This window comes from Melozone crissalis, unplaced genomic scaffold (genome assembly GCF_028551555.1).
Source record: "Melozone crissalis strain CALT ecotype California unplaced genomic scaffold, PUWL_Pcris_2 ptg000058l_1, whole genome shotgun sequence".
NCBI classification, from domain to species: domain Eukaryota; kingdom Metazoa; phylum Chordata; class Aves; order Passeriformes; family Passerellidae; genus Melozone; species Melozone crissalis.
The window spans coordinates 87,036-159,124 of record NW_026535836.1 but is presented as its reverse complement, the minus strand read 5'-3'; the positions used below and the strand labels follow the sequence as shown (position 1 = coordinate 159,124).

Here is a 72,089-nt window from a genome sequence, read left to right as displayed (position 1 = left end):
AGGGCCACTCCGTACGGGGACGGGGACAGGAACAGTGACAGGAACAGGGACAGGGATGGTGACAGGGACAGTGAGAGGGGAGAGATGTGACACTCAGAGGAACACGGTGGTGCCGCAGGTGAGGCTGTTCAGGGCCACCCCGTACGGGGGCACGCTCGGGTTCAGGTACAGCAGCGAGTTCACAGCGACAGTGTCACTGTCACCACACCCCCTGGGACATGGGGACATGGGGACAGCGTCAGTGTCATTGTCACCACACCCCCTGGGACATGGGGACATGGGGACAGTGTCAGTGTCACTGTCACCACACCCCCTGGGACATGGGGACATGGGGACAGCGTCAGTGTCACTGTCACCACACCCCCTGGGACATGGGGACATGGGGACAGCGTCAGTGTCACTGTCACCACACCCCCTGGGACATGGGGACATGGGGACAGTGTCAGTGTCACTGTCACCACACCCCCTGGGACATGGGGACATGGGGACAGCGTCAGTGTCATTGTCACCACACCCCCTGGGACATGGGGACATTGGGGACAGTTTTACTGTCCTTGTCATCACAGCCTCTGTGACACTGGGGACAGTGTCAGTGTCATTGTCACCCTCACCACACCCCCTGGGACATGGGGACAGTGTCAGTGTCACTGTCACCACACCCCCTGGGACATGGGGACATGGGGACAGCGTCAGTGTCATTGTCACCACACCCCCTGGGACATGGGGACATTGGGGACAGTTTTACTGTCCTTGTCATCACAGCCTCTGTGACACTGGGGACAGTGTCAGTGTCATTGTCACCCTCACCACACCCCCTGGGACATGGGGACAGTGTCAGTGTCACCACACCCCCTGGGTCACTGACTGTCACTGTCACAGTGTCACTGTCACTGTATCACTGTGTCACTGTGTCACTGTGTCACTGTGTCACTGTCACTGTGTCACTGTCACTGTCACTGTCACTGTGTCACTGTCCCTGTCACTGTGTCACTGTGTCACTGTGTCACTGTCACTGTGTCACTGTCACTGTGTCCCTGTCACTGTGTCACTGTCACTGTGTCACTGTCACTGTCACTGTGTCACTGTGTCACTGTGTCACTGTGTCACTGTGTCACTGTCACTCTGTCCCTGTCACTGTGTCACTGTCACTGTGTCACTGTGTCACTGTCACTGTGTCACTGTCACTGTGTCACTGTGTCACTGTCCCTGTCACTGTGTCACTGTGTCACTGTGTCACTGTGTCACTGTCACTGTGTCACTGTCACTGTGTCCCTGTCACTGTCCCTGTCACTGTGTCACTGTGTCACTGTCACTGTGTCACTGTCACTGTGTCACTGTCACTGTGTCACTGGCCCTGTCACTGTCACTGTGTCACTGTCACTGTCTCTGTCACTGTGTCACTGTGTCACTGTCACTGTGTCACTGTCCCTGTCACTGTGTCACTGTGTCACTGTCACTGTCCCTGTCACTGTGTCCCTGTCACTGTGTCACTGTGTCACTGTCACTGTGTCACTGTGTCACTGTCACTGTGTCCCTGTCACTGTCCCTGTCACTGTGTCACTGTGTCACTGTCACTGTGTCACTGTGTCACTGTCACTGTGTCACTGTCACTGTGTCCCTGTCACTGTCCCTGTCACTGTGTCACTGTGTCACTGTCACTGTGTCACTGTGTCACTGTCACTGTGTCACTGTCACTGTGTCCCTGTCACTGTCACCGTCACTGACCAATGGGTTTGGGCATGGGCAGTGCCTGGGTGCAGTCGAAGGGCAGCGAGCTCAGGGACCAGATCACTGTCACTGTGTCACTGTCACTGTCCCTGTCACTGTCACCGTCACTGACCGATGGGTTTGGGCACGGGCAGTGCCTGGGTGCAGTCGAAGGGCAGCGAGCTCAGGGACCAGATCACTGTCACGGATTATTCTGTCAGGAAAGGTACATTCAGAACCTGCCTCCAACATCTGGCAAGGTCTTCAAAGTGCCATTCACCAGCATTTCCAAGTAATCCAAGTCACGTGCCAGTCGAGAAGGGAGCACAGATCCTACAGAAGCATTGCCATGGTGTGCTGGGATCCCCTTCTGCCTTGGGGAACTGGGCACTGCAGGGGGGTCCGGTAAGGCTGTGGGAGCCTGTGCTGTGCCTCCTGGTCACTCTCCACGCCCTTTGCAGGTCCGGTGCAACATGCCTGCAGGGGCAGCTGGAGTAGCCCAGGGCCCTGGGGCTCTCTCCCTCCCACACAGGAAACCCTCACTAAATGCTTGGGGAGATCTGCAGTGCCACAGCTGTCGCTCCCAACCTCCGTCCCTCCCTCCTGCTTGCCCACCTGCCCATGGAACAGCTCCCACAGCCCAAGGGGCACATGGCCAGGCCCTCTCAGGACACCCTGGAGCCTTGCTCTCCCCCTCTGCCCTTTCCCCACCATGGGCACCCCGTGCAGCCGCTCCCAGGTTTCCGGACGTGTCTCCCACGGAGGGAGCCCAGCAGGACAGCTCAGTACCCGAGTGCCCTGAGCCTGCTCGGGATAATTCCCCTGGTCTGTGCCCCTCTTGTCCGGGCTGTGCCCGCAGTGCCAAGCAGCGGAGAGGGCAGCTCAAGCCTCAGCAGGGTTCAGGCCCAGAGGCACAGCAATTACCTCCTGTGGCTGTGCCTGGCATCGCCTCCCTTCCTGCAGGAAATGCCACCTTCCATAGAGCCCCTCTGTCCATCCCTTGAGAAAGGAAGAGGCACAGCTGGATCAGATGGGATCATTGCACATCCAGGAGGTGGCCTCTTCAGGAGGCAATACTTGTCCAAGACATGGATAAGGATCCGGAAAATCCTGATCCCCCCAGGCCTTTGGGGCTGGCTATGGCCCTCCCTCTTCCAAGCAGCCACACCTCAGGATGTGACTGGGGACCGGGAAAATGCAGGGGATCCCTGGTGAGTTTGGGCTGCATGGCAGCTGATGCCCAATGCCTTCCTGCAGAGGCTGGGGAGAAGCTGCAGCCAGGCCAGGCGGGGAAACTGCCCTGCAGGGCATGGAAGCAGCAGCAGGGCATCGAAACTGCCATGGCTCCCTTCCCGCTGCTCCGGGCACGGCGTGTCCAGACATGCAGCCAGAGCCTTCGGTTGCTGAGCCCCAGGACAAGGCTGAGGGAATGCACCCACCCTTCCCTTTGAGCAGCTCTCTCACCATGTGCCTCAGGATGTTGTTTGGCCCATGGTGGGGAAAGGGCAGAGGGGGAGCGAGGCTGCCATGGATCCCTTCCTGCTGTTCCGGGCTCTGCTCTGTCATGGGGAACCCTGGCTCACTCTAGGATCTCTCCCAGGTCTCCCTCCAGAGCTTCATCCCACAGCTCAGCCCCAAGGGCCACACAGGTATAAGGAATTTCACAGCCTACCATTGGTGACTCAGTCAGAATGCACAGGAAATCTCTAGCTGTGTTTCAAAATTCCAGATGCTGTGTTGTTTCCTTCCCACTGCAGATTTCCCATTGCCCCAGCCTCAGTCCCTGGCAGCCTCCTGCCTGGATGTTCTCCATGCGCCACTTCTGCAATCCCACCCGTCCAGGTCCTGCTGGTTCTGTGGGCAGCTCTTCGGGCCACTGAGGCCCTGTTCCTCCTTTGTTTGTGAGCATGTCCGAGTGAGAGATGACTCAGGGGCTCAGCACCCAGACCTCCAGCAGCAGTGGTCAGTTCCTGAGCGCGCTCAGGGGCCACAGGCAGCTGCCCATGGCTCTGGCAGGGAGGTGAAGGGGAGGCCGCGCAGGGGAGCAGCCCCCACGCCCCAGCCCTGCCCATGGGGGCCTGCAGCCCGTGGGGATGGAGCAGCAGTTTCTGGGGTGACAGAGCCAGCAGCTGGGCAGTGCAGCACACACTGCACACATCTACTGCAGGGATATCTTAGCAATATTGTGTGTACATACACTCCAAATTGAAAAAATTCAGGCCAAGTGTAGCTTAATTTCAGAGGCATTAGGGAAGAATTATTACCGCTGCTTTCCTGGCTGAGATTTGGAACATTATACTTTTTTTTTAATACTTTATAAAAACAATCTCTGAGTCTGGAAAGGGAGTTTTTCAATCACAAGGGTTCTTGCTTCACTCCAGGAGAAGTGTAATTCAGAGTACCAGGGAGATTTTCTCTTAACATATTGCTGAGTTCTCATGCTGCCACTCATTAGGAGAGATGAAATAATTTCTCACTGTTTATGTTTGATATTTGTTTGGAAACAGTAGGGAAAAATTGTACCCACTGTCAAGATTTGGTTCATGTGGATCAGGTATTACTTCAGCTGCCTAAGTTGAGGGAGGAATTCACAGAGGTTATCCCAGGCAGAATCTGGTGCTGATGCTTGTGCCATTGGAGGCTGGAGTGGGCTCTTTCCTAGCACAACTCACCACACTGAGCTGCTGGGCATATCTCCTTTGTTTTCTGGGTTTTACTACTAAGAACAGCCAGCATCATTTAACAGGACCTAAAACAGATTTGTTGGTTCCTCTGAATCAACTCAAAGTGTGAGTTTGAGTTTCTCCAGGTTTCAGCCTGGAGAAAAGGAGGCTCAGGGGGAGCCTCGTGGCTCTCCACAAGTCCCTGACAGGAGGGTGGAGCCAGGTGGGGCTCTGCTCCCATGGGAACAGGGACAGGACAAGAGGAAAATGTCTCAACTTGCACCAGGAGAGGTTTAGACTGGAAATTAGGGAACATTTCTTCTTGGAAAAGGTTGTAAAGCATTGGAACAGGTTGCCCAGGGCAGTGGTAGAATCACCATCCCTGGAAGAGCTCAAAAGACATGTTGATGTGGGACTTGGGATGTGGTTTAGTGGTGAACATAGTGATGGTGGTGCTTGATGGTTGGAATCGATTATTGTGAAGGTCTTTCCCAACCTTAAGGATTCTCTGATTTTATGATTCTAAACAACCCAGTGATAACATAATCTAATCTCTCTTGGTGTAAATGACTTGGTTCACTCTCTGATGTTTTCTCCACATCCATCTGCCAGCACATGGAAGGAACAAACCAGGTGTGAAGACTGGAGAAGGAAAATGAGCCCACATCACTTCCCTGGGAAGAGAAGAGAAGATCCGACAACTTGCAGAGGGGAGGAGAAACAGAAAAAAAGGCTTGAGAAGCTGAAGTAGTGGCAGAGGTACCAGGGAGAAGAAGTAAGAGGTGAGAGAAATGGTGGCAATGAATTGCAGGGCAGGCAGAGGACACCAGTGACCCAAACAGTTTGGCACCTCCTGGCCATTAGGCAGCTGACCCCAAAAGTTCATCTCAGCTCCAAGGGCATGCACAGCCTCGCCCACCCAGTACAGGTGAAAGAACAGCATGAGGAAATGGGAGGTGAATGTCATAAACAACCTAAATACTGTCATGCATTTCCAGCAGGTTTTGCAGCCTGTACTGAGCATCTCAGTCCTGGCTGCACTGTTCCCAGACACCAACACCATTAGATCAGAGGGAGCTGATTTAATCACTTGTTAAAATTTCAATTTGAAGTCAAGTCATTTGAATGATAAGGACCATTTAAATCTTGCTGCTCAGAAGGCAGAAGATTGGGCTGAAGCCAGAGCTTTGAGGAGCAGCCAGACAGGGACAGGTAGAGCCAGGGAATGATAACATGGCACCCACCTCAGTTTGGGAAGAATCATCTGCCCAGCAGGAGCCCAGCTCCACAGCAACATCCCTGGAAACTCTGCATCATAAATAGCAGGGAGTTCATTCATACAGCAGCAGATTTCCTGGCCTTGTTTACCCTTCCACATTTGCTGCAGCTCTTCATTTCAAAAGCCATGCGAGTACCCTGTGCTGGAAGGCTTGTCCTTCCCCTGCTCCTGGCTCTGCACCAAGATGTTCTCTGTTCTGCTGCTGACCAATGCATCTCCTGGCTCCCTACCACTGAAGGAAAAGAAATCTATTTACAAGGCACAAACAGCTTTGTGTAAATCACAGCCATGGGCTGCCAATTGTGTGCTCTCCCAGCCCAGCAGTGCCTCCTTCCCCCAGCACAGAGTGCTGCACTAGCGCAGCTCCAGGGGCGTGCTGCTATTAGGTCATGTCACCAGGGACTGGAAAGCACCGGACTATGCTCTGTGTCTTAAAAATCCAGATGTGTGATGATTATCTCGTGATAGCCATCATAGATCCTGTGGTAATGCTATTTCTAATAATTTAGCCTTCAGGGGTTCTTAGGCTGGGATGAGCCCATGCTCCGAGCTGGAGCAAACTGTGTGCTCAGGTCTACTGTGTGAAACAATCACTGTGGTCCCAGTGCTGCCTCCTTCCTGAAAAGATGGAGCTGTTACATTCTCCTGAGTCCACATGGTGGAACCAGATAATGTCTAGACATTGGGAGGATGTACAGCAATGCTCAAACCACTAATATCACTAAATATAGTTGCATTAAATTAAAGAAGAATACCCTTACTTTCAATTACACTCACCTTTTTTTACCGCCTGATTACACGATATATGTTGTTATAGTACTTTCCCCATATTTCTTCTTTCTATATGTGGACCATCTCAGAGCTGCAGCAGGAGTGGAAGCACCCGGGCAAACGACTCATCTCCCTCAGACCAGACGTGGATTTTGACCCAGCAAACCAGAGCAACACTGACATAAAGGGGGAGTTTTGTGTTATTCAGGGAACAAAACATCACAGCAAATGACTGCCTGGAGTTTGGTGTGTTCCCTAGAAGATTTGCAAAGTAAGTAGGAAGGAAACGTCCTTTCTGTTTATCACAAAAGGTCAAGTGTACGAACACCTGCAGCTGCAGACATCACAAAGATGCTGTGTTTACAGCAGGCACTGCCCCATTCTGCTTCTGGGAGTCTCTAGCCCCGAAGAGAGCTTGTTCAGGCTGGGGGAGATTTCAAGAGACAGCAGGAGGCTCCCTTTTTCTCTATGCTCCCCTTTTCTTTATGCTTCTTAAAAACGCCTCCCCTCTTCCCACCAACTGTGCAGGCACTGTTGGACGCAGCTTCCTGCAGCAGATTTCTTCTTGCTGTGATAGTGCCAAGCTCGCAGGGCCCTGCAGGAGGGACCTCTGTGAGCAGTGGGATTTACACTCTTTAACAGCAGCCATGTCCCAGTGAAGCGGTCAAGCTGGGCCAGGACTGTCCTTCTCGGACGGCCCGGCCAGCTATCCAGCACCGCTCGCAGCAGGGCAGCACTGGCCCGATCTCCGTGGCTCGGGACAGCGCCTGAGGCAAACGCCCTGTGCTGTGACAGCAGCCACGCCTTGCGGTGGGACGTGGCACGGCTTATGGCTGCAGCCAGCAGAAAAACGAGAGCGCTCTCCAGCTGCGGGGAATCCAGGTTCACTGGGTCCCAGGGGAACCGACAGCCGGACAGGGAAGGGGAGAGACACTTGCAACAGCTTCTAAGGAGGGAGGGAGACAGGGGAGGAGTCCACCCTCTGGCCAATAGAGTTTCAGAGGGGAGCGGGACACAAAAGATTGACTTAGGGAGAACCCCAATGGGGATAACGTGAGGGTGGGGCCCTGGTCCCTGAACCAATCACTCAACGCTCCGGCTGGAAGTCTCTAGAGAGAAGGGAGCGAGCGCCGAGGGACGGACAGGGCACCGGGGAGGGATTTGAGAAAGGATACATTAGTCTCCAAGGCAACTGGGAAGGAGTTGGGATAACTGGCAGCACAAGGGAAGGGGAAGATAACCAGCGCAGAACCATTACATTGTAGGGGGAACAGAAAAGTCCAACTTCTGCAGAAGCAACACAACATCCCAGGACAGTCGTGGCACTGCAAACATGTTTTCCCTCTGCAGTTTGCAGGAACAGTCAAGGAGCATCCAAACTCTTGCAAAGCAAAGCTTGTTTAAAGGATGGGTTTAGTGCCGGTGAGCTTCCAAGGACTCCTCCTTTGAAGCAGCCTATGCAGGGGGACTCTGAAGTGTCCCTGTACCCTCCGAGTTTCAGACAGAGCTGGGAAAACACGTAACCCTCTGCTCACCGTGCCCAAGAGCAGACAAGATGCCGTCCCCCTTTCCCGGAGCTGGGCGATGGAAAGGCGGCTGGAATGGCAGTGATGGGTGGGTTTGTGGCCGTCCCATTTCCAGCAGTCTCTGCCTTGCCCCACTGGCCTGGCGGGTGCTCTGGAGCTTCTCCCCGTGGGAATACCCTCTGCCCCTGTGCAGAATTCAGGAGTAATGCACAGTCTCTCCCCTTCCCAGAAATCAGGCTGTGTGAGTGTGTTTGCATATGTGGACGTGCCAAGTTTTAGCCCAAAGAGAGTTTTAGAGCTGACTTACAACCCACTGAAATAATTTCATTATGGAAGCAGTGGCATAGCTTGATAGTAATGCACACGCACCACTCCAGTGCCGGGGGTTTATAGGGCGTTTACGAGGTGTGTGTGCAGGAGGTGACATCCCCAGCACGCGCAGAGCTGGCAGTACCTGGCTGGAACCCTTCCAGCGAGGGGCTGGTGGCCCCAGGGGGTCTGACAGCACTGTGGAGGTGGCTCCTCACACAGCAGACCTGGGAAAGGGACAAGGACATGAGTTCAAATAGCTCACGGCAATGGTTGGCAGGAGCTCCTGAGAAATTCTTCTCCTTAGTTCTGATGGGCAACAACAACACAAATTGGGTGGGTGCAGCTATTGATCATCTTCAGGTGAGCTCAAAGCAGAACTCTTCCTCCAACCCCTGCTGGAGATCGTCTGCTCTGTAGTGCGGCCCACTGGCCTCAGAGCCTTGTAGCAGTGCGTTTCTGCTGCCACGGGCCATGAAATGAGATGTCCTGGCTGGTGCAGTTGTGTTTGAGGGAGCTGGGACACCTCTGAACAGCCAGGGCACTCAGGAGCATCACTGGGGACCAAGTATTAATTAGAATGTAAAATTTCATCTGCAGTCATCTTGCATTACTGCTGTCAAGAGGACAAATCTTCCATTGCCCTGTGATTTCTGAGTGTGCAGAGTCATGGCTAAAGCTGGGCTGGAGACAAGAAAGAGCAGTTTTGGCACATTGGCCACTAATTCATGTGTGAGTGGTATTCAGCACCCAATTTGCTTTGCAGAACCAGTAAAGGTGAGAGGCTATTGTAAACCTGAAAAAACATGTTTGTGCTACAGCACTTGATTCCAAAATTGTCCTAGAAAAGAACAAATACACCTTTGTAAAAAACATTGTGTGGTTTCTATTGCCTGTCACTCTACTGTGTGAGAAGCTGCCTGGAGAGCAATACTGGTTCAGCTGATGTTCTGAAGGGATTGATTCAGAAGCTATGACAAAAATGCAGTATGAGCAAAAGACCAGCTTCAGTTTATAGAGTCAGGCATCACAAAAGCTGGAAAGGATCTCCAAGGTGAGTGAGTCCAGTCTTTGACCTGATATCTGCACTTAGCTGATCTGCAGGGATCTCTGCGATGCCATTTGTAGTGAGTTCACCTATGGAGTTTATGGGGTGAGCACAGGAAACAGAGCCCAGATTTGACACATGAACAAAATATGTGGGATTTCAAACTCCCCACAGCCCTCGGGTCACCTGTGCAGCTGCTCACCTCTTGCCTGGGACCAGCTGCTGTGAGCACCACAGAGACACAGGATTTTAGCCTCCAAAGGCCTCTGTGGTTTGACTCCCTCATCTGTGTGTCACAGGGCCCAGAAGATCAGCTCTCTGCTGCAGGGAGCTGGCAATTGATCTATTTAGCACTTTCCTGGCAGTGCAAGAGGTAAGAATGGGAGAGGTGGACAGCAAAGTCCAGCTTCATCATTTCTGGTAAGATCAGATGAAAATACTGAGGAGTTATTTTAACGTGAGAATAGGGAATAGTTTTAATATTCAATATGATTAATTGAATGCAGCGTCAGTGGGAGCCAGCACTGGCTGCAGCCCCAGCGGGCCCCCCAGGACAAGGCCCAGCAATTAGGAGGCCGATGAAAGCTCTGGGCAGCAGCAGAACCCTCAGCAGAGTTCTTTGGACAATCAAGGACTGGCCACACCTACCCTGCAGCCTCACTGGCAATGTTTCCTGTGTACAGTAGACTTTCAAAAGAAGCTGTTTGAGGGAAGGGTGAACTAAACACTGCAGGACTTGGAGACTTGGAGCTTTTCCAAGGCATCTCTCCTGCAGCTTGCCACAAACCCAGTCAAAGATATGGAGCAGAGACCCCCAGTAGTGCCCAAGATGGCCTGGGTGGAGGAGGAGGAAGAAGGCCATGGAGCTGCCCCATCACAGGAGACCGAGGAGGTAGTGCCGTTCCATCCATCGCAGGAGGGTGAGTGGCAGAGCCTGACTGTAGGACTGGTGCCTGCAGCCAGCTTGGCCCCATGCCATGCCATGCCATGCCATGCCATGCCATGCCATGCCATGCCATCCCCTGGGGAAGTGCCCAAGGACAGGACGGAAGAGGGGCCGGGCAGACACCCCACAGCGGCCTCGCTCCATCCCCTGGGGCATCCCGGGGCTCTCCCTGCCTGGGGAGCACAGGGCTGGGCCGTGTTCTCCGGCCTCTCCCGCAGCCCCTCAGCTCTGGCTGCGCTCGCTCTTTGCCAGATGCAGCCCTGGAGCGCACACAGGAGCAGGAGTCCAGCCGTGGCCGCTTCTGCAGCACAGCGCAGGTACCTGCAGCCATCCCCACCGGGGCTGGGCCTGCTGTCCCTGCTCAGCCCAGCCCCGTGTGTGCAGCACTCCCTGCAACATCCCCGGCTTCCTGCCCTTCTCCTACAGTCTGTCTGCAAATTCATCAATAGAATGCAGGAGGAAGAGACCATCGCCATGGGCACTGGGCTCAGACCATACTCTCCCAGCTTCCAAACCAAGCCCAGCGCTGCCCTCCTGTGTATGCTTGTAGAGGAAAATTTTTACTATCCAAACCAAGTAAGCAGCCTGAGGCCAGGGTTTGATCCTCCCAGGAATTCCTTGGCCTCCCAAGCCAAGCAATGCTGGCTGCTGTCAGCCTTTGCGGCCACATGGCAGAGCGCTGGGAAGGGAAGCGCTCCTCTGGGGAAGCTGGGAACATTGCTCCCTCTGGCAGCTTTCCAAGTCTCCTGGTGCATTATCCAGGTGCCCGCCATGGTGAGGTTCATCCACCAGTGGCTCATGGCCAATGATTGTGCTGAGCACAGGCTGGACAAGGCCCTGCTGGATCTCACCGAAGCACAGCCAAATGACGCAGTCATGACGCTCCTGCGTGTGGCCCCGTCCTGTGACAGGTATGGGGCCCACCTGCCCACAGGGCTCAGGCCTCCCCAGCCCATCACCCTGTACAGCCTGGCCCAGGTGTCTGAGCAGCAGAGACTTCCAGGGCCCTCTGGCTGCTCCTTTGGCCAGCCCCTGCATGTCAGCCCCCGAGCCTGCTGCCGTGCTCCCTCCCTGCCCCTCAGGGCTCTGTCCCCACAGGGCTGGGCTGTCTGGCTGCTGCTGGCCAGGGCCAGTGGGCAGAGGCAGAACTGGCAGCCAGCTCAGCTCCCCCCAGGGCTGTGTCTGAGACCCCCCTGAGACAGAGTTCTGACCCCACAGAGCTGCCATGGCCATGTGGAAGGCCATCATGGGCTCAGCCAGGACTGCAGAGCCAGTGCAGCTGATACTCCTGGATGTGCTGGGGAGCTGGCCAGAGCACAGCACGTGCACCTCCGATGGGGACGAAACGGCTGTCTTTGGCCTGGCTGTGAGTTTCTGACACTGGCCTTTGCTGGCCCCAAGGCTGCCTCTCCAGCAGCTCTCCTTCCTCCTTCCCCCACTGCATCTCCCTGCCTCAGGCGCTGGCCTGAAACCTGGCCCAGGGGCAGCTTCAGCCCCACCAGGCCCCGTGCTCCCCCTGCCAAGGTCTCTCGGGGCCTCTCCCTGCTAAGCTTGGGCCCTGCCACACACACACCTCGGCACTGAGCGCTGTCTCGGGGGGCTTTGTCCTTTGCAGGCAACTGTGGTGATGTGGAAGATCCTCCAGGTGCCCCGTCTGCCACGGATACTGAAGGTGTATTTCCCCTGCCTCTTTGTGCATCTCCTCTTCCAAGTGTTCTTCAGCACTCTGGATATGCAGAGGAGGTCGATACATTCTGGAAGGGATGCCAGGAAGAGCACGGCCTTGCCACCAGCCCCAACAGGTGCTCCATCCCACTCCTCCTGTCCCTGCCACGTGGCCTGCCAAGGAGCCAGTGCTGCCAGTGTGACCTGGGCTTTGCTGTGCACACAGGTTTGCAGTGCAGACCCTGAAGTCCCTGCTCTGCCTTCTCCGCTGTGAGGATGTGGTGGTGGCAATGGAGCGCAGGTGTGCCTGGGACACGCTGCTCTCTCTTGACACCCACCACTATGCCATGGGTTTGCTGGCCAGGTGAGATCCCCTTCTCCCCACTGCCTCTGACATTTGTGCTCTGTGCCCAGGTGTCCCACAAAGTCCCCGTGGCCATGGGCCAGAGGGCCTTGTCACTGAGGGACGGCCAAGCAGGCTGGAAAAGGCTGGGACAGGAGGGTGCCCATGAGCAACCAACTCCCAAATGGCCCAGGCCCCCTTGCTGGAAGGGTGCTGGGGAAAGATGAGAACTGGGTGAGTCATGCCTGGGAGAGGTTTGCTCCACTGCATCAGGCTCTTGTTTCCCTTTTCCCCTCTTCAGAGAAACTCGCCGCTTAGCCATCCACTTTTGTTTGGCGGTTGCATTCTACCTGCTCGCCATGCTCGGTGAAGAGATGCCATACTGGGATTTCCCTGCCCTGGCATTCCTTGTGGAGGTGAGCCTCAAGGCCAGCGCTGCCTGGCTGAGCTGCCTCCCAGCCCTCTGCCCACTCGTAGGCACAGCTGCCAGGACAGTGCCCGTGCCCTGTGCTGCTGCCTGGGCCCGGCCCTGTGTGGCTCCGGGCTCCTGCCGGCCGGCTCCCCTGTCACTGCCCTGTGCCTTTCAGGTCCTCGAGTGCCTGGACTTGAGGGAATGCAGTGACAGTGTTCTGGAGATCCTGGCACAGAACCTGCGGAGTGAGCACATGGCCAGGCGCTACTTGGCACTCAGAGGCCTCGTAGTGCTGGGCAAGAATCCCTTGATGGTGAGAAGGGGGCAGTGGCTGAAGCCCTGCAGGCAGCGTGGGGCTGGGCAACGCAGTCGCTTGGCCTTGCCTGGCCTTTGGGCGCTGGGGCAGCTGCTCCCAGCTCTCCTGCCTCCCGCTTCAGCCGCCTCAGTGCTTCGGGACAGGCCTTTGGCCTCTGGGCCCTGCGGCAGCAGGGTGGCCTTTCACAAACTTGTGTTCCACACAGGCTGAAAAAATGTGGAGCCTGACTGGAAGTCTTGTGGAGCTCCTGCAGGAAAATGATAGCGACATGATCGGGATGACCATTCTTCTTTTAAGATATTTGCTCCTGGATGATGGTGCCCTAATACCCATCCCCATTTCCCTGCAGCTGGCTGAGGCGCTCCTGCCACTCTTTGACCATGTAAGGCTCTGTGCCCACAGCCACAGCCACTGGCTGCTGCCCGGACCCTTGGTGCCCTGTGGAAATGCAGGCCTGTGCCCTGGGGGACCTGAAGCAGTTGATGCTGAGGTCTTTTGCCCTTCCTTTCATACAGGATGATAGCTAGGTGCAGCTGAGCTCCATGTGTGTCTTTCAAGAGACGCTGGACTCATTAACCAAAGGTGGAAGAAAGGCCCTGAAGTCCCACGTGCGCCAGAGCCTGGTCCCACTCTACTTCCACTGCCATGATGAAAATCAGATTGTTGCTGAGGTGAGGACTTGTGGCCGGCTGCTGTCCCCCTGGGAAGGGGCTGGGCTGTCTCCTGCCCTGGCACCTTGAGGGCTGCAGCCTCCTGCAGGCTGTGGCACTGGCCTGTGGGGCCATCTGTGCCTCTCTGCTGCTCTCCCGGCCTCCTGTGTAGTACTGCATTCTGCAGCCAGATTCCTGAAGAGAAGGAATCTCGAACAAACGCTACAGGTGGATCACACATGGAGGTTCGGCGAGAGCCTGGTAAGAGCAGCCAAGAATCCTCAGCCTGGAGAAGGGCCCTGAGGGCGGTGCTCAGTGTGCGGGGCTGGCAGCTGTGCCCCTGCCCGCTGCTGCAGCCAGAGGCCGCGCGGGCTCTGCTCCAGGCTCCCCTGGCCCCAAGCCGGGTGCCCATGGAGCCCCGGCCCGGCGGGGCTGCGGGGCGGGCCGGCACCGCGGCTCCCCGGGCAGCAGCCGGCCTTCTGCCCCTCCCCTCGGGAGCCCGGCGCCAGCGCCTGCTGGCCGCGCCTCAGGGCTGTGCGGGCAGGGGAGGCCGGGGCTGGGCGCAGGCAGCGCCCGGCCCAGGGGCTGAGCCCGCACCAACCCTTCCCTCCTGCCGCTCTCTGCAGCTGGCAGAGGACAGGAGCCGAGCGGCCGAGCACCTGCGCCGGGCCCTGCGCTACGTGGAGAGCCCACACGAGCCCCAGCGAGAGGCGGCCATCAGGTTCATGGGTGAGTTCCGAGCTCGGGCCCCTCCCCTCCCCGGCCCGCCGCAGCTCGGCCCCAGCCCCGCCTGCTGCCCCGGCAGCGCCAGCCGTGCCCTGGGGCGCCGTGGAGCCCCGCCTGGCCTGGGCGTTGCTGCTGCCGCCCTCTGGCAGCCGTGCCCTGGGGCGGCAGCGTGCGGCAAGGGCCGGGCTGAGCCCTGCCGGGCCAGCAGCCCGTGTGGCCACAGCGCCGGCAGCGCCGCTGGCAGGGAGCTGTGCCGCTGGGGCCGTGACAGGCTCTGTGTTCACAGGCATGGCCGGGCGGCGCCTGAGGGGGCAGCAGCAAGAGCTGCAGCTGATCTGCACTGGTGAGTGAGTGAGGGCAGCGGGCTGACAGCGCAGGCTGCCGGGGGGAGAGCCGCAAGCCCTGCCCCGGCTGCGGAGGGCTCTGCTCCCGTGGGCAGAGCACACGGAGCTTTCAGGGCCCCGTGGGCCATTCGTGGCCAGCAGCTTCGGGCTGATCCCCTTGCTCCCTGCTGATCCCCTTGCTCCCTGCTCCCTCCTGGCCATGGCAAGAGCCGGCTGGGATGGCCCTTGCAGGGGGCTCTCCTCGGGTCCCCGCCGATCCGGGATCTGACCGTGATTCTGTTCCTCTCTCTTGCAGCCCTTGAAGAAAGGGCAGATGACATCAGCCTTTCTGTCAGAAGGCTCACTCTTCAAACTTTACACATTCTCAGGGCAGAAGCTACAATTCGAGATTCCATCTTGGAGGACCTGGAAGATCGGCTCCGCAGGGCGTGGAAGAAAAGGCTTCCTGTCTCAGGGCTTGGCCACCTCTGCTGCTGGAGCTCCATGGAGAGATTATCCCAGAGGCTCTGTCTGCTGGGCCCTGAGCCAGCAGGGATTTTCCTTGTGTTCAAGACTGTTCTTTTCTTCTTTTTGTTTTCCTTTATTATGTAAATATGGAATGTGTTACAATAAACAGACTCCCAGGATCTTTCTTTTCCTGCCCAGGATCAGTAGGGCATAGGGGAGGAGGGGGAAAAAGGTGCTTGTGCTCAGCCAGCTGCCCAGGCGTGCAGCGGGCAAGGGGCAACGGCCAGAAGCCCCTTGGCCTTTGGTGGTTCTGCTGAAGCCTTTGTGCTGCCCACAGAGCGGCTGGGCAGGGGCCGGGGCTGCGGGGATCCCTGCCAGAGCGGTGCCTGGAGATGGCCACAAGCCCTGTGCCAGGCAGGAAGCGCCATCCGTGTCCTCCTGCCCGGGTGCTGCTGGCTGCCTCGCTGAGGGCTCCCAGGTGCCTCTGGATGTTGCTGCTCTGGAGCTGCGGTGGGGCTGCGGCGCTGCTGCTGGGCAGCTTGGCCGGGCTGGGGCAGCCCCTGAGGGGCTGGGGCGCTGGCAAGCCCTCAGCAATGGGCTGGCAGAGGCCACAAGCAGCCCCCCGGCAGCCGCCTTGATCCTGACATGCCTAGTGGGACTTCCGGTGTGGTCTCCTGGAGAATTTTGCAGTTTAATAAGTAATCGAACTTTATGCATGCATAACATGTCAAACATCACATTGCCAGCACAGCAAGGGTATACTGCAGGTCAGAGTGATGGCTATCGCCAATGCTTACTAATCCAATCACTTAACACCTCTTTGCATTCTCCTCCTGAGGAATTGGATCTTTTTGGAAGTGCAAATGCCAGTATGTCTAACACTACAGCTGGCGGATAGTTTAGTTTCCAACCCTTGGATGCTCAGAATTTAAATCAACCTAAAGAAACATGGGCCACCTTGGATTCATCCCTGAATTTGAGTAAATTCTCCCCGCAGCATTACAGTCAATGTAACGGCACAAATATCACGGCACCAATGAAATTACCCACAGGAATATTTTTAATTTGTGGAGACAGGGCGTAGAATGGTATACCAGCTAAACCACAGGGCGGACCCTGTTATTTGGGAAAATTGTCCTTGTTTCACCCTAATGTGTCCTTGCTAATGCAGCTGAGTCAAAATTCAAACAGGAAGAGACGTAGCATACATGACTTGGACTGCAGCCAGATAGGAGATCCAAAGTTTTGGGGTACATTCAGACAAGTAGTAGTTTCAACTATCTTGCCAGGAGGATCTGCCAATAAAGCTATGAATTTAGCAAAGCAATTAGGGTGCTGGGCAAGGGATGAGCTAAACAAGACATCCCAAATTCTAGACATGGTAACCGCAGATGTGCAAAGTGTTAACCATGCTGTTTTGCAAAATAGAGCTGCTGTAGATTTTTTGCTCTTAGCACAAGGGCATGGATGTGAAGAGTTTGAGGGAATGTGTTGCATGAATTTGTCTGATCATTCGGTGTCCATTCACACTAAGATAAAAGAACTGCAACAAGGACTTCACAATCTCAAGGAAGAAGAAGGCTTAGGAATTGATGAATGGCTTAAAAGCTTAGGGTTTGGACCATGGCTGAGGAACCTTGTAACATATACTATAGGGCTAGCGGGTGTAATTTTAATGTTTCTGCTTATTCTGTCTTGTGTCTTTAATTGTATTCAAAACATGGTCAGCCGTATGATAGCAAAAACTTGGCAGACTGGTCTTCTTGCTCAAGAAGAAAGCAGGGGAAATGTGGAGAGTTTTGTTAACAGTTGGTTAGCTGAGAAAGGCCATGTCGACATAATGCCGCTGGTCAAGCTTGAAAGGGAAGTCAGCAGTCAGTGACCAATGACAGGCAAGGACATGATGCCCTTGCCACAACATGAGGATAGGGAAGTGAGATTCTTGCTGAAAATATGCAGAAAGTATCAAAAGAATAACCACAAAAATGCAGAAGTAGGCATAGTTGCTGATATGTAACTAACCAATCCTGAGCTCAGCTTTTGCAATATGTATGAAGCTTATTATGAACTGTATTTAACCCGCCGTATCGATCAATAAATCGGATTTGTGATGAACCAATTGGTGTCCGGGTCTCCTTCCATCGACATACTTGAGACAGCACTTCCATTTTGGAATGCCTAGTGCTTTGAGAAAAAAAACTTGATGAACTATTTAATCTAGTTTCAAAATTAATGTTGCAAGGAGGAAGGGATGTTTCTACCTGAAATGCAGGCACTTAATTTACATGAAAATAAGTTCCTCACCTTTCAGCCTATCTCCAGGCTGGTTTAAAGAGTGCCTGCAGTTGCAAAATTTTCATTTTGCAGTATGAAGTATTTTGTCCTTGAACAACTGAATAGTCATTTTAATCCTTGTGGAAAATAATGTCTTATTGAAAAATAATGTCTTATCCTTGAAAAAGGAATTTATATTCAACTACCGTATTTTAAGGTCAGGTATCATGTTATTTTTCAAAATTAATAGTAACAGTAGGGTAACCAATAATTTGTTCTTCTTGGAATTTGATATTTCAGATGATGCTCAGGAAAGTGGGGGTTTTTTTTGTGCATGTGTGCAAGGATGTATTTATTGTTATATCCTGCATGTATTTAATTTTTTTTTTGTTCAAGGAATAAATTAAATGCCTGATTTCTTTATTTTTATTGAGGGCAAATATTAACGAAGTTCCAGGACTAGACATTTTTAGACAGTAAATATTTTGTATGCACGTAATGAAAAATGCAGGTTTTTTCACTAGAAGAAAGTGCACAGCCTCTCTAGTAGCTTGTTGCAGTGGCACAGTCTATTGAGTGATATTGGATGCTACTGCCTACATATGCCTTGTAGGTGCAATGCTACCAATTCCAAATGATCCAACAGAAAATGCTGTTCCTCCTTAAGGTAACAAAGGTTTTACATGTAAGAAGAGGTGGCATCTTGGATTTAGAGCTCTATTACTGTTCTAATAAAACACTGTTGATGCTATGAATGCAATGATTTTTAAGATCATATCTGAAGAAATCCCTCCAATCACACTCTTACAAGATTGGGATCGAATATGCAATTCTCTCCTGTAAAATGTGTAAGAAATAGGAAAATTTGATAAATATATTGTCACAGGTAACAAAGGTTTTACATGTAAGAAGAGGTGGCATCTTGGATTTAGAACTCTATGGACCTTTGAGCTGGCCTGTTAGAAAAAATACCTTAGTGAGAACCCCTGAGGTGTGAAACAAAAGAACATCATTATTTGAGTCACTGAGGTGTGAAACAATAGCATCACTATTCAGAAAACCAAACCATCTGAGAGACAGAAACCAAATCATGGAATTAAACAATTAATTATCATCATAACATGAAAACGAAGATAGATATAGAGAAGTGGGTTTTACTGAAGTGCTATCTAGTAAGTTTTTTTTATTTGCTTCTCAGTAACTTGAAAAAAATCAGTGAGCAAATAAAGTGACAAAATTTGTGAAACACAATCTACTTAGTCAAGTTGAGAGGACTGTAAACACAGTTCATGGTTCTGAAATACCTGACTGATGTGCTAAAAGATTTAGTTAAATTTTAAAAATCAAAGGCAACTGAGAGAGATGGTGCAGAAGGGGGAGGGACAACAAACCATTAGTTCAACCTCCTGCGGTCCAAATTAAGTCTGTCAGCTGGGCTTTGTGAGTAAAACTCATGTAGATTCTCACTGTTCATTGTGTACTTCATTAAGAAAAATACGAAGTGACGTGCTCGTTAAAATCCAGTAGAAATAAAGGCTCTGATGACTACAGAGGGGCTATAAATAGTTGTGGAGAGCATGCCTAAGAGGAATAGGATTATAAAACTAAGAAAGTATTATGGTTAAAAGTATAAAAATAGGAAAGATAATCAGGACCTTCTAGTATATCTCACAAAGAAAGAAGGAATATGGAGTCATATTAAGAAACATGCAGAACTGACAGGAAGATCTACTCTTCATAAAACATTGGATTGAGCTACGAAATATGTAATGCATAATTTAGTGAAGTTTAAAACAATTTTTTCTTCCTATGAATAGAAAAGAGATAAAGGACTAGAAAAATTAAGAATTAAATTATTCCCGGTAGATATTCAAATCATGTACTTTGGCCTTAGAATAAAATATCCAAATATTACTGAGTAGGAAGAGTTTAAGTTGGAAAACAAGTTATTCCATATCTGATCATTGTAGTGTTTTGCACTATTTTCCAAAGACATATTTGGAAGGAGGACAACACACTAGATGGATACTTGTAGGATTTAGACTGTCAGCTCTCCCAGGATTGTCATGTAACTGTTTGAGGGAAACCATGGCAATAGCAGGGAACTTCTCTGAAAAGCTCAGCAAGAAGCTGCTCTCAGCAAGAAGCTCTTGTCATTCACCTCTGACAAGGGCAAATGAATGCAGCCAAATATTCAGTGGTCATGAAATAAGTTGGATGGCAATCCACCGCACCTTGTGAGTTCCAGAGTCAACTTTCTCATGGAAAATTAATAAGGATGTATCAAACATTAAAAATTTTCTTCCTCTGTAGACAAAGAAACATGAATGATTCTTGAACAAATACATGAGAACATGTATTGGGAGAAAACAATTTTTAATTTGTGAAAAGGCTGTTGCAGTATAAGATTTATGTCTTCAAGCATTACTGTTCTAATAAAACACTGTTGATGCTGTGAATGCAACGATCCTTAAGATCATGTCTGAAGAAATCCCTCCAATCACACTCTTAAAAGACTGGGATCAAAGACATAATTCTCTCCCATAAAATGTGTAAGAAATAGGAAAACTTGATAAATACGTTGTCACAGAGAAGATCCTGCCTCATATGTAAGACCCTGTGCTTTTCCATTTAAATTGCTATTGCTGTTCTGTGGTCTTAGCCGAGTGTCTTCCAGGGGTTTTGTAGCTGAGCATTTTTTTTGAAGGCTGCTTCCTCCTTTTTCTCTTCCAATTACCTTGCTTTTAACGGTCTTTTACACTCTTCTTTTTAACCCTTTCCCTTCCCCTGGCTGCTTTCTCCTGAATGTTCAAGGAGTGATTTTATCACAAGCTCCAGTAGCAGTGGCACCATGGACTCTAAGAAAGCCCAGGCAACTCCAGTTGACTGCTTAGTTGTCACATGTCTCTGCGTGGCATTACCTCATACTCTGGATTTTGGGACGGTCACACAGTAACCATTGCCCTGTCTTTGTCACTATGGGTGTGTTTTGCCGTGCAGAAATTCTTCAAGCATGTATAAGCACAGTTTTTGTTGTAGCACTGTGGTAGGTTGATGCTGGCTGGATGCCAGGCACTCACCAAAGCCAGTGTCTCACTCCCCTCTGCAGCTGGGCAGGGGGGAGAAAATGCAATGAATTCATGGGCTGGGATAAGGCCAGGGAGAGATCACTCACCAAATACAGCCACGGGCAAAACAGACTCCAATTGGGGATATTAATTAAATTTATTACTAACTGCACCCAAGCAAGTAAGAAGTAAAATGAAAAGTAAAATAAACCTTAAAAACACCTTCCCCCCACACTTCTCTCCTTCCCAGCTCTACCTCCCCCCCTCAGTGGCACAAGGAGACAGGGAATGGGGGTTTACAGTCAGTTCATCACACGTTGTTCCTGATGCTGATCAGTCCTTCTCCTGCTCCAGTGTGGGGTCACTTCCACCGGAAACAGTTCTCTGCAAACTGCTGGAATGTAGGTCATCTTTTCACAGTGTGCAATCCTTCAGGCACAGCCTACTCAAGTGTGGGCCCCCCACAGGGTCACTAGTCATATCATGAAACCTGCTCCAGTGTGGGCTCTTCTCTGCGCAGGTCCCTGGCAGGAACCTATTCCAGCATGGGCTTCCCATGGGTTCACAGCCAAGTCTTGGACATCCACCTGTTCTGGTGTTGGTCACTTCCATGGGCTGCAGGTGGATCTCAGCATCCCCGTGGACCTTCGTGGGCTGCAGGAAGACAGCCTGCTTCAGCATGGTTCTCACCATGGGCTGCAGAGGAATCTCAGACTTGGAGCACCTCCTTCCCTTCCTTTTCCACGGACCTTGGTGTTAACAGGGTGTTCCTCTCCCATATTCTCACTCTGCTCTTCTCTGGCTACGATTTCCGCTGTATAATAACCTTTAATTTTTTCTTCTTAAATATTTTATCACAGAGGTGTTGCCAGCATTTCTGATTGGCCCAGCCTTGGCCAGCAGCACATCCATCTCGGAGCTGCCTCGGACATTGGCTCTGCTGGAGATGGAGGAATCCTCCAGCAGCTTCTCACAGAAGCCACCCCTGTAATCCCGCTGCTACCAAAACCTGGCCATGCAAACCCAATACAAGCACATACAAAAGACAGATGGTATTTAAGGAGCTTCTAGGCTAAGTATTTGTGTTCTCAGAATCCATAATAAAAGCCCTGAGGAGTAGCTTCTGCAGAATCAAACCATCCAGCAATTGCTGGAAGAGATCCTCGTTAATGCTGAATTGTCATTCCTTGATTTCTTGTTTATACCTTTACAATTCTATATCTTTCAAGGGAGTGATTTTCTCTTAAAATACCTAAACTTGCCTGAACCATGCAACCTGTGACTGCTTTCTTGTCTTGTGTGACTCAACTCTGCAGCTTTCCTTATGACTTTGTTATGAGTGATGGCCTAACCTTTGGGAGGGGGAAGAAGATGGTAAGTCGCTACCCAGCAGTAGTCAAGCAGACCCCATTATTTGGTGTCCACTCTGCATTTCAAATGTAATGTAATTTCCATTGCTAATCAAGACCTTCCAGATAATTAGAACTAGTAACTCCAGAAGCTCTTTACCAGGCAGAATAGTGAATGCCTTTCAGCTGGGCATACCAGTTGTCATGCATGACTGTGCTAGTGTTCAGTGTTCTCAGAACCACGTAACATCTACCAGTACAAAGGCATGCACTATTCTGAATCCTTGGAGGAAAAGTGAAATAAAATGACATACATCTCGCTTGTTTCAAAATACTTACACACATTCCATCACCTTTCCTTTTGCTTTGGAGTCTTGCCAGACCAATAAATGTTTCTTTAGAGGTGAAGTTAGAGTAAGAGACGTCCTTTTAAATCTTTGCCTTGTGCAAAGGGTTCTTGAGACTAAAATGCTTATCAGGTCACTGCCAGTTAAAACTGCGGTCTCATGCATGAGGTGGTAGAGAAAACAACATACAGACCACACATCACAAAGGCTCCTTGTTATCGTGAAGCTGTTGATAAGAACTTCTGTAATGGAGGGACAGTGCAGCCAATCATCCTGTAGACAGACAAGTGATCCTGTCTACCTCAGGCAAATACTGGGACTGGTAGACCTTTATGAACCAGAGTTCACAAAAGGTCCACTCTCCAGTGGGCAGCAGTGGACAACAGAGCTGACATCTGTCATGTCTAGAAAAATCCTGTAAACAGATCAAGTCCTACCAAAAAGAAAAAAAAGCCTGCAAAATCAGGAGTTTCCTCAGGCTGAGTGACAGGACTCTGTGAATCTCCTGATAGAGGGCTAAAAATGCTGAAGATGTCAGTGCGCATCCTTTAGATATGATATTGGCTAAGACATTGATAGTCCCTCATCCAGTGGGGGACACTGAGGCCTTTGTGTCTTCTGTGCTTCTTCCATTTCTAAAAAAGGGATGAATACCATCAAAACTTCCAACAAGCACCTAAAATGTAAAATCCTGATGAAGATTGAATAGCCCTGTATGATGGAGTGCTTTGCAAGCAAAAAAGAATCAATGATACATGATTTCATCATACCAGAATGTTTTCACAGCCAAAAATCTGTAGACAGGAAGATTGAAATATTGAAAAATATTGAAATATTGAAAAAACAGATAAATTCCCTGTTCTGTACTATTGCCAAAAGAGGAAGGTTATCTGGCTCTGAAGGACACATTAAGGTTTCCAGTATTAAGCAAACAAGAGCACCCTGAAGAAGAATGGAAAGATTATATATAGTCTCTTCAGAGATTGTTTGCAGTGCTCAAAATACTTGTATACCATATAACATGTAATTAGCAATGAATAGGCAAGACCCTTGTTAACAAAATTTCCATTGCTTTACAGTCATTTAGCATGAGACCAGAGTTTTCCTTTTTTGCTAGAGCACTGCACTGAGGGAGTTGCCCATGTTAGTGAAAAGGGAATGTCTTCAGCTATTGACTTTTTCTTCTTCCTTACTCTTTCAAAAAAGAACATAAAAAAGTATAGCTGGTTTTTTAATTCTACCACATAAGTTGGAGCAGGGATGAGAGCTCCCATGAAAGGCCAGAGCAGGCAAACTATTGGAAGTATTACAGAGCCACAGAGCACAAATTGTTACTCAGCTCAGAACTAAAGGCTTGCATAGGCATGCCATGCTTTATGTTGGCAAAATCAATGAAGAGCATTGCAGAGGCCTCATATACAACACTGCAAAGCTAAAGCCTGAGCAGGCACAGGTTGCAGCAGAGGAGGTTTCAATTGGCTATTAGGAAAATTTCTTCACAGCAGGTGTTGTCAAGCATTGGAACAGGCTGCTCAAGGAAATGGTTGAATCACCAGCCCTGGAGGCATTTATAAGTCATGAGGATGTGGCACTCAGAGACTGGTTGAGTGGTGGACTGGGCACTGTTAGATTAACAGCGGGACTCAATGAAATTAGAAGCTCTTTCCAACCTGAATGAATCTACATGACGCCCTCAAGAAATACTCCAAAAAAAGAACTACCACGTTCTTGTTGGTGATGAGTTTCTGACAACAAAAAATGAAAAAAACAACATATGCCAGAGAAAAGAAGCTACAGACTTCCAGCATGCTTCTACAGCATCAACTGTTATTTTTTATACCTAAATAATAATAATAAAGCAGATGCAAGAGTGGTCATGTAAAGGAAATACTTATGTAATATGAAGATAGCAAAAGGTTGGTTCATTAGATTAATGCTAAAAGGATACTACATGAATCATTGTCAAAGCAGCTTGGCCCTATGCTCCTAAGAATTTTTAAAAAGCCATCTATTTTTAAAAAGGTTAAAGCAATTTTTATTCCTCTAAAACTTACATGAAGATGTTTCTGCATTTTATTTTTCCCCTACACAATGCAGTTTCAATAGCAAGGAGAGGCAGGGAATTAGTATCTGTTGCTAAAATGATTATCTAGTTCCTCAAGGAAAGTCAGATGATTGGGATTTTATGTCGTATTTCTACACTTGCAGTAAGGATCAGTCCTTTATAGAAACAGGCATAAGAAATTCTATTGAGTGTAAGAATACAAAAATTGTCACATTAAACTGTACAAAAGGTACACTAGCACTAAATGAGGCAACTGGATCCATACAAGAGCCAACATTTACAAATGACTCATACTACTGAAATGTACAGGTGCTGTGGTACTTTCTCATTAAGACTTTATATTCCAATAAAGAAAGAAAACCAAACCAAGAGCAGTAATTATGTTCTAGTGCCTACTGCCTAAATTTAGAAGCCATATTCCAGAACACAAATCAAAAACAACTGCCTGACTTTCAATATCACAGAGAAAACATGTTGAACGAGGATTAAAAAATTCCCTCAATTTTTAAATTGTGAAGACATAGTACCTAGTAAACATTGCCTGATGTTGATCTGTTGGATTACAACACACAGCCCTACAGTATTTTACAGAACCTTGATCCAAATTTGAGGTAGTTCTAAAGGCAGTTTAGGTTAACTGACAGACCAATAACAAAAACACATTGCCAATGTTACTAACATTAATTTTTAGAAATTATTTGGACTACTTTAATTTCAGAATATTACATTGGCCAGTGCATTAAGCAAAGGCATCATGATTTGGATTTTGACCCATGTTCATTAGGGTTAATATAAAGCCCTTGGAAATGCCATTTATTTTGCTCTCATTTAATCAACTGACTACTGCACATGGCAAGGAACCTACAGATGCTAAAAACACAAGGTCAGTTATAGAAGCAGAGATAAACAGGTATGGGGGAGTCAAGAGAGAGCATAGCCCCTAAATAAGCACATGGTTTAAAGGAATGTGGCTCTCATCAAAAGCTCGTAGTTTTGCTCCATTAGATTGCTACCTTGCTTTAGATAACAAAAATGTTAAAGAGATCACAAAAGGAAAAAACTTCTAAAGAGAAGGAACTGGGATGTAGTAAAGACTAGTTTGTTACAGAAAACAAAAAGTAAGTCTGTAAAGATAAGAGAAAAGAGGACAAAAAAGAAAGCATAAAAACTTCCCAGCTATCAGAAGACTTTTCTACCTGTTAAATTAGAATTCTGGAGTATAAAAAAAGGAACAGAAAATTAGAAGCTTAAATAATGTCATCATTATCATATCTGAAACAAAATACTCTTACCAGCACCAGAAGATTCACACATTATGTTAAGAACAACTGAGTTTTAAACTCATTCTACAAAAATAGCCTAGAATTAGACAATTCAGTCTGTGTTTAGATGGTCTAACTCAAGTTTTGTTATATATCCTAGGGATCTGTGTTGCATTCAAATGTTGTAGAATTAAGGAGCAGCTTTCTTTATTTATCAGCTGCTAAATGCCTTTAAACAACTGCAAAATTGTTTTTATCTTTGTATATTTGAATGTTTGACCAATAAAAACAACACTCAAATACTTCAATGCTTTTATTAGGAAATACCATCATAAACTATCCAAGATATGAATGCTTGGTTTTATTTATTTATTTTTTAACACAAAATTATACACAGAATAGATAAAAACGTACTACTTTCACATAGCATTGATCCACTTTCTTTAAAGTATTTGGACCAGAGCTGCCCATACACTAATTTTACTGTTACTGTCCTGAGGAAACATCAAAATCTGTCCAACTGGCCTAACAAGAAGAATACAGATATTTTCGACTGTTTTGATGTATCTAACATGCACCAAACCTACCAGTGATTAGATATACAGCCAGAATTCATATGATGTCCTATTGAGAGCTTTCTCTGGTATATATATTCAAGAAGTTCAGTGAAGTTTCATCTGGGAGTATGAGCAGCTAAAGACAAAGCTTGGTTTTCAAACTACTGTGTTTCTTTTTCTAGATTATTTACAAGACTACTATACAAGGACTCATCTTTTCAAAAGAGGTTTTGATTTTTTACTCATGTAAGAAGTGTCTCTGTGCAGTTTCATAGGTAACTGAACAAGCAGGAGACAGACATTTACATTTAGTCTTGCCAGTAAAATAAGGCTTGGGGAAGGATGTGAACTGCCTGTGATGCGTGTGCCCTAAACACATAGATATGCTATTGAAAGTACAAAGTCTGAGCAAAGCATTTAAGAAAATGCAAATATATTGTTTAATTCTTAAATGTATTTGTGTCAACAAAACAAAGAATTACTTTCTTCCACTTAAAATCAGTTTCAGTGCTAAACACAGGTAAGTACCCATCCCTTTAGAACGCCCCCTACTAGAGCTTCAGAAATGCAACATTTTTATCTTCACCTTTCAAGTCATTAGGCACTTTCAGCCTTCTTTTTATAAGTGTCTAGGATGCTGGTCAGGTTTGACAATAGACCTTCAGGCATGAATTCTTCATCGTCTCTTTCTATTCTTGCATTCTGTTCTTCAAGGTATTTCTAGAAAAGAGGTGCAGAGAGCTTTATTAGCTCTGTCATGGCCTGTATTTTACTGATTCTGCTAAAGCATTTTAAGCAGTCATTGCACAGGTTAACTGATTTCAGTTAAACACCTTCCTGAAAGACGCCTCTCAGAAGCAGGTTTAACCTGACAGGATGTTACTGCTGACACTTAACAACCAATTCTGATTATTTACACCAAAGGTTTTGTCAGAAAATTTAACTAGAATCCGCAGGCTTAGTAGCAGCTAAATAACTGATCCTTCCTTAGAAAGAGTAAGCTCTAATTTCCAAGTGTTTAACTGCAAAATGTCTCTAGAGAGATTTAATTCTGAATATCAAATTTTAGCTTACCACTATAGATTCCGTATGAGTAGCAACTGTTTCTACAAGACGACTCAAGTTAGCATCAATTTTTCTCTTCTCTTCTGTTGTTTCTTGCAAAACGACTTGATATCTAAAAGGTAAAGATACTCAGAAGGTCATGTCCATAATTGGAGAATTCCTGACATCTAAAACAATCACTTCAAGTCTGATTTATCATCACGTTTAGCCATACTTTTTTTTCCATTAGTATTAATTTGAACCGAGTTACAATATATTAATGCTCAACTTAAAGAAAAACCCTTACGCGGAAAACAGGAGTTCTGATACAGCAGACAAACATTTTAGCAAAATACTGTTGAGGAGAAACATCTTTCAGTTGTTAACTTGTGAAATTAACACACTGAGATGGATACCTGCTGAAACAACTGTATGTTACATTCCAGAAAATATCTTTATCCTTAAAAACCAAAACAAACAAGGCAGACATGGAAGTTAGGAGCCTTACTCTCTTTCGATATCATGCAATTCAGCTGTAGCTTTACTGAGCCCATCACAGACACCACTCTCAAGTAACTGTTTATGCTTCTTAATCAATTCCCGTTCATTTGCATATTTCTTGTCTTCTTCTTCTATCTCCTGTTGTCATAAGGAAGGAGAAGAAAAAAAAATGGCCTCTCTCAAGTATAATTCGGATCTTTTTTCTTTCTGTTACCTGATTATATCCTAATACTTTAATTCAAAATTCACGCAAATAGTTCCAAGTTCAGAACTGAAAAAAGCCCCAAGGATATCCCTCCCAAACCTAAAGTTTCTGTATCATCCCCATCCCAGAATAAGCCTAACCATCTCTTTATTCCTTTAACCACATTTAAAGGCCTGTGTTGCAGCTACTTTCCCTTCCGAGTTAAAGCTCACAAAGTGTTGTTTAGATAGTCTAAATAGCTTAGAAATGGCACATTATGAACAACTGTTTCTAGGTTAAAAAATACAACCACATCTGAGTAAGAAAATAGCTTTTCTTTTTTGTCTGAAAGAGAGTATAATTCCAAATAATCATCTCTTCTAGGAGAATGACACTGTTGATGCTATACAGTCCACAAAACCAAACAAAATTCTGACGTCAACTCAACATGCAATTTTTGGTAGATTACTGAAACATCATCCTTCAAAAATAATTTTAATACTTAAGACTTACAAACAGCATTTTAAATATTAGAAGAGGAATTAAATGACTAAGCGTCTGGTGGCAAGTGTGTATTTTATGAGCTTAACTTTAGAGAAAAGTATATGCAAGAGCACAGATCAAAAGGTAAATGTCATGTGGTTTTGAAAAATAGAAACTAAATTAATTGCCTTTATAAACCTATATATACACCTGCCTCAGCAGGTATTAGCAGCGAAATAGCCCTGTTTCATGGCTGTAGCACAGGAGTTTGGATTTACAGGAGCACATATGGTAAATATTGGTGTAGTTCAAAGAACATTTTTCTGCAGGGCACCACGGCCCCGCTAAAGCAGTGTTGTCAGAGAAGTTGGGAGCTACCAAAATAGCCACTCAGTTGTTAACAGAGAGGGTTATGTTTTGTTGCTGAACTGCAAGTGGGGAAAATAATAGGGACTGCTCCTGTGCTGGCAAAGGAAGCTAAAGGAAGTAACAGTTTGAGATCATTAAAACAATTTCACATGCTTTTGGTCAATGTTCTCCTTAGTTTTTACAGAAGCTGATTGAACATGTTTACTAAAAACTGTAAAAATGTATTTATTATATACAAATCGATTAGACAAGACAGGTTCTGTTGATCCTAAAATTTCCTTCAAGCACATGCCCGGAGACATCCTGAGGTCAGATGATTGTTGCTGCTTTTATTACTGGATGCAGGAATTTATGATTTACAGGATCTGCTACAGTAGGATGCCAGATTCTCTTACAAGAAAGTGAAAATTGATTCAGTTAAGGTGGCAGTCAAATCACTTTTCTGAAAAGAATGAAAAAATCCTCTAAGAGGGAAGGAAGAAGGCAAAGGCAGAAGCCCAAACAAAAATGCAACCCAAAAATTTATCGATAAATACAAAAATTAAGGATAAGGCTATCATTAAGGATAAGTTGTCATCAAGGTGTAAGAAGTTCTACCTTAAGCTTCTGCTGGTAAAGATCATCCAGCTCTTCAGCTTCTTCTGTCAGCATTTTCACACTGCGTTTCTTGTCCTCTAGCATTACATTCACCTAGGATGAAAACATAACCAAGGAAGTATGGTTCAAAAAGAATTCCAACATATAAATCCATGCCATCACAAACCACACCTGGTTAAACAGGTTAAACCATTAAACTAGGCTAGGCTGGGATGGCATTATCCTTCCTCATAGCAGCCTATGTTATGCTTTGTTTTGGATGAGGGGCTAAAACAGTGTTGGTAACACACCAAGTTTTGGCTACTGCTGAATAGCGCTAGCACAGCAGTCCAAGGCTTTCTGTGCTTCCCAGGGCCCCTCACTGAGCAGGGCAGGGACAGGCAGGAGACTGGGAAGGTGCATAGCGAGGCCAGCTGGCCAAGAGGACATTCCATACCGCAGAACACCATGCTCAGGTAGACGAACGAGGAAATAAAATTCTCCTTCTTTCAATCTGTCCCAAATCCAATAGTACTAAAAATCTTCCCGATGACAATTTGTCGGTGATGGTAAGCCACACAATCAACTGGAACGGGCAACTTATTAGAAACAAATACTTCCAATGGTTATGGTCAAGTATATGTAAGCTACATAAACTTTAATTCAGGGAATACACGATATTTCAACCAACAAAGACCTCAGTTCTTAGAAAAACTTTTAGGTTCCATTACAATAAAAGCCGTTTTCTCACAGTTTCTCCCCCTCTACTTGTCCTCAGAAAAACCCCAAGTAATTCAAGAAACCAACCCAACACATCACACTTTAACTATGCAAAAAGTTGAATGAAAGAGGCAGATAAGGTTTTAGGGTTGGTATCTTAGCGTTAATCTTCTTTAACTAACTCACCTGTTCCAAAGTGTCTTCCAGAGAATTTTTCCGTTGAGTGGCTTTACTAATTTCTTCCTCAGTCTCGTTGATGATCTCCATGAGGGGAGCCTGTAATACGTATACAAGAAGATTGAACAAATGCAATTTGCTAATCTGAACCAAGATGCACCCCAGTACATCTTTCCCTTTTATTTTTTTTAGGCTACTGTATTCTCCCATACCAAATCTCTTTCATATACTGCAATGTCATTATGGTGACTCATCACACAAGCTTTTCAATGACATTTCATTGTGAGATTGAGAGACCTTCCCAGCATTCCCAAAGAAACACTTTTTTTTTGTGAGTGCTATCTAAAGCCTTCAGTGTTGATTCTACTTACCATGATCTGAGTTCTGTATTTGACAAGGAAATTTGGTCCTAAATCAGGATTAACGTAAATGGTAAAGTCGTGGCCTTTGGAATTCTCAGCACTTACTGGAATTAATTTCAGCTTTCGAGCCAGTTTATGATACTCTGCCAGTGGCTCTTCAATCTGCTCAGAGGAGAAAAGGGCACAAATCATAGAAGAGATACAAGTGAAAAGATGTGCAAGAAGTATTCATATAGTACTTTAAACAAGTTCCTGAGTTGCTCTCTGTAGCCATAATTCCTTGCTACCCCACAGTATTCAAGAGCTGCATGCAATGCCAGCACAGCAGTTTGCTGCATTAGGTACTGTTTTATGGTTCGTTCAGAGTTTGCACACTGAGGTTTCTTAGTGTCTATGGCTGAGAACACTGAATGCTTTCACCTGTGGTTTTCCGTATTCATCTGCCATAATTTTTTCTGCCTCAAGTTTTTGAGAATTAGCTGATTGGGAACTAAAAATGTGCTGGAAAATAATACTAAACAAATGATCAGTTATAAGGTCAATATGCCTTCTCTCATTAGTTTTGACAGGAAATGCTACACAGCCACACATCCTAACAACAAACTAACTTGAGCATGCCTTTAAACAAAGCTTATTAAATGCTTTAATTTCTAATTAATGAGTGCTATTAAATGCAAACATTAAAGACCCCAGGGTTTTTTTTTCCAGTTTTATATGCTTCATACTTGCACCTGAGGATTTAAGTTGATAAAAGTGCTTGATAAAGGGTGACCCAACCAAACATATTTGAAATTTTTTCTTTAGTGCTCCAATTGGCAAAGCAGAAGCTTTTAAATCCCATCACTTCCAGGACTATATCTTTTCACTCTGTTTGAAGGGATTGAACTTGGCCCTTGAAATATGTTACAACTGCTACACAAAGAACTAATCAGGCCCTAAATGCATGCAAAACTATTGATTCAAATTCACTAGTTTTGCCTTACTTCCTTGCTCTGAAATATTAACATTAGCCTGTAATTTCTTGTGTTATCAAAGCAATGGCATGCTAATGTTATCAAAGCTCTAAATGCTACAGCAGTGACAGCTTACCATGCTTCATATTCTAGACACATCTCTTACGATGCAGGAAAAAAGTACATTTCCACTCAGTGCAAAACAGAAAAAGGGAAAAAAGTGCAACATTTTTCAGAGATACTGTAAACAGAGGCCATTCTTGTCAGTTTTGCCTGGTTAGAAACACGTATGGTGGTGTTCGATTATTTAGGAAAGAAATTATCAAGAATCCAATTTTAAGCTTGCATGATGAAAACTGGCAGCCACCTCTGAGTGTTGTGGGGTTTTCACATACCGCGTGTCTCTTCTTAGCATATTTTATCTCTTCATTCCACATCAGTTCTCGTTCTTCTTGCAGCTCCTTATGCAGCTTGTTAATGGTTCGCTGCAGCTTATTTCTCTCGTGATTTATTCTCTCAATGTCTGCAGCTGAGTACTTCTGGTTATCTAAGATGTGCCGGAGCCGGGCATTCTCCCGCTTCGTGGCTTCTACTTCTGCCTCTAAGTACATAAAACATTTGTGAAATGGACATAAAATACCAGCCTATATACATAAACCTCACCTCTGTATTGTATGAGTAAATGACACAGTTATTACATAACATTACCATTTCATTACTCCAGTGTACAGAGAGCTATCAGACAAAAAAAATTTTATTAGCAATCCATTCTGGAAAGTTTATTTGTAGCATCATGCTACTCCAGGTACCTTGCTCTGCTCTCAAGCTAAGAACTACAATTATTTGAAGACTATTTCTAGCTTCACTGTCCTGACTGTGATCAAGTCCTCCTTACCTGCTGCCTCAACTTCATCATTAACACTTTCCAGTTCTTGATCAAGGATGGATATATGAGATTTCATTTTAGCGAAATAAGCCTGGTAGTTCTGGACGTCTGCTTCAAGGGACGATTTCACATTTCGTAGCGTTGCTATACGATCCTAGGAAATGGGTGAAAAGAACAACCACTCTTAGATAAATATAAAATAATGACTTCACTTTCCAGATAAGACAGTAGAGTAATTGATCAACATCAACAGCACAAATATAGAATAAAGAACTTTAATAATTTTTTATCTCTGTGACAGCTAAGTCCAGTCAGGACACCTTTAAAATAAAAGCAAAGAAGGCTGAAAAGATTCTTGCATTTCAGCATTATGTCTCTCATTTGCATCAGACAGTGCTTTAGACAATTCTTACTACAGGTAGTCCACAACTTAACTCTAATAATACATGGAGGGCAGATGAAACAGGGGCATGGAAAACCAGGAATAAACTCAGCACATTTTGCACAGTTGGCAGGAATTTCAATTTGCCACCTGCACAGCCACTAACCCATTTTTAAACTCAGGATGTATTAAAAGCAGAATCCAGCTTTTCAAGCAAAGTATTTTCCATAAAATATATTTGTTACCACTGAATCCCATGCCTCATATTTGAATACCAACACACTTGAAAAAAATAATGTTGAAATTTATATTAAAAAATTTGGTTCAAGTATTTTATTGATATTTCAGTCAATATAGGACCTTATTACCTGTAAATACCTGCACATTATCAAACAAATAGTTACTGAAGATTCCACAGAAAAAAGCCTTGTTCTCTAATAGTATAGAGTCTGTAAAAATCTGGCCTAATTAAAATCTCAAAGCACTGAAATTTTTCCATTTGTTATGTATCATAAGTATCTTCATTCAGAAATGGTCGATATTATAAAATTCAACTCCACCATAAAAACAGACACAATTTACTAACCTGCTCACTTTCCTTTTCTTTTTCTAGTCTTGCAATCTCTTCTTGAAGTCTTTTGTTCTCAGCTTCTAAACTTTCCATCTGGGATGGATCTACATTAAATAAATCCTCTGTGGGAGAGCAGAAGAGAGACTCGAGTTACAAATTTATCTCAATATCACCACCTATTTTGAGTATCTGAACTTGAGCTTCAGCACAGTAAATACCCATTATCTAGATAATTATTTTTCACTAAAAAATAACTAAAAACAACCAAGAAACTTACCAGAAAAACCTTTCATTAAAATGTAACCAGGCAAAAACCCCAGAAGAAACAAGAAGAGAAATGGGTTTCTCGGTCCTCATGTCAGAAAGAGTTCTCATGCCAAAGTCACTCCCAAGAGGTAAGGGTTTCCAAACTCTCATGCAGCCCACACCACAGGAGAGTGTACAAGTCAGGACTACCTTGTGAAGCTAGAACAAATCAAACTTACTTAACAACCTCTTTCTTATCCATATACTGCCTTGCTTCTTGAGGCATCTTTTCCCCAACTTAATTTGGCTTTGCCAAAAAATGGGATGATTATTTTTTCCCAATATCCAGTAACAGTGTGGTATCTTGTTTCCTCTCCAATTGATGGCCCCAGTTTGCAAACAAAGGGCCCTTAGTCTGGCTTTTCATAGGAGAGCAAAGAAAGTAAGACATGTTTTTCTTCCTTTTCTCACATTGTGTTTGTATTTCTGCAGGTGGTGAAATGAGCGAGTCAAAAAAACCCAATAATTTTCTACCTCCCTGAAGACAAACACAGGTGCATGCTGAATCACATACAGAACCCTCACAATAGAGTTTGGAACTCTTGCAGACTGCTTTCAGATCTTCAAAAGCTGAACTTTCTTGTCAGCTGTGCATCCTCTGAAAATATTTTTCTTTTTTTTAATTGTTAGCTTTTCCAGACAGAAACAAGAGCCATCTGCATAGATGGAGTTCACATCTGAAGAATTGTATACTGGTTTTCTGTGACAAAGACATTAAAAAATCAGGTGACACAGCTACAGCTGATAGCAGATCATGACCTACCCATCTGTACTGCTCAAAATACACTTAAAAAAGAGAGCATTAAGTTGAAGTAACTGAAACATACTTAGGTGTTTCAGACTCCCTTAGATCACTTTCACTCATAAACTGAACAAACTGATGCTAGGAGAAAGGAAACCAGTAACACAATTGAATACTTAGAATTTAAAAACTTACTTAATTTTGACTGCACTTCAGCATCCAACTCTTCAAAGGTATCTCTCCCTTTCATGGAAAGCTCATAGCACTTCACACAGTAGTCCATGAAAAGCTGAAAGCAATTTAAAAATCTTTCATTTCAACAATTCCAAGACCTGTAAAATATCTGGATAGTCTAAAGCTACTCAATCAGTGGAATTAAACAGACATCAAAAATATCCTTAATGCTTCGATTGTACTTTTGTAAAATTAATTTTTTTTCCTCCCTTTGAACATAGAATGTCAACAGATTATATATTCAGGCAGAAGGAGACAACTATAATTCACACTAAGAAAGGTCTGGAAATCCTGTATTTCTTAAAAAGATATTTAACAAATATTGTAGATGGAATATTTAAGAATTTTTCATCTTGATGCAAATGATTCTCTCAGGCTAGTTTATGGAAACTGCAGGTCTGTTTAACAGACCTTTTCTATAAATATGACCATTAAAATTCAGATCTGCAGGTCTCAAAGTACTCTTATCTAGAATTAAAGAAAGGTTACCCAAAAAGAATTTGCTGGACACTAAGTCGCAGATGCTTCAGAAGCAATTACACCAGTATTGTGAATTTTGTATCTATATATATATATGCAGAAGTGCCAATGTAGAAGAACGTATTTCGTTTAAAAGCATTGTTAGTTGCCAACCATCATGTTGTAACCTTAGTCCAAAATTATGATTTTACTTTATTTTTGCAATTTCTAATTAAATGTTTTAGCTTATAATGCAACCCTCTCCAAACACCTGCTGTGATTTAACACTGAGTTAAATCTGAGTAGTTCTAATAATCCATGATAAATTAAAAAGAAAGCAAGCTGTTGGATTAAGAGCTCAAATTATACTGCCACCCTATTTTGTGGCTCAGAAATAAAACTTTAAAACCAATTTTTACATAGTAAACTGAGTAGATATTGGCACAAGTCACTATATTTAGAATTAAGTCACTGTCTTTATACTGCACTGCAGTTAACCTCAGAAGTCTTGAGTGCTAAAGGAAAATATATCGGAAACTCTAAAAAAATAAACAGCATAATGATGCCCTTTCTCTACAAAGGAGAACAGTATATACTTGTAGAATAAGGTGAATATAAAATAAAGAGAATATTTTGTTTAATACCCAGTCTACACCAATAGACTGATCATCATACCTGCTCAGGAAATAGTTGATCAGGTTTTTTATACAATGCTAGTCTACCTCCTAGAAAGCATTGTGAATATAAAAGGGAACAGATTCCATAAATACATGACCCAGCAATCTAAACTGTAATTAAATTGTGTTGTTACAGCACATGGCAAAATCCAGTTAAGCAATTCTGATACTAATTTCCTTTTTATGGTACCTTTTTATGTACAATTCCATCATCTGTCTCTCCTCCCCAGCTCTGTGTGTCATCGAACGATGGTGCATTTTCCCTGATCGCATTGTACAGCTGAAAAGCAGAGGTGCACACAACAAAGAGCAAACATGAAGACATCCATTAGTTTCCATGCTGGTTTTCGTGAAAAGAAGCAGAGTAACACTGGATTAGGATTTCAGCAGGCAGGTTGGAATGAACCTGTGTTGAGCTGACTAAACACACAGGTAAAGAGGCATGAGCTAGACAGTCAACACTGCCAAATTCTCTCGTGTCTTTTGAGCAGAAAAGGACAGGGTTTTCCTGGGCACTCAATTCAGCAGTGGTCAACTTCTGTCACAGATGCCAAATTTTGCTCAGTCCTGAGTTGGCAGCAACAACTGTTAGGACTACTAAAAAACCCAAACAAACCAAACAAAACCAAGATTAAATAAAAAACACCCCACTCAAACCGAAAACTTGCCACTCTGTATCAGAATCACAGAACATTTGAATCATTTCAATTGAAAATTCCATCCTTAGATTTCAAATTTAGGGGAGAATGGCAGATGTCACAACATTTGCGCTGGAGATACACGTTCCATTCAGTGATTATACTCATTAACTTCTCACGTTTATTGTATGTACAGATCAGCATTTTGCCACCTCCTTTTATACATTAATTTATCCAGTGCATACATGTAAAGAAAAAACCCTATCATAATATAACATGAAAAGCTCACTTTAAAAGTTACCAAAACATTAGGCCAAGGGTCAGCTCCCAGATGACAGCTAAGAACATATATGTTTACATATATGTTAAACAAAGATTTGTAGAAAATATGTACTGAATCTGTATTGAAACTAACATTCCAGCCTGGAAAGTGAAAATATTTATCTTAAGACAAACATTACCTTGACACAATCAATTAACCAAATCAAAGCTGCCACAATCTGAGGCCAGGTTCCTGGTGCTCCCACCGCGTACATGGAGTTTTTTGACAGAGCAAAGGGGTACCTGTACGGCCAAAGAAGATACACTTTTAATAGCTGTGGCAGACAGTGATGAAAACAAACCAGCACATTTTGAAAACAAAGCAGCATGTTTTTCTATGTAGATGAAAGCACAGAAGGAAGAGCAAACTCAATTCTACTGTACTTCAAAGGAAATTAGTTGAGTTCTTACAGTACGATTCTATTCAATTATCATGGGTTTCTCATTTTGCAACTCATAGAATAACATGGCCTGAAAGGGACCTGTAAGGATCTACAAATCCAACTCCCTGCTCCTCATAGGACTGCCTACAACTAAACCATATGATCCAGAGTGTCATCCAGATGCTCCTTGAGCTCCCAAAACTTCAAGTGACTTGTCAGAATTAGTCATTTTATCCAGAATTACACCCTTGGTGCAGCAGAGTGGAATCCTTTTCAACATTTTAAGCTATATCAGCAGTTTCAAATGTTATAGATTAAAACAAAACTTTATTAAAATGCTGAGAAGTGTGCAAAAAAGATTTGCACCTACATTTAAGGAGCCCTGGCACTCTGACACCATCATGGGTATACAGTCCCTGTTTTTTTTTTTAAATGAGACTGAAAATTCACTGTTATCAAGAGGCAGAGGATTTTCTTTCCAAGACAATGTTGGGGCATTAATGATTTCAAACACTGAACAAATTCAGCAATAAACCACTCAGCTACTTAGTGTTTTTCTCCCCTCAACAGTAATTTTGTTATTTCCACATTCTGCTTTGAAGGCAGAATGAGAAAAATTGCAGGAAAACATATTTTAAACTAAATTAAATTTGTTTAAACTAAAATTAAATTGTCTTGATCCAAAATTCTGGAAATTTTAGTTCTTAGATTCTAACAAAATGAACAGAAAGGCCTGTAAAAGAAAATTGTGCCTTGTCCTCCAAAGTTCTATACAAATAATCAATTAAATTTTACATGACAAAGCAAGATTCCCAGAGCTTATAGTTCTGTAAATTCAAATATAAAATGTATAGCAGATGCTGAAAATCAGAGAGTAAACCTAGAGTTCAACAAAAGTGAAACAAAACAATCACAACATTGTACTTTTAGAGTCTCATCTGAATAAATAAACCTATCCATTCCCCCCAACTATCAATGCAGAATTCTTAGCTTTTAAATTTCTAGCCATAGCATATCTATTCAGCCCAGGAGACTAACAATAATCATCTTACCCAAGGGCTTTGAAAATTTTGGGAATTTCCTCTTCAAATTTTGAGTCAGGCAGTTCATAAGAAGGGCAGAGGAATTTGTAGATAAAGGTGAAGATCTTTAAAAAGTCCTTAACTGATGGAGCTTGTAGTGATTTCACGGAAACATCGTGGGCATAAGCATTCTCAACAAGGAACTGTGCAAAAGAAACACGGAATACCAGTCACTAAATAAAGTTTATAGTTGAAACCAAGGGAAATAACCACTTTGCCTAGCACATTTTACACCTCATAACATACATGCAGAACAAGTTCATATGTTACCTCATAAAGCTTTTGGATACATTGTTGGATGAATGTCTTGTCATGAAGGGGCCTGGGATCCTTTATCTTTTTTGTCCTAAACACACCGTACAGGCTGCTGCTTGACCCTCCAGCCCCGCTCGCTCTAGGGACAGACAATGAATACGGGTCTTGTGACAATACATAGAAAGAAGAACTCTCTTCATGTTTAAGGCACAACTGCTAGCTTTATGTTTTCTTTCCATTTGTTATACAAAGTGATACTTGAAGTTTTCTCTTTGTTTAAGGTCATTGGAAAAACATCATCAACCTGGAAGTCACAATGCCATAAGTACAACAAAGATTACTGCATCCTAGATGAATACTTTCTTCATTTTATTGAAATAAATAAACTTTTAGAGAGCAGAAAAATACCCCAAAGATGAAAAAAAATAATGTTGGTGACTGTAAATAAACTCTAAAAATATTTAAGGAATATTTAAAAGGGATAACCCCTGCAACAATGGGGTACTATCAAGAAGATACCCATAACACAAAGTCATGAGCTAAGTAGAAAGATTATAGAGTTTTGGAAAGTTTGTATCTTAGAGAGAGGAAACTAATGCAGAGTATACTTCAGATGTCTTTCTTCCTTAAACAAGAAAATGTATTGAGATACTCTTAAAGTGCAGTGCACATCATTCCCAAAAGAAAAAAAAAAAAAGCTCCCAAAGCAATTCCTGCTCCACAGCATTATTGTTTAGCGACCAAGGACTGGAGGAAGGCAGACCTGAAGGTCTGCTTGCCTCAGATCCATCATTCCCTATAGTGAAAATCTGTCAAGAAAGAAAAATACCAAAATTAGAGGACCATTTTTGTTTTAATGTACAGTGCAGACAACAAAAGCTATCCATTCCTGTTCCCCAAACAGCTGGCTTTTCCTTCTGAAGCTACAGATGTAGGTTTGTTCATGCTCAGCTTCCCAAAGGTACTTCTGTCCTTCCTGAGGAGCAGAAAAAGATTCAAGTGACTACTACTACCAATTCATACAAGAGCTATAGTAAGTAGCTCTTATAGTACAAGACTGTAAATAGAATCTAAAATATTTAAGGAATATTTAAAAGGAATAGACATAGGAATAGACCCCAGCATAGACCATACATAGCTCATACAAGAGTGATACAAACAGTCATATATTCCTAAGCGCCTTCATCCCCCAACATCTTAGAAAGGTTAACTGATGCATCCAGCTATCTCCTCAGAAACAGGTAACAAAGTGTTACAATTTGAAACATGACACAAGTACACAGAAAGGAAGTATTTTTGCAAAACTGGAGCACATGTGCAAACACCCTTGGCTGTAGGGAGCCTTCTTCTCACTGTCTTGTTTTTTTCCCCTCAGTTGCTACTCACACTCAAACACGCTATGATAAATCTCTTCAGAATTAGTTTTATATACTTATTTTTAGCAACATGACCAGCCAGACTTACAGCTGAGGTGTCTGAAGATCCATCTTGTTGGTGTCCTGCACTCTCGGTGCCATCTTAGATTGTCGACTGCTGCTTCCAGCAATTCTCGAGCTTCGGCTCATTGTGACTGCTGTAAACCACAATCCCTCAGTATTCCAGCAGTATCAGAAAATCCAGGCCTATTACACCACCTGTGTGGGGTCGCTGGTGGTGAGAGAGACGGCAGAATCTTGTTTGTTGATCATAAGGCTGGATTTATTTGTATATGATATATAATAGATTATAACTATACTAATAGAATAAAGAGACAGGTTTACAGATCCTTCTAAGCTAAGAATAGAAAAGAATCTAAAACAAAGTTGTGTCCAGGGACTCTGTCCTTGTGTTTGCTCCTGTGATTGGCCTTTAATTATAAACATAGAAACATGAGCCAATCAAGGTGCATCCCCTGTTGCATTCCACAGCAGCTGATAATAACTGTTTACATTCTCTTTCTGGGGCCCTTGCTTCCCAGAAAATGCAGAAATCTGAAAGAAAGGATTTCTGTGAAAAATGTCTGCAACATCTCACCTTTCTAAATTGTATAAATTAAAAGAAAATGCTGATGTGGAATGAACAGGAAATTTCTTCACCTGTAAAATATACAATACTAACAAGTCACTAAAACAATCCTACAATCTAAGAAAATGCAAAAAACAATGCAAAGAGAATTCAAGTCCATGCAGCTGAGTTTCAGGAACAGTCCATCGGCTGAAGTTGTTTCTTTCGGACATCTGAAAGTCCTTTTTGGTCCTGAAAACAAACCTGCTGCAAAAAGAATCCCATCAATAGTTATCAAAAAACCACTGACAGTCTTACAACAATTTCAAACAATTTGAACAACTTTGGAATGTCCTTTTCTGGCCCTTCAATGCTTCAGTGCTTCAGAGCTGCTGCCTGCTATTTTCAATCTTTTTTATTTAATTTTAAATTTTTTTGTTGTTGTTATTGTTTTTGGGGTTTTTTGTGGTTTTTTTTTTTTTTTTTTTGATCGAGAAGCAAAAGAGCAGCAGCCGAGCAGAGCAGTGCCAGAGAAGGAAAGGCCCTGGGGCCCCTGGCCCATGCTGGACCAGGAACCCCAAAACTGGCCCACAAAGGGGGACCCCAGAAACACCAGGAGGCCAAATGCTGGCACTGGCCCAGCAACCTCCTGAGCCCAACGGCCCAGGCCAAACCCATGACAGAGGCTCTGCATTCCCGCAGGCCTGAACCCTGCTGCCAGTACAAGGGCAGCACGGGCAGTGAGATGCTTCCTTTCCCCAAAACCACTGAGGCATGCCAGCAGCAGGGAAATAGAAGCCTTCCCCAGAAATCCCATCTGGGGTCTGGAGATGTTTGTTTCCCACAGCAAACCAGCTATGGTCTCCTCCAGCTGTGCCCTTTCCCTCTGCAATGCATCGGGTTTGTCTCTCATCCGCCCCGTGGAATCACCCCCACCCCCTCTGGGCTGGGGACCAAAGGCAGAACTCTCGGGGTGCACCTGCCCCCCCATGCCACTAGGGAACAAGAGAGGCGGCAGCCTCCATGGGACAGCAACCGAAACACCACCCCCCAAACCACGGAGAACGCTGATCTTAAAAACAGGCAGCCGGATTGCCCCCAGAGTCAGCTGGCGGGCAGCCCCCGCTTCACCGAAGGAGAGACCCCCGGCCGGGGCAGCTGCGGGGGCAGCCGGTCCGGGACGGTCCGGGCTCGAACCAGCCGCCGGTGCCATGGCAGTCTCTGACGCCGACACGGAGGACAGAGCCTCCGACAACGCCAGAGCCGCTGGAGCGGCCAGTCCGAGCGGCGAGGGGGGGGCCGGAACTGGGGAGGGAACCGCGCTGAGAGTGCGATCAGCCGCGGGCTGCTCGGAGGGTCCCGCGGGTTCAGCGCCGTTTTCAGCCCCATCCTGAACAGGAACTGTCTCGCCTTGAGGCGGCGGGGATGCGCGGGAACACGCAGTTGCTGCGCCCCTTGGCTCTGAAAGCGGCGGCAGGCACGGCACAGGCAGCAGCGGAGCCGGGAGAAGCGGCGGAGCATCGCTGTTGCTTAGCAACAGCTCAAGCACAGGAAGTGCTGTCTCTTCTGCCTTCTCCGACGCTGAGCCGGAAGCCGGAGACGCATCCTCGTCGTTGCCTAGCAACAGCTCAGGGGGCGGGGAGGCCGGTGAAGCCGCGGGCGGGACAGCCTGGAGAGGCGGAGACGGGATCTCCTGGAGAGGCGGAGCTGGCAGGGGCGTGGAGGAAAACTCAGAGACCGGTGCCGCCCCCATGGCTGAAGGCGGAGTCTGAGAGGCCGGCGCTGGCTTGAGCGGCCACTCCCATCCCCCCGGAGAGAGAGAAGGGGGGGAAGGAGAAAACTCCATCTGAGCATGCTCCGGAGAAAGAGTAAAAAAAACTTCTTCGCCCAGCGAAGTTTCAGCCCCCCCCGCCGCGAAGCAGGGGGGGGGGGGAACGGTGCTTACCCATAACAGTTAGAAATCCATTGAAAACAAGCTACTCTGCATTTCAGGACTGGGAAAAGCTTTATAAATGCTGGGTAGATAGAAGGCAGGACACGTCCCTGACTCCAGACGAACTGGAAAATGGAGTCCATGCACTCCCAGACAAAAACATCTAAAGCATACAGGATATCGGTAAAGAACCCAAAAAGCTTTGCCCCTCTAAAGAATTTATAGAGATCTGTAGTTTCCAAAAAAAATCCGTCTTTGCACCAATGTTTCCAAAGGGCAATAAGTTTTTCCTCTGAAGGGGAGAACTGAATCTCTTCTGGCAAGGCATGTGTCTGCCATACAAACAGCCACAGACTACGAAGGGCTGGTTTATCAGGGATAGAAAAGCCCACAGTACCTTTTGAAAGAGTCCAGCTTGCTCTGGCCAGCTCCACAGGTCTGCTGCTCTTTTCCATCATCTTTCCTGAAGGTTTTCCAGAAGAAGGTTCTCTTTGTGGTCAGCCTTGGCTGTGAACTCTGTCCAAATCAGGATCTTCAGTTCAGCTCCTGGCTTGAATCCACTTCTGTGGTCACTTCAAAGCAACCATCGCATGCTACACATACAGGATTTTTACCCAGTGCAGCAATTTTGCTCCTCTGGTCTTATCAAATTAATTTTTGCTCTGACACGAGGGGTCACCAGATATTACAGCGCCTGTGTGGGGTCGCTGGTGGTGAGAGAGACGGCAGAATCTTGTTTGTTGATCATAAGGCTGGATTTATTGATATATGATATATAATACATTATAACTATACTAATAGAATAAAGAGAGAGGTTTGCAGATGCTGCTAAGCTAAGAATAGAAAAGAAAGAATCTAGAACAAAGTTGTGTCCAGGGACTCTGTCCCTGTGTTTGCTCCTGTGATTGGCCTTTAATTATAAACATAGAAACATGAGCCAATCAAGGTGCATCCCCTGTTGCATTCCACAGCAGCTGATAATAACCGTTTACATTCTCTTTCTGGGGCCCTTGCTTCCCAGAAAATGCAGAAATCTGAAAGAAAGGATTTCTGTGAAAAATGTCTGCAACACAGGACCTAAGGGTATTTTCTTTTCTAAATGCCACAATGATTTTCCAAAGGCTCAGAATAAACAAGTAGACCTGTACATTGGACCAAAAAAAAAAAAAAACCCAAAAAAAAGAAGAAAGAAAAAAAATTATGTTTGACTCCACAAATATATAAGAGCAGCCACAGCCCTTTAAATCAACCATTTTATTGATAAAAAGTGTTATTGTTTCTTCCAAACCTACTGTTTTGTCTTTCGTTATATTTGGTCATTTCAGACCTACGGGTCCCAAAAGCAAAAGAGCTTGAGAAATTTTTCATTTCAGTCCACTGGGAAAAAGGCCACACTACCACGAGTACACAAGTACTGCTTACAGCACGTCTGCTGTACATCAGCTCCTGAGCTTCTTGTTCTGAGCCCGCCCATTCCTCTGCAACTTCCTCATTTGTAACTAATACATATCCCTTATTGGAAAAAAAAAAAAATTAGATTTGGATACCAATTGCTAGTTAAAGATGGGACAGTGTGCTGGGAAAAGTGTCAGCATGAAGAGAAAAGGGAAGGATGTTTTTAAGAAAATACCTCCTAGTAGTCCTTTAGGTGAACTTTTAATAAATTGGGATACTAATGAGGGAATGAAGGATCTAGATAAGAGAAAAATTATAAGATACTGTACAGAAATATGGCCTAAAGAGAGTATTGCTGAAGGACCTATTTATTGGCCCTGGTACGGGACAAAAGAAAGATGGCTATGTATAGCATTAATTAGATATGTCAATACCAGAATAGAACCTTGTGACGAAGAGATTAGATATGCTAAATGTTGGTTAGAAAGGGACAAACAGGAAGAGGAAATAAAATTATATAAAATATCCAGAGAAAAAGAAAAAGAAGAAACTGGGCTACCAGAACGAAGGTGGGATCCTTTAGACCATCTTCCTCCGCCTCCCCCTCCTGATCCCTTAGATGACCTCCTGTTACCTCCTCAACCGACTCCTCCTATAGACCACCTTCCTCCTCCCCCTCCAACCTTGTACCCCTCAGTACCATCTCACGAGGTGGATGCAATTTCAGTATCTGCTTCCACAGGAGTTTTAAAATCACCTCAACCTTCTAATTCAAGTTGTCCTGCTCCCAGCATCCCCTCTTCTGTATCATCTCCTTTCCCAAATATACCAGAACCTGCCCATTCTAGTACTCCTTCAGTTTTGCAGAGTCCCTCTGGTTCCTCAAGTACCCAGACACTGGTCTCTAGTACCACTCAGAGTGTCCATACCCCAATCTTGGCTCCCAAAACTTTCCAAAATACTCCTTTTTATTTTTCCCCCATATTTCAGCCCATAACCCAAAGTACCTCTTCCCCTATTCTTATTCCTGGAACATCACAAAACATTCCTTTTTATTTATCCCCTGTACCCCAACATACTGAGAGTCACAAGCAGGAGGAAAGTTTGCAAACAAAAGGTCAGGGAGTGAAAAAGGGCTGTTGTTGTAAAGATATAGAGGAAAAGAAATTAATTGAACCAGATGAGCTTGTAGCAAGCCATCAGTATAATACAAGATTCCAAGCAAAGAAAATTCAAGGTGAATGTGGGAGAACTGAAAAGTTGCTTCCTCTGAGAGAAGTGCCTATGGGGGGGGCAGAGGTGGTATTGGTTTTGTGAATGCCCCATTAACCGCCTCTGAAGTTAGAAATTTTAAGAAAGAAATTAAGACTTTATTAGAAGACCCAATAGGCATCTCCCAACAATTAGACCAATTTTTAGGGCCTAACATCTTTACGTGGGAGGAATTAAATTCTATCCTAGAAATACTGTTCTCTTCTGAAGAAATACAAATGATTCGTACTGCGGGTATGAGGATTTGGGAAAGAGAAAATAGAGGAGGTCCTAGAGGAGAAGATAAAATGCCTGTTAACCCACCTAATTGGGATCCAAACCAGGAAGAGGGAAGAGCGAGCATGAGACAATATAGGACACTAATTGTAAGAGGGATAAGAGAGGCAGTCCCAAGAACAAATAATGCAAGATTGGCACTTGATAGTCACCAGGTGTCGCAGTCGAGGCGGTCACGACATTAAAGCAGAGACCACAAGCACACTCAGTCTCAGTCTCGGTTGTCTCTAAATTATTAATCAAAATGGACTTTCACTTGAACTGTTTAGAAAATTAAAACATACAGACCTTACTCAGTGTCGTCTGTGGGGTGATCTCCGGTTAGGACTGTTTGCAACCGTTAGCAACCGTTGGCAACAGTTGGCAACACTTTATTAGTGAAAATGGCTGATACACTTTCCAGTCGTTTCCCCTCCAGTCGCAGAAGGCTCCCATCTTTCCTTCCTTGATCTCCTTGGTTCAGCTTCTTCTTCTTGCTTCTCGCTCCTTTAGCCAACAGGCTCGCTGCTAGCCTCTTCCACAATTCCCCCTTTTTTTTTGTTTTTGAACTGCAAATACAGCTGCTATGGATTTTTGCAGGCCCCTTTGCAAAAACCCAAGCAGAGAGGGGACACACAAAATCACAATCACAACCATCAACAGAATTCCCACTCTCAATGCAATCGTTCCTGTCCTTCATCCATCTTTAATTACTGATATATGGTCTTAGCCAGTGTCATCCGCACGTTCTGCCTCAGCTGCGGAACCATCGATCCTGTCCTTTCCCGCACGGTCTAAGTAAGGTTTGACACAGCGAGCAGGAACCCATCGAGGACCATTATCTGTCAAAACACAAGCATAGGTTGTCAGGTTATCAGGTTATCAGGTTATCAATTCTACTGGACCAGACCATACACCAGTAATCAAATCCTTGACTCACACCTTGACATTTCCATAACTTCACTAATATGGTAAACAATGGTTTCTCTTGAATATTATTGAAAACTGGAAAAGCCATAGGGTTATCACAAGCAACATTTGCATTGGCACTGCTCTCCTGAGGTACTCTTGGAGCACCTAACCTTTCTATTATGTCCCAATTATTTTCTTCAACTGCTTTCCTCCTAACAAATTCCCAGAACTCCTGAGGGTGTTGAGGAAGCACAGTTACTTGACATGGAGGCAAAGTCCATGGGGCAGTAAGGCTAGAGCTCTTAGGAGATGAAGGGACCAGAGCTCCTTGCCCCAACTCAGGTGTAACTGCGGGCGACTCATCACTTGACTCGCTGTTGCTGTCACTGTCAAGTAACGGAGGATACGGCCTTGCAGATTGTTCAAGCCGCTCAGAGGGAAGCGGGGGGGCGGATGGCTGGACCAGAGAGGAGGGAAGCGGGGGGGCGGATGGCTGGGTTTCTCTCTCCGCTAAAGACATTTAGCTAACTGGCGTAGCGGTGTAGTATATACAGGCACCATCGCGAGCTGCTGCACAGGTGTGAGATAAGGAGGCTTAGGGGCCTGATAAGAAGAGGCTAGGGCAGGTTGTCCAGAAGTTTTGGCAGCTTTCCCAGAAGCCTTGGCAACCAGCCCAGAAGCTCTGGTAGCCTTCCCGGAAGCTTTGGCAGCCTTCCCATCAGAGCCCCCTTCTAGCTCAGAGGCTCTCAGGGCTCTGCCCAGGGCCCCAGCTGCCAGGGAACCAGGACAAGCAAAACCAGATGGGATGGATACTCCAGGGACCTGGAGAACCATTCCCAGCAACTGGGAAAATCCTAGGCGCTCCATCCACCCATAGATGTGGTCTCCAAATTTGCCCCAAAATTGGGTCCAGCTTTCAGAGGCCATAAAGAGCAAGTCCAAGTGACTGGATGACCTTTTTAGCCCAGAAAGCCCTGCAGCTGATGGCACGCTTCACAGTCAGCAGGGGACACAGCTAGGCCAAAGCCCAGACCTCTGCTGGGAGCCTTTCTCCTCAAATACCCTTCCAACAAGCCTCCATGCAAGTCACTTGGGAAAGTTTCTTCCAATGATCCATTTCTGGCACATAACTACACAGGCTTTTGTGAAAGACTCTAAAGCAACTGCTCTGGAGTCAAAGAGGCAGCACTAAGGGTCCCTGTCATCTCTTTGTAGCTAAATCCCACTCTGCGGGAGTTGAAGGAGTTTGGAACGAGCTAGAGAGCGGACCTCTGAGTATTTTACATGATGCCATTGCATTTTCTTCACTTCTACACAGACAGGAAGGGTGAGTTTGGCTCACATCTCCACCGCATGGCTCACAAGGCCGCAAGGCTTGTAGTTACAAGAGCTTTGAAGGATTTCTTGGCCAAGAAGACACGGCCAACAAGGATATTTGGGGTTTGGAGCTAATCCTTCAATATTTTGTCTTATGGACTCATGCTACAGTGTAAGCTTTCTTAGTCAATCATGTTATGACACACAAACCTACAGCACTGCATCCTAAGCTTCTTGTTTTCCATTGTAACTACTTTTATTTTTTCTAGATCTTGGACTCTAAAACTCTAAACTTTCCTCCACTTCAACATTCCTCCCCTTGTCTCTGCTAGAAACTAGAAATCCTCATTCTCGCTTCTAGCACCTAAGTTTGGAAGCCCTTTCCAAGGTCTCAGATCAAATCCTGTGCTTAATTCTAAGCTTTGCTGACAAGACCAAAGGTCTGCGATTTCCCTGCATTTGGGTTTCCCACAACACTGATGCTGTTAGTTCCACAGTGCCCGGGATCCCTCTTGCAAGTCAACTCTGGTAGGAACAAGGCGGCTGCCGGGGGGCTGCTTGTGGCCTCTGCCAGCCCATTGCTCAGGGCTTGCCAGCGCCCCAGCCCCTCAGGGGCTGCCCCAGCCCGGCCAAGCTGCCCGGCAGCAGCGCCGCAGCCCCACCGCAGCTCCAGAGCAGCAACATCCAGAGGCACCTGGGAGCCCTCAGCGAGGCAGCCAGCAGCACCCGGGCAGGAGGACACAGATTGCGCTTCCCGCCTGGCACAGGGCTTGTGGCCATCTCCAGGCACCGCTCTGGCAGGGATCCCTGCAGCCCCGGCCCCTGCCCAGCCGCTCTGTGGGCAGCACAAAGGCTTCAGCAGAACCACCAAAGGCCAAGGGGCTTCTGGCCGTTGCCCCTTGCCCGCTGCACGCCTGGGCAGCTGGCTGAGCACAAGCACCTTTTTCCCCCTCCTCCCCTATGCCCTACTGATCCTGGGCAGGAAAAGAAAGATCCTGGGAGTCTGTTTATTGTAGCACATTCCATATTTACATAATAAAGGAAAACAAAAAGAAGAAAAGAACAGTCTTGAACACAAGGAAAATCCCTGCTGGCTCAGGGCCCAGCAGACAGAGCCTCTGGGATAATCTCTCCATGGAGCTCCAGCAGCAGAGGTGGCCAAGCCCTGAGACAGGAAGCCTTTTCTTCCACGCCCTGCGGAGCCGATCTTCCAGGTCCTCCAAGATGGAATCTCGAATTGTAGCTTCTGCCCTGAGAATGTGTAAAGTTTGAAGAGTGAGCCTTCTGACAGAAAGGCTGATGTCATCTGCCCTTTCTTCAAGGGCTGCAAGAGAGAGGAACAGAATCACGGTCAGATCCCGGATCGGCGGGGACCCGAGGAGAGCCCCCTGCAAGGGCCATCCCAGCCGGCTCTTGCCATGGCCAGGAGGGAGCAGGGAGCAAGGGGATCAGCAGGGAGCAAGGGGATCAGCCCGAAGCTGCTGGCCACGAATGGCCCACGGGGCCCTGAAAGCTCCGTGTGCTCTGCCCACGGGAGCAGAGCCCTCCGCAGCCGGGGCAGGGCTTGCGGCTCTCCCCCCGGCAGCCTGCGCTGTCAGCCCGCTGCCCTCACTCACCAGTGCAGATCAGCTGCAGCTCTTGCTGCTGCCCCCTCAGGCGCCGCCCGGCCATGCCTGTGGACACAGAGCCTGTCACGGCCCCAGCGGCACAGCTCCCTGCCAGCGGCGCTGCCGGCGCTGTGGCCACACGGGCTGCTGGCCCGGCAGGGCTCAGCCCGGCCCTTGCCGCACGCTGCCGCCCCAGGGCACGGCTGCCAGAGGGCGGCAGCAGCAACGCCCAGGCCAGGCGGGGCTCCACGGCGCCCCAGGGCACGGCTGGCGCTGCCGGGGCAGCAGGCGGGGCTGGGGCCGAGCTGCGGCGGGCCGGGGAGGGGAGGGGCCCGAGCTCGGAACTCACCCATGAACCTGATGGCCGCCTCTCGCTGGGGCTCGTGTGGGCTCTCCACGTAGCGCAGGGCCCGGCGCAGGTGCTCGGCCGCTCGGCTCCTGTCCTCTGCCAGCTGCAGAGAGCGGCAGGAGGGAAGGGTTGGTGCGGGCTCAGCCCCTGGGCCGGGCGCTGCCTGCGCCCAGCGCCGGCCTCCCCTGCCCGCACAGCCCTGAGGCGCGGCCAGCAGGCGCTGGCGCCGGGCTCCCGAGGGGAGGGGCAGAAGGCCGGCTGCTGCCCGGGGAGCCGCGGTGCCGGCCCGCCCCGCAGCCCCGCCGGGCCGGGGCTCCATGGGCACCCGGCTTGGGGCCAGGGGAGCCTGGAGCAGAGCCCGCGCGGCCTCTGGCTGCAGCAGCGGGCAGGGGCACAGCTGCCAGCCCCGCACACTGAGCACCGCCCTCAGGGCCCTTCTCCAGGCTGAGGATTCTTGGCTGCTCTTACCAGGCTCTCGCCGAACCTCCATGTGTGATCCACCTGTAGCGTTTGTTCGAGATTCCTTCTCTTCAGGAATCTGGCTGCAGAATGCAGTACTACACAGGAGGCCGGGAGAGCAGCAGAGAGGCACAGATGGCCCCACAGGCCAGTGCCACAGCCTGCAGGAGGCTGCAGCCCGCAAGGTGCCAGGGCAGGAGACAGCCCAGCCCCTTCCCAGGGGGACAGCAGCCGGCCACAAGTCCTCACCTCAACAACAATCTGATTTTCATCATGGCAGTGGAAGTAGAGTGGGACCAGGCTCTGGCGCACGTGGGACTTCAGGGCCTTTCTTCCACCTTTGGTTAATGAGTCCAGCGTCTCTTGAAAGACACACATGGAGCTCAGCTGCACCTAGCTATCATCCTGTATGAAAGGAAGGGCAAAAGACCTCAGCATCAACCGCTTCAGGCCCCCCAGGGCACAGGCCTGCATTTCCACAGGGCACCAAGGGTCCGGGCAGCAGCCAGTGGCTGTGGCTGTGGGCACAGAGCCTTACGCTGTCAAAGAGTGGCAGGAGCGCCTCAGCCAGCTGCAGGGAAATGGGGATGGGTATTAGGGCACCATCATCCAGGAGCAAATATCTTAAAAGAAGAATGGTCATCCCGATCATGTCGCTATCATTTTCCTGCAGGAGCTCCACAAGACTTCCAGTCAGGCTCCACATTTTTTCAGCCTGTGTGGAACACAAGTTTGTGAAAGGCCACCCTGCTGCCGCAGGGCCCAGAGGCCAAAGGCCTGTCCCGAAGCACTGAGGCGGCTGAAGCGGGAGGCAGGAGAGCTGGGAGCAGCTGCCCCAGCGCCCGAAGGCCAGGCAAGGCCAAGCGACTGCGTTGCCCCGCCCCACGCTACCTGCAGGGCTTCAGCCACTGCCCCCTTCTCACCATCAAGGGATTCTTGCCCAGCACTACGAGGCCTCTGAGTGCCAAGTAGCGCCTGGCCATGTGCTCACTCCGCAGGTTCTGTGCCAGGATCTCCAGAACACTGTCACTGCATTCCCTCAAGTCCAGGCACTCGAGGACCTGAAAGGCACAGGGCAGTGACAGGGAGCTGGCCGGCAGGAGCCCGGAGCCACACAGGGCCGGGCCCAGGCAGCAGCACAGGGCACGGGCACTGTCCTGGCAGCTGTGTCTACGAGTGGGCAGAGGGCTGGGAGGCAGCTCAGCCAGGCAGCGCTGGCCTTGAGGCTCACCTCCACAAGGAATGCCAGGGCAGGGAAATCCCAGTATGGCATCTCTTCACCGAGCATGGCGAGCAGGTAGAATGCAACCGCCAAACAAAAGTGGATGGCTAAGCGGCGAGTTTCTCTGAAGAGGGGAAAAGGGAAACAAGAGCCTGATGCAGTGGAGCAAACCTCTCCCAGGCATGACTCACCCAGTTCTCATCTTTCCCCAGCACCCTTCCAGCAAGGGGGCCTGGGCCATTTGGGAGTTGGTTGCTCATGGGCACCCTCCTGTCCCAGCCTTTTCCAGCCTGCTTGGCCGTCCCTCAGTGACAAGGCCCTCTGGCCCATGGCCACGGGGACTTTGTGGGACACCTGGGCACAGAGCACAAATGTCAGAGGCAGTGGGGAGAAGGGGATCTCACCTGGCCAGCAAACCCACGGCATAGTGGTGGGTGTCAAGAGAGAGCAGCGTGTCCCAGGCACACCTGCGCTCCATTGCCACCACCACATCCTCACAGCGGAGAAGGCAGAGCAGGGACTTCAGGGTCTGCACTGCAAACCTGTGTGCAGAGCAAAGCCCAGGTCACACTGGCAGCACTGGCTCCTTGGCAGGCCACGTGGCAGGGACAGGAGGAGTGGGATGGAGCACCTGTTGGGGCTGGTGGCAAGGCCGTGCTCTTCCTGGCATCCCTTCCAGAATGTATCGACCTCCTCTGCATATCCAGAGTGCTGAAGAACACTTGGAAGAGGAGATGCACAAAGAGGCAGGGGAAATACACCTTCAGTATCCGTGGCAGACGGGGCACCTGGAGGATCTTCCACATCACCACAGTTGCCTGCAAAGGACAAAGCCCCCCGAGACAGCGCTCAGTGCCGAGGTGTGTGTGTGGCAGGGCCCAAGCTTAGCAGGGAGAGGCCCCGAGAGACCTTGGCAGGGGGAGCACGGGGCCTGGTGGGGCTGAAGCTGCCCCTGGGCCAGGTTTCAGGCCAGCGCCTGAGGCAGGGAGATGCAGTGGGGGAAGGAGGATGGAGAGCTGCTGGAGAGGCAGCCTTGGGGCCTGCAAAGGCCATTGTCAGAAACTCACAGCCAGGCCAAAGACAGCCGTTTCGTCCCCATCGGAGGTGCACGTGCTGTGCTCTGGCCAGCTCCCCAGCACATCCAGGAGTATCAGCTGCACTGGCTCTGCAGTCCTGGCTGAGCCCATGATGGCCTTCCACATGGCCATGGCAGCTCTGTGGGGTCAGAACTCTGTCTCAGGGGGGTCTCAGACACAGCCCTGGGGGGAGCTGAGCTGGCTGCCAGTTCTGCCTCTGCCCACTGGCCCTGGCCAGCAGCAGCCAGACAGCCCAGCCCTGTGGGGACAGAGCCCTGAGGGGCAGGGAGGGAGCACGGCAGCAGGCTCGGGGGCTGACATGCAGGGGCTGGCCAAAGGAGCAGCCAGAGGGCCCTGGAAGTCTCTGCTGCTCAGACACCTGGGCCAGGCTGTACAGGGTGATGGGCTGGGGAGGCCTGAGCCCTGTGGGCAGGTGGGCCCCATACCTGTCACAGGACGGGGCCACACGCAGGAGCGTCATGACTGCGTCATTTGGCTGTGCTTCGGTGAGATCCAGCAGGGCCTTGTCCAGCCTGTGCTCAGCACAATCATTGGCCATGAGCCACTGGTGGATGAACCTCACCATGGCGGGCACCTGGATAATGCACCAGGAGACTTGGAAAGCTGCCAGAGGGAGCAATGTTCCCAGCTTCCCCAGAGGAGCGCTTCCCTTCCCAGCGCTCTGCCATGTGGCCGCAAAGGCTGACAGCAGCCAGCATTGCTTGGCTTGGGAGGCCAAGGAATTCCTGGGAGGATCAAACCCTGGCCTCAGGCTGCTTACTTGGTTTGGATAGTAAAAATTTTCCTCTACAAGCATACACAGGAGGGCAGCGCTGGGCTTGGTTTGGAAGCTGGGAGAGTATGGTCTGAGCCCAGTGCCCATGGCGATGGTCTCTTCCTCCTGCATTCTATTGATGAATTTGCAGACAGACTGTAGGAGAAGGGCAGGAAGCCGGGGATGTTGCAGGGAGTGCTGCACACACGGGGCTGGGCTGAGCAGGGACAGCAGGCCCAGCCCCGGTGGGGGTGGCTGCAGGTACCTGCGCTGTGCTGCAGAAGCGGCCACGGCTGGACTCCTGCTCCTGTGTGCGCTCCAGGGCTGCATCTGGCAAAGAGCGAGCGCAGCCAGAGCTGAGGGGCTGCGGGAGAGGCCGGAGAACACGGCCCAGCCCTGTGCTCCCCAGGCAGGGAGAGCCCCGGGATGCCCCAGGGGATGGAGCGAGGCCGCTGTGGGGTGTCTGCCCGGCCCCTCTTCCGTCCTGTCCTTGGGCACTTCCCCAGGGGATGGCATGGCATGGCATGGCATGGCATGGCATGGCATGGCATGGCATGGGGTCCAAGCTGGCTGCAGGCACCAGTCCTACAGTCAGGCTCTGCCACTCACCCTCCTGCGATGGATGGAACGGCACTACCTCCTCGGTCTCCTGTGATGGGGCAGCTCCATGGCCTTCTTCCTCCTCCTCCACCCAGGCCATCTTGGGCACTACTGGGGGTCTCTGCTCCATATCTTTGACTGGGTTTGTGGCAAGCTGCAGGAGAGATGCCTTGGAAAAGCTCCAAGTCTCCAAGTCCTGCAGTGTTTAGTTCACCCTTCCCTCAAACAGCTTCTTTTGAAAGTCTACTGTACACAGGAAACATTGCCAGTGAGGCTGCAGGGTAGGTGTGGCCAGTCCTTGATTGTCCAAAGAACTCTGCTGAGGGTTCTGCTGCTGCCCAGAGCTTTCATCGGCCTCCTAATTGCTGGGCCTTGTCCTGGGGGGCCCGCTGGGGCTGCAGCCAGTGCTGGCTCCCACTGACGCTGCATTCAATTAATCATATTGAATATTAAAACTATTCCCTATTCTCACGTTAAAATAACTCCTCAGTATTTTCATCTGATCTTACCAGAAATGATGAAGCTGGACTTTGCTGTCCACCTCTCCCATTCTTACCTCTTGCACTGCCAGGAAAGTGCTAAATAGATCAATTGCCAGCTCCCTGCAGCAGAGAGCTGATCTTCTGGGCCCTGTGACACACAGATGAGGGAGTCAAACCACAGAGGCCTTTGGAGGCTAAAATCCTGTGTCTCTGTGGTGCTCACAGCAGCTGGTCCCAGGCAAGAGGTGAGCAGCTGCACAGGTGACCCGAGGGCTGTGGGGAGTTTGAAATCCCACATATTTTGTTCATGTGTCAAATCTGGGCTCTGTTTCCTGTGCTCACCCCATAAACTCCATAGGTGAACTCACTACAAATGGCATCGCAGAGATCCCTGCAGATCAGCTAAGTGCAGATATCAGGTCAAAGACTGGACTCACTCACCTTGGAGATCCTTTCCAGCTTTTGTGATGCCTGACTCTATAAACTGAAGCTGGTCTTTTGCTCATACTGCATTTTTGTCATAGCTTCTGAATCAATCCCTTCAGAACATCAGCTGAACAAGTATTGCTCTCCAGGCAGCTTCTCACACAGTAGAGTGACAGGCAATAGAAACCACACAATGTTTTTTACAAAGGTGTATTTGTTCTTTTCTAGGACAATTTTGGAATCAAGTGCTGTAGCACAAACATGTTTTTTCAGGTTTACAATAGCCTCTCACCTTTACTGGTTCTGCAAAGCAAATTGGGTGCTGAATACCACTCACACATGAATTAGTGGCCAATGTGCCAAAACTGCTCTTTCTTGTCTCCAGCCCAGCTTTAGCCATGACTCTGCACACTCAGAAATCACAGGGCAATGGAAGATTTGTCCTCTTGACAGCAGTAATGCAAGATGACTGCAGATGAAATTTTACATTCTAATTAATACTTGGTCCCCAGTGATGCTCCTGAGTGCCCTGGCTGTTCAGAGGTGTCCCAGCTCCCTCAAACACAACTGCACCAGCCAGGACATCTCATTTCATGGCCCGTGGCAGCAGAAACGCACTGCTACAAGGCTCTGAGGCCAGTGGGCCGCACTACAGAGCAGACGATCTCCAGCAGGGGTTGGAGGAAGAGTTCTGCTTTGAGCTCACCTGAAGATGATCAATAGCTGCACCCACCCAATTTGTGTTGTTGTTGCCCATCAGAACTAAGGAGAAGAATTTCTCAGGAGCTCCTGCCAACCATTGCCGTGAGCTATTTGAACTCATGTCCTTGTCCCTTTCCCAGGTCTGCTGTGTGAGGAGCCACCTCCACAGTGCTGTCAGACCCCCTGGGGCCACCAGCCCCTCGCTGGAAGGGTTCCAGCCAGGTACTGCCAGCTCTGCGCGTGCTGGGGATGTCACCTCCTGCACACACACCTCGTAAACGCCCTATAAACCCCCGGCACTGGAGTGGTGCGTGTGCATTACTATCAAGCTATGCCACTGCTTCCATAATGAAATTATTTCAGTGGGTTGTAAGTCAGCTCTAAAACTCTCTTTGGGCTAAAACTTGGCACGTCCACATATGCAAACACACTCACACAGCCTGATTTCTGGGAAGGGGAGAGACTGTGCATTACTCCTGAATTCTGCACAGGGGCAGAGGGTATTCCCACGGGGAGAAGCTCCAGAGCACCCGCCAGGCCAGTGGGGCAAGGCAGAGACTGCTGGAAATGGGGCGGCCACAAACCCACCCATCACTGCCATTCCAGCCGCCTTTCCATCGCCCAGCTCCGGGAAAGGGGGACGGCATCTTGTCTGCTCTTGGGCACGGTGAGCAGAGGGTTACGTGTTTTCCCAGCTCTGTCTGAAACTCGGAGGGTACAGGGACACTTCAGAGTCCCCCTGCATAGGCTGCTTCAAAGGAGGAGTCCTTGGAAGCTCACCGGCACTAAACCCATCCTTTAAACAAGCTTTGCTTTGCAAGAGTTTGGATGCTCCTTGACTGTTCCTGCAAACTGCAGAGGGAAAACATGTTTGCAGTGCCACGACTGTCCTGGGATGTTGTGTTGTTTCTGCAGAAGTTGGACTTTTCTGTTCCCCCTACAATGTAATGGTTCTGCGCTGGTTATCTTCCCCTTCCCTTGTGCTGCCAGTTATCCCAACTCCTTCCCAGTTGCCTCGGAGACTAATGTATCCTTTCTCAAATCCCTCCCCGGTGCCCTGTCCGTCCCTCGGCGCTCGCTCCCTTCTCTCTAGAGACTTCCAGCCGGAGCGTTGAGTGATTGGTTCAGGGACCAGGGCCCCACCCTCACGTTATCCCCATTGGGGTTCTCCCTAAGTCAATCTTTTGTGTCCCGCTCCCCTCTGAAACTCTATTGGCCAGAGGGTGGACTCCTCCCCTGTCTCCCTCCCTCCTTAGAAGCTGTTGCAAGTGTCTCTCCCCTTCCCTGTCCGGCTGTCGGTTCCCCTGGGGCTCAGTGAACCTGGATTCCCCGCAGCTGGAGAGCGCTCTCGTTTTTCTGCTGGCTGCAGCCATAAGCCGTGCCACGTCCCACCGCAAGGCGTGGCTGCTGTCACAGCACAGGGCGTTTGCCTCAGGCGCTGTCCCGAGCCACGGAGATCGGGCCAGTGCTGCCCTGCTGCGAGCGGTGCTGGATAGCTGGCCGGGCCGTCCGAGAAGGACAGTCCTGGCCCAGCTTGACCGCTTCACTGGGACATGGCTGCTGTTAAAGAGTGTAAATCCCACTGCTCACAGAGGTCCCTCCTGCAGGGCCCTGCGAGCTTGGCACTATCACAGCAAGAAGAAATCTGCTGCAGGAAGCTGCGTCCAACAGTGCCTGCACAGTTGGTGGGAAGAGGGGAGGCGTTTTTAAGAAGCATAAAGAAAAGGGGAGCATAGAGAAAAAGGGAGCCTCCTGCTGTCTCTTGAAATCTCCCCCAGCCTGAACAAGCTCTCTTCGGGGCTAGAGACTCCCAGAAGCAGAATGGGGCAGTGCCTGCTGTAAACACAGCATCTTTGTGATGTCTGCAGCTGCAGGTGTTCGTACACTTGACCTTTTGTGATAAACAGAAAGGACGTTTCCTTCCTACTTACTTTGCAAATCTTCTAGGGAACACACCAAACTCCAGGCAGTCATTTGCTGTGATGTTTTGTTCCCTGAATAACACAAAACTCCCCCTTTATGTCAGTGTTGCTCTGGTTTGCTGGGTCAAAATCCACGTCTGGTCTGAGGGAGATGAGTCGTTTGCCCGGGTGCTTCCACTCCTGCTGCAGCTCTGAGATGGTCCACATATAGAAAGAAGAAATATGGGGAACGTACTATAACAACATATATCGTGTAATCAGGCGGTAAAAAAAGGTGAGTGTAATTGAAAGTAAGGGTATTCTTCTTTAATTTAATGCAACTATATTTAGTGATATTAGTGGTTTGAGCATTGCTGTACATCCTCCCAATGTCTAGACATTATCTGGTTCCACCATGTGGACTCAGGAGAATGTAACAGCTCCATCTTTTCAGGAAGGAGGCAGCACTGGGACCACAGTGATTGTTTCACACAGTAGACCTGAGCACACAGTTTGCTCCAGCTCGGAGCATGGGCTCATCCCAGCCTAAGAACCCCTGAAGGCTAAATTATTAGAAATAGCATTACCACAGGATCTATGATGGCTATCACGAGATAATCATCACACATCTGGATTTTTAAGACACAGAGCATAGTCCGGTGCTTTCCAGTCCCTGGTGACATGACCTAATAGCAGCACGCCCCTGGAGCTGCGCTAGTGCAGCACTCTGTGCTGGGGGAAGGAGGCACTGCTGGGCTGGGAGAGCACACAATTGGCAGCCCATGGCTGTGATTTACACAAAGCTGTTTGTGCCTTGTAAATAGATTTCTTTTCCTTCAGTGGTAGGGAGCCAGGAGATGCATTGGTCAGCAGCAGAACAGAGAACATCTTGGTGCAGAGCCAGGAGCAGGGGAAGGACAAGCCTTCCAGCACAGGGTACTCGCATGGCTTTTGAAATGAAGAGCTGCAGCAAATGTGGAAGGGTAAACAAGGCCAGGAAATCTGCTGCTGTATGAATGAACTCCCTGCTATTTATGATGCAGAGTTTCCAGGGATGTTGCTGTGGAGCTGGGCTCCTGCTGGGCAGATGATTCTTCCCAAACTGAGGTGGGTGCCATGTTATCATTCCCTGGCTCTACCTGTCCCTATCTGGCTGCTCCTCAAAGCTCTGGCTTCAGCCCAATCTTCTGCCTTCTGAGCAGCAAGATTTAAATGGTCCTTATCATTCAAATGACTTGACTTCAAATTGAAATTTTAACAAGTGATTAAATCAGCTCCCTCTGATCTAATGGTGTTGGTGTCTGGGAACAGTGCAGCCAGGACTGAGATGCTCAGTACAGGCTGCAAAACCTGCTGGAAATGCATGACAGTATTTAGGTTGTTTATGACATTCACCTCCCATTTCCTCATGCTGTTCTTTCACCTGTACTGGGTGGGCGAGGCTGTGCATGCCCTTGGAGCTGAGATGAACTTTTGGGGTCAGCTGCCTAATGGCCAGGAGGTGCCAAACTGTTTGGGTCACTGGTGTCCTCTGCCTGCCCTGCAATTCATTGCCACCATTTCTCTCACCTCTTACTTCTTCTCCCTGGTACCTCTGCCACTACTTCAGCTTCTCAAACCTTTTTTTCTGTTTCTCCTCCCCTCTGCAAGTTGTCGGATCTTCTCTTCTCTTCCCAGGGAAGTGATGTGGGCTCATTTTCCTTCTCCAGTCTTCACACCTGGTTTGTTCCTTCCATGTGCTGGCAGGTGGATGTGGAGAAAACATCAGAGAGTGAACCAAGTCATTTACACCAAGAGAGATTAGATTATGTTATCACTGGGTTGTTTAGAATCATAAAATCAGAGAATCCTTAAGGTTGGGAAAGACCTTCACAATAATCGATTCCAACCATCAAGCACCACCATCACTATGTTCACCACTAAACCACATCCCAAGTCCCACATCAACATGTCTTTTGAGCTCTTCCAGGGATGGTGATTCTACCACTGCCCTGGGCAACCTGTTCCAATGCTTTACAACCTTTTCCAAGAAGAAATGTTCCCTAATTTCCAGTCTAAACCCCTCCTGGTGCATGTTGAGACCTTTTCCTCTTGTCCTGTCCCTGTTCCCATGGGAGCAGAGCCCCACCTGGCTCCACCCTCCTGTCAGGGACTTGTGGAGAGCCACGAGGCTCCCCCTGAGCCTCCTTTTCTCCAGGCTGAAACCTGGAGAAACTCAAACTCACACTTTGAGTTGATTCAGAGGAACCAACAAATCTGTTTTAGGTCCTGTTAAATGATGCTGGCTGTTCTTAGTAGTAAAACCCAGAAAACAAAGGAGATATGCCCAGCAGCTCAGTGTGGTGAGTTGTGCTAGGAAAGAGCCCACTCCAGCCTCCAATGGCACAAGCATCAGCACCAGATTCTGCCTGGGATAACCTCTGTGAATTCCTCCCTCAACTTAGGCAGCTGAAATAATACCTGATCCACATGAACCAAATCTTGACAGTGGGTACAATTTTTCCCTACTGTTTCCAAACAAATATCAAACATAAACAGTGAGAAATTATTTCATCTCTCCTAATGAGTGGCAGCATGAGAACTCAGCAATATGTTAAGAGAAAATCTCCCTGGTACTCTGAATTACACTTCTCCTGGAGTGAAGCAAGAACCCTTGTGATTGAAAAACTCCCTTTCCAGACTCAGAGATTGTTTTTATAAAGTATTAAAAAAAAAGTATAATGTTCCAAATCTCAGCCAGGAAAGCAGCGGTAATAATTCTTCCCTAATGCCTCTGAAATTAAGCTACACTTGGCCTGAATTTTTTCAATTTGGAGTGCATGTACACACAATATTGCTAAGATATCCCTGCAGTAGATGTGTGCAGTGTGTGCTGCACTGCCCAGCTGCTGGCTCTGTCACACCAGAAACTGCTGCTCCATCCCCACGGGCTGCAGGCCCCCATGGGCAGGGCTGGGGCGTGGGGGCTGCTCCCCTGCGCGGCCTCCCCTTCACATCCCTGCCAGAGCCACGGGCAGCTGCCTGTGGCCCCTGAGCGCGCTCAGGAACTGACCACTGCTGCTGGAGGTCTGGGTGCTGAGCCCCTGAGTCATCTCTCACTCGGACATGCTCACAAACAAAGGAGGAACAGGGCCTCAGTGGCCCGAAGAGCTGCCCACAGAACCAGCAGGACCTGGACGGGTGGGATTGCAGAAGTGGCGCATGGAGAACATCCAGGCAGGAGGCTGCCAGGGACTGAGGCTGGGGCAATGGGAAATCTGCAGTGGGAAGGAAACAACACAGCATCTGGAATTTTGAAACACAGCTAGAGATTTCCTGTGCATTCTGACTGAGTCACCAATGGTAGGCTGTGAAATTCCTTATACCTGTGTGGCCCTTGGGGCTGAGCTGTGGGATGAAGCTCTGGAGGGAGACCTGGGAGAGATCCTAGAGTGAGCCAGGGTTCCCCATGACAGAGCAGAGCCCGGAACAGCAGGAAGGGATCCATGGCAGCCTCGCTCCCCCTCTGCCCTTTCCCCACCATGGGCCAAACAACATCCTGAAGCACATGGTGAGAGAGCTGCTCAAAGGGAAGGGTGGGTGCATTCCCTCAGCCTTGTCCTGGGGCTCAGCAACCGAAGGCTCTGGCTGCATGTCTGGACACGCCGTGCCCGGAGCAGCGGGAAGGGAGCCATGGCAGTTTCGATGCCCTGCTGCTGCTTCCATGCCCTGCAGGGCAGTTTCCCCGCCTGGCCTGGCTGCAGCTTCTCCCCAGCCTCTGCAGGAAGGCATTGGGCATCAGCTGCCATGCAGCCCAAACTCACCAGGGATCCCCTGCATTTTCCCGGTCCCCTGTCACATCCTGAGGTGTGGCTGCTTGGAAGAGGGAGGGCCATAGCCAGCCCCAAAGGCCTGGGGGGATCAGGATTTTCCGGATCCTTATCCATGTCTTGGACAAGTATTGCCTCCTGAAGAGGCCACCTCCTGGATGTGCAGTGATTCCATCTGATCCAGCTGTGCCTCTTCCTTTCTCAAGGGATGGACAGAGAGGCTCTATGGAAGGTGGCATTTCCTGCAGGAAGGGAGGCGATGCCAGGCACAGCCACAGGAGGTAATTGCTGTGCCTCTGGGCCTGAACCCTGCTGAGGCTTGAGCTGCCCTGTCCGCTGCTTGGCACTGCGGGCACAGCCCGGACAAGAGGGGCACAGCCCAGGGGAATTATCCCGAGCAGGCTCAGGGCACTCGGGTACTGAGCTGTCCTGCTGGGCTCCCTCCGTGGGAGACACGTCCGGAAACCTGGGAGCGGCTGCACGGGGTGCCCATGGTGGGGAAAGGGCAGAGGGGGAGAGCAAGGCTCCAGGGTGTCCTGAGAGGGCCTGGCCATGTGCCCCTTGGGCTGTGGGAGCTGTTCCATGGGCAGGTGGGCAAGCGGGAGGGAGGGACGGAGGTTGGGAGCGACAGCTGTGGCACTGCAGATCTCCCCAAGCATTTAGTGAGGGTTTCCTGTGTGGGAGGGAGAGAGCCCCAGGGCCCTGGGCTACTCCAGCTGCCCCTGCAGGCATGTTGCACCGGACCTGCAAAGGGCGTGGAGAGTGACCAGGAGGCACAGCACAGGCTCCCACAGCCTTACCGGACCCCCCTGCAGTGCCCAGTTCCCCAAGGCAGAAGGGGATCCCAGCACACCATGGCAATGCTTCTGTAGGATCTGTGCTCCCTTCTCGACTGGCACGTGACTTGGATTACTTGGAAATGCTGGTGAATGGCACTTTGAAGACCTTGCCAGATGTTGGAGGCAGGTTCTGAATGTACCTTTCCTGACAGAATAATCCGTGACAGTGATCTGGTCCCTGAGCTCGCTGCCCTTCGACTGCACCCAGGCACTGCCCGTGCCCAAACCCATCGGTCAGTGACGGTGACAGTGACAGGGACAGTGACAGTGACACAGTGACAGTGATCTGGTCCCTGAGCTCGCTGCCCTTCGACTGCACCCAGGCACTGCCCGGGCCCAAACCCATTGGTCAGTGACGGTGACAGTGACAGGGACAGTGACAGGGACACAGTGACAGTGACACAGTGACAGTGACACAGTGACACAGTGACAGTGACACAGTGACACAGTGACAGGGACAGTGACAGGGACACAGTGACAGTGACACAGTGACACAGTGACAGGGACAGTGACAGGGACACAGTGACAGTGATCTGGTCCCTGAGCTCGCTGCCCTTCGACTGCACCCAGGCACTCTCCGTGCCCAAACCCATTGGTCAGTGACGGTGACAGTGACAGGGACACAGTGACAGTGACACAGTGACAGTGACACAGTGACACAGTGACAGGGACAGTGACAGTGACACAGTGACAGTGATCTGGTCCCTGAGCTCGCTGCCCTTCGACTGCACCCAGGCACTGCCCGTGCCCAAACCCATCGGTCAGTGACGGTGACAGTGACAGGGACAGTGACAGGGACACAGTGACAGTGACACAGTGACAGTGACACAGTGACACAGTGACAGTGACACAGTGACAAAGTGACAGGGACAGTGACAGGGACACAGTGACAGTGACCCAGGGACACAGTGACAGTGACACAGTGACAGTGACACAGTGACACAGTGACAGGGAGAGTGACAGTGACACAGTGACAGTGACAGGGCCAGTGACACAGTGACAGTGACACAGTGACAGTGACACAGTGACACAGTGACACAGTGACACAGTGACACAGTGATACAGTGACAGTGACACTGTGACAGTGACAGTCAGTGACCCAGGGGGTGTGGTGACACTGACACTGTCCCCATGTCCCAGGGGGTGTGGTGAGGGTGACAATGACACTGACACTGTCCCCAGTGTCACAGAGGCTGTGATGACAAGGACAGTAAAACTGTCCCCAATGTCCCCATGTCCCAGGGGGTGTGGTGACAATGACACTGACGCTGTCCCCATGTCCCCATGTCCCAGGGGGTGTGGTGACAGTGACACTGACGCTGTCCCCAATGTCCCCATGTCCCAGGGGGTGTGGTGACAATGACACTGACACTGTCCCCATGTCCCCATGTCCCAGGGGGTGTGGTGACAGTGACACTGACACTGTCCCCATGTCCCCATGTCCCAGGGGGTGTGGTGACAGTGACACTGACGCTGTCCCCATGTCCCCATGTCCCAGGGGGTGTGGTGACAGTGACACTGACGCTGTCCCCATGTCCCCATGTCCCAGGGGGTGTGGTGACAGTGACACTGATGCTGTCCCCATGTCCCCATGTCCCAGGGGGTGTGGTGACAATGACACTGACGCTGTCCCCATGTCCCCATGTCCCAGGGGGTGTGGTGACAGTGACACTGTCGCTGTGAACTCGCTGCTGTACCTGAACCCGAGCGTGCCCCCGTACGGGGTGGCCCTGAACAGCCTCACCTGCGGCACCACCGTGTTCCTCTGAGTGTCACATCTCTCCCCTCTCACTGTCCCTGTCACCATCCCTGTCCCTGTTCCTGTCACTGTCACCTATCCCTGTCCCCGTACGGAGTGGCCCTGAACAGCCTCACCTGCGGCACCACCGTGTTCCCTCTGCGTAAGGGACACACCTGGCCCTGTCTGTGTCACTGTCCCCTGTCCCCTGGCCCTGTGTGTGTCACTGTCCCCTGTCCCCGTCCCCATCTCTATCACTATCCCATTCCCATTTCTTGTGTCCCCATCCCTGAGGACAGGGATGTCACTGTCACTGTCCCTTTCACCGTCCCCATCCCTGTCCCTGTTTCCATCCCTGTCCCCATCCCTGCTGTGATTGTCCCCATCCCTGTCCCCATCCCTGTCCCCATCCCTGTCCCCATCCCTGCTGTGACTGTCCCTGGCCCTGTCCCCACTGTTCCTGTCCCATCCCTGTCCCTGTCCCCGTCCCCCCTGTGACTGTCCCTGTCCCTGTCCCATCCCTGTCCCTGTCCCCACCTCACTGTCCCTGTCCCCGTCGCTGTCCCCAGGGGTCCAGGAGGGCGTGAGGATGACTCTGGACTGTGCCCAGGCCACCTTCATCTCCTATGACAAGATGGTCCTCTCGCTCAGGGGGGGAAATGTGAGTCTGGGGGGGGTCTGGGGGTGTCCCTAAGGATTTGGGGTGTCCCCAAGGGTTTGGGGTGTCCCCTGTCCCGCCCAAAGTGCCACCCCCTGTCCCAGCCGTGTCCTGGCACTGCTCAGGGACAGGATGTGCTCTGTCCCCTCCTGCCCTGGGACGCCCCTGGGGGTTTCCGGGTTGATTTTGGGGGTCTCCAGGGATTGTGGGGGGTCCTGGGGGTGTCCCCAAGGGTTTGTCACCCCTCGAAGTGTCCCTTTGCCGTCCCAGCTCTGTGCTGACGCTGATCACGGACGGGATGCGCTCCGTGCGCTCCTTCCACTTCGACAAAGCGGCCGCGTCCGTCCTGAGCACCTGTGTGAGCACCTGGGGACACCGGGGACACCTGGGGACAGTGGGGACAGTGGGGACAGTGGGGACAGTGGGGACAGTGGGGACACCTGGGGACAGCTGGGGACAGTGGGGACAGTGGGGACAGCGGGGACAGTCTGGGGACAGTGGGGACAGTCTGGGGACAGTGGGGACACCTGGGGACACCTGGGGACAGTGGGGACAGTGGGGACACCTGGGGACAGCTGGGGGACAGTCTGGGGACAGTGGGGACAGTGGGGACAGCTGGGGACAGCTGGGGGACAGTCTGGGGACAGTGGGGACAGTGGGGACAGCTGGGGACAGTGGGGACAGTCTGGGGACAGTGGGGACAGTGGGGACAGCTGGGGACAGTGGGGACAGTGGGGACAGTGGGGACAGTCTGGGCACACCTGGGGACAGTCTGGGGACATGTGGGGGACAGTAGGGACACCTGGCACACCTGGGCGCACCTGGAGACAGTGGGGACACCTGGTGACAGTCTGGGAACACCTGGGGGACACTTGGGCACACCTGGGAGCCGGGGGGCACTTGGGGACAGTCCGGGAACACCTGGGGGACACCTGGGGAATACCTGGAGGACAGTCTAGGGACACCTGGTGACACTGAGGTGACGCTGAGGTGACGCTGAGGTGGCACTCAGGTGGCACTGAGGTGGCACTCAGGTGGCGCTGTGTCCCCAGATGGCGCCCCTGGAGCCGGGCCGTCTGTTCCTGGGGACACCTGGGGACGCTTTGAGGACACTGGGCACACCTGGGCACACCTGGTGACACTGAGGTGGCACTCAGGGTCACTCACGGTCACTCAGGGTCACTCAGGGGTCACTCAGGGTCACTCAGGGTCACTCACGGTCACTCAGTGGTCACTCAGGGTCACTGAGGGTCACTCAGGGTCACTCAGGGTCACTCAGGGTCACTCAGTGGTCACTCGTGGTCACTCAGTGGTTACTGAGGGTCACTCAGGGTCACTCAGGGTCACTCAGTGGTCACTCAGGGTCACTCAGGGTCACTCAGGGGTCACTGAGGGTCACTCAGGGGTCACTCAGGGTCACTCAGGGTCACTCAGTGGTCACTCAGTGGTCACTCACGGTCACTCAGGGTCACTCAGGGTCATTCAGGGTCACTCAGGGTCACTCAGTGGTCACTCAGTGGTCACTCAGGGTCACTCAGGGTCATTCAGGGTCACTCAGGGTCACTCAGAGTCACTCAGGGTCACTCAGGGTCACTCAGTGGTCACTGAGGGTCACTCAGGGTCACTCAGGGGTCACTGAGGGTCACTCAGGGGTCACTCAGGGTCACTGAGGGTCACAGGTGTGGAGAGGTTAGTTCAAGAATGGCTTAAAGAAAAGGCCATGAGACGTACAATTGAGAGAAAAGTAAGAGGTAAAAGTAAGAGCAGTTTCTAACAGCTCTCAGCCTTCTGATTAGTGTAAACAATTAGACTCTCTCAGGCATCATTCTATAAACAATGGAGTTCTCAGCTTGTCTTCCCATGGCAAGCAGAACACCGTCCTTGGGAAGGCCTGTTATCCTGGGAACAGATGCAGAGGTTTTGGGAACACTAGTTTCTGTTGTAGTTTCGGGTTTCTGTTTTGGTTTCTGCTTATGATAAACAATTGTAGGTATTCTAAAACAAAAGGTGTGGTTACAGTTTTCTCTGTTAGCCTATCATGGAGTTGGATTACAGAATATTCATGAAGTTCGTTAGTATTGTTATATAAGGTGATTGATTGATCAATAAAGTCGAGTTTCGATGCATAACTATGGTCGATTCTCCCCTCATCTCCAACACTCAGGGTCACTGAGGGTCACTGAGGGTCACTCAGTGGTCACTCAGTGGTCACTCAGGGTCACTCAGGGTCACTCACAGTCACTCAGGGTCACTCACGGTCACTCAGTTGTCACTCGCGGTCACTCAGTGGTCACTCAGTGGTCACTCAGTGGTCACTCAGGGTCACTCAGGGTAACTCACGGTGACTCAGGCGTCACTCAGTGGTCACTCAGTGGTCACTCAGGGTCACTCAGGGTCACTCAGGGTCACTCACAGTCACTCAGGGGTCACTCACGGTCACTCAGTTGTCACTCGCGGTCACTCAGTGGTCACTGAGGGTCACTGAGGGTCACTCAGGGTCACTCAGGGTAACTCAGTGGTCACTCGCGGTCACTCAGTGGTCACTCAGTGGTCACTCAGGGTCACTCAGGGTAACTCACGGTCACTCAGGGTCACTCAGGGTCACTCACGGTCACTCAGGCGTCACTCAGTGGTCACTCAGGGTCACTCAGGGTAACTCACGGTCACTCAGTGGTCACTGAGGGTCACTCAGGGTCACTCAGGCGTCACTCAGTGGTCACTCAGTGGTCCCTCAAGGTCACTCAGTGGAGACTGAAGGTCACTCAGGGTCACTCAGTCCCCACTCAATGATCCTCAGTGGTCACTCAGGGTCACTCACGGTCACTCAGGGTCACTCAGGGGTCACTCAGGGTCACTCAGGGTCACTCAGTGGTCCCTCAGGGTCACTCAGTGGTCACTCCTGGTCACTCAGTGGTCACTGAGGGTCACTCAGGGGTCACTCAGGGTAACTCAGGGTCACTCAGTATCACTCAGGGTCACTCAGGGTCACTCACGGTCACTCAGTGGTCACTCAGTGGTCACTGAGGGTCACTCAGGGTCACTCGCGGTCACTCAGGGTCACTCAGTGCTCACTGAAGGATCCTCAGGGTCACTCACGTTCACGCAGTGGTCACTGAGGGTCACTGAGGGTCACTGAGGGTCACTCAGGGTCACTCAGTGGCTACTCAGTGTCCACTCAGGGATCACTCAGGGTCACTGAGGGTCACTGAGGGTCACTGAGGGTCACTCAGGGTCACTCAGGGTCACTCAGTGGTCACTCAGGGTCACTCACGTTCACGCAGTGGTCACTGAGGGTCACTGAGGGTCACTGAGGGTCACTCAGGGTCACTCAGTGGCTACTCAGTGTCCACTCAGGGATCACTCAGGGTCACTGAGGGTCACTGAGGGTCACTGAGGGTCACTGAGGGTCACTCAGGGTCACTCAGTGGTCACTCAGGGTCACTCACGTTCACGCAGTGGTCACTGAGGGTCACTGAGGGTCACTGAGGGTCACTCAGGGTCACTCAGTGGCTACTCAGCGTCCACTCAGGGATCACTCAGGGTCACTGAGGGTCACTGAGGGTCACTCAGGGTCACTCAGTGGCCACTCAGTGGACACTCAGGGTCAATCACGGTCACTCAGGGTCACTCACGGTCATTTAGGTGTCACTCAGTGGTCCCTCAGGGTCACTCAGTGGTCACTGAGGGTCACTCAGGGTCACTCAGTGGTCACTGAAGGATCCTCAGGGTCACTCACGTTCACGCAGTGGTCACTGAGGGTCACTGAGGGTCACTCAGGGTCACTCAGGGTCACTCAGTGAGCACTCAGTGGTCACTCAGGGTCACTCACGGTCACTCAGGGTCACTGAGTGGTCACTGAGGGTCACTCAGTGTCACTCAGGGGTCACTCGCGGTCACTCAGTGGTCACTGAGGGTCACTGAGGGTCACTCAGGGTCACTCGGGGTCACTCAGTGGTCACTCAGTGGTCACTCATGGTCACTCAGTGGTCACTCAGTGGTCACTCAGGGTCACTCAGGGTCACTCAGTGGTCACTCAGTGGTCACTCATGGTCACTCAGGGTCACTCACGGTCACTCAGGATCATTCAGGGTCACTCACGGTCACTCAGTGGTCACTCAGGGTCACTGAGGGTCACTCACGGTCACTCACGGTCACTCACGGTCACTCAGGGTCACTCAGGGTCACTCAGTGGTCACTCAGGGTCACTCAGGGTCACTCACGGTCACTGAGGGTCACTCACGGTCACTCACGGTCACTCAGGGTCACTCAGGGTCACTCACGGTCACTCAGGGTCACTCAGGGTCACTCAGGGGTCACTCACGGTCACTCAGTGGTCACTCGAGGTCACTCAGTGGACACTGAGGGTCACTCAGGGTCACTCAGGGTCACTCACGGTCACTCACGGTCACTCAGGGTCACTCAGGGTCACTCAGTGGTCACTCGAGGTCACTCAGTGGACACTGAGGGTCACTCAGGGTCACTCAGGGTCACTCACGGTCACTCACGGTTACTCAGGGTCACTCAGGGTCACTCAGGGTCACTCAGTGGTCACTGAGGGTCACTCAGGGTCACTCAGGGTCACTCAGTGGCTACTCAGTGTCCACTCAGGGATCACTCAGGGTCACTGAGGGTCACTGAGGGTCACTCAGGGTCACTCAGTGGCCACTCAGTGGACACTCAGGGTCAATCACGGTCACTCAGGGTCACTCACGGTCATTTAGGTGTCACTCAGTGGTCCCTCAGGGTCACTCAGTGGTCACTGAGGGTCACTCAGGGTCACTCAGTGGTCACTGAAGGATCCTCAGGGTCACTCACGGTCACGCAGTGGTCACTGAGGGTCACTGAGGGTCACTCAGGGTCACTCAGGGTCACTCAGTGAGCACTCAGTGGTCACTCAGGGTCACTCACGGTCACTCAGGGTCACTGAGGGTCACTCAGGGTCACTCGCGGTCACTCAGTGGTCACTGAGGGTCACTGAGGGTCACTCAGGGTCACTCAGTGAGCACTCAGTGAACACTCAGGGTCACTCACGGTCACTCAGGGTCACTCACGGTCATTTAGGTGTCACGCAGTGGTCCCTCAGGGTCACTCAGTGGTCACTGAGGGTCACTCAGGGTCACTCAGTGACCACACAGGGAAACTCAGTGTCACTCAGGGTCACTCAGGGTCACTCTGGGTCCTGGACGCTCTCGCTGAAACGCTGCAGGGCTGAGGAAATTCCAGAACATTCTGGAGATTCTGGAGGATTTTTTTTTAATTTTGGGGTTTTTTTGGGAAGTTCCAGAGAATTTTGGGGGTATTTCGGGGGAATTTTCCTGGGTTTTTCAGGGAATTTTTGGGGGAAATTTGGGGGATTTTTTTGTTAATTTTAAGGGAATTTTTTGGGGGGTTTGGGGGGAATTTTCCAGGGTTTTTTGGGGAATTTTCATGGGGATTTTGGGGGAATTTTCCAGGGTTTTTCAGAGAATTTTGGGGGGATTTATTTGTTAATTTTCAAGGAATTTGGGTGTATTTTGGGGGAATTTTCCAGGGTTTTTTGGGGGCATTTTGGGGAATTTTCCAGGGTTTTTCAGGGAATTTTTTGGGGGATTTTGGGGGGAATTTGGGGAGTTTTTTTTGTTAATTTTCAGGGGATTTTTGGGTATTATGGTGGACTTTTCCAGGGTTTTTCAGGGAATTTTTGGGGGGATTTTGGGGGGAATTTGGGGGGATTTTGCATTAATTTTCAGGGGATTTTTGGGGTATTTTGGGGAAATTTTCCAGGGTTTTTCAGGGAATTTTGGGGGATTTCGGGGCAATTTTTCAGGGTTTTTTGGGAATTTTTGGGGGAATTTTCCAGTTTTGAATGTCATTTTTACCATAGCAGAGGGTGCATTTCATGGAGTCGGCCCGGGCCGTTCCCAGCAGGGGCAGCAGCGTCCCCAGGATGGAGCTCAGGAACGGAACCATCCCGAAAACCTGGGGAAAAATACAGGAAAAGGATCAAAAATACGGAACACCCAACCCCAAATCCCAACAAATCCCAAAATTCCCAACCCCAAATCCCAAAATTCCAGCCCCAAATCCCAAAAAATCCCAAAATTCCAGCTCCAAATCCCAACATTCCAAAAAATCCCAAAATCCCAGCCTTAAATCCCCAAAAATTCCAAAAAATATTTTCCTTTTTTTTTTTTTTCCACTTTCCTGGATTAATTCCCAGATTTTCCTGTAATTCCCAAATAATTCCCTGAAGACTGTCTGTCATTCCTGGATTTTCCCAGATTAATTCCCAGAATATTTCCTGTAATTCTCCCAGATTAATCCACAGATTAATTCCCACATTTTCCTGCAATAATTCCCGTATTAATTCCCATTTTTTCCCCATTTTCCTGGAATAATTCCCAGATTATTTCCCCTATTTTCCCCTTAATTCCCAGATTATTTCCCATACTTTCCCCATAATTCCCAGATTAATTCCTGCATTAATTCTGATTTTTTTCCCAGATTTTCCAGCATTAATTCTCAGATTTTCACAGATTAATTCCTGGATTTTCACAGATTAATTCCCAGACATTCCCACATTTTCCAGGATTAATTCCCAGATTAATTCCCAAATCAATTCCCCTATTTTCCTCCATTGATTCCCAGATTATTTCCCCTATTTTCCCCATAATTCCCAGTTTAATCCCCAGATTAATTTCCAATATTTTCCCCATAATTCCCAGTTTAATCCCCAGATTATTTCCCCCATATTTTCCTGGATTAATTCCTGGATTTTCCAGGATTTATTCCCAGATTTTCCCAGATTAATTCCCAGATTATTTCCCATATTTTCCGGAATTATTTCCCATAATTTCCCGGATTCATTCCTGCATTTTCCCGGATTAATTCTGTGATTTTCTCAGATTAATTCCCAGATTTTCCAGGATTAATTCCCAGCATAATTCCTGTATTAATTCCCATATTTTCCTGAATCAATTTCCAGATTTTCCTGAATTAATTCCCGCATTTTCCCATAATTTCCAGGATTAATTCCCACATTTTCCAGGCTTAATTCCCAGATTTTCCAGGACTTTTTCCTGGATTTTTCCAGATTATTTCCCACACTAATTCCTGGAATAATTTCCCAAATTTCCCAGAAAAATTCCCATAATTTCCCATCTTTATTCCCTTCTTTTCCTGAATTAATTCCCAGAATATCCCCAGATTTTCCCAGATTTTCCCGCATTAATTCCCAGATTTTCCCAGATTAATTCCCACATTTTCCCGCATTAATTCCCAGATTTTCCCAGATTAATTCCCAGATTTTCCCGCATTAATTCCCAGATTTTCCCGCATTAATTCCCAGATTATTTCCCACATTTTCCAGGGTTAATTCCCAGATGAATTCCCAGATGAATTCCCAGATGAATTCCCATTTCTGTGGTCTCACCGTCGGCCGCGGCGAGGTCGGCGCGGGCGCGCACGAGGCCGGGGCGGGGCGGCGCCGCGGGGGCCGCAGCCGCAGCAGCTCCTCCATTTCCCCCATCATTCCCACATTCATTCCCAGAATAATTCCTGTATTTTCCCAGATTAATTCCCAGATAATTTCCCAGATTTTCCCCATCATTCCCACATTCATTCCCAGAATAATTCCTGTATTTTCCCAGATTAATTCCCAGATAATTTCCCAGATTTTCCCCATCATTCCCACATTCATTCCCGGATTAATTCGGATTTTTTCCCGGATTGTTCCCCCTTTCCCCTCTCACCGTCGGGCGCGCACGAGGCCGGGGCGGGGCGGCGCCGCGGGGGCCGCAGCCGCAGCAGCTCCTCCATCACCCGCGCAGGAAGCGCCGGCCCAGCTCCACCGGCAGCGCCCCCGCCGCCTCCTGCAGCTGCCGCTGCGCGTCCTGCAACACCGGAAAATTGGGGAAAATGTGGGGCAATTATGGGGAAAATATAAGGAAAATTACAGGGAATTATGGGGAAAATATGGGGAAATTATGGGGAAATTTTGGGGAATTATGGGGAAAATACGG

General features: G+C 48.9%; 1 pseudogene; it reads right to left on the bottom strand.

Moving 5' to 3' along the window:
• Positions 1 to 26,671: 26,671 nt before the first annotated feature.
• On the bottom strand, positions 26,672 to 39,944 carry LOC128944336 (kinetochore protein NDC80 homolog; annotated as a pseudogene).
• Between the last annotated feature and the right edge of the window lie 32,145 nt (positions 39,945 to 72,089).